This window comes from Bidens hawaiensis, unplaced genomic scaffold (assembly GCF_021521415.1).
Source record: "Bidens hawaiensis isolate Kalapana, Puna unplaced genomic scaffold, B.hawaiensis_p1.1 tig00015059_1, whole genome shotgun sequence".
Lineage (NCBI taxonomy): Eukaryota > Viridiplantae > Streptophyta > Magnoliopsida > Asterales > Asteraceae > Bidens > Bidens hawaiensis.
The window spans coordinates 55,628-127,716 of record NW_027492336.1 but is presented as its reverse complement, the minus strand read 5'-3'; the positions used below and the strand labels follow the sequence as shown (position 1 = coordinate 127,716).

Here is a 72,089-nt window from a genome sequence, read left to right as displayed (position 1 = left end):
ATTTGGCTTCACTGATGATAGCCGCCTCTCTGCGTCCTTCAAGTAAATTGAGATCCAACCTCCTTTCGCGCTCGTTATCCGTCTTACTCATCATGAGCACTCTATAGGATGGGCATCCAATCTCTGCTGGAATCATAGCCTCCGTTCCATAGGTTAGGCTGAACGGGGACTCGCCATTGCTGGTCTTGCTTAATGTCCTGTGCGCCCACAGGACATTGGGTAACTCCTCGACCCATGCATGGGACTCTCCCTCCAACCTTTTCTTCAGCCCATTCAGCAAGCTTTGGTTCGCGCGTTCCACTTGGCCATTCCCTTGAGGGTGGTATACTGAAGTGAAGACCTGGTTGATGCGCAATTCCTTGAGCCAACTGGATATCTTCCTGTCAGTGAATTGTTTGCCATTGTCGCTCAAGATTTCCATGGGCAAGCCAAAACGGCATACGATGTGGCTCCAAATAAATTGCTTCATTGCCTCAGCTGTGATTTTTGCCAGTGGCTTGGCTTCAACCCATTTTGTGAAATAGTCTACTGCCACTACCAAAAACTTTACTCGCCCTGGCGCTTGTGGTAAGGGACCCACAATATCGATTGCCCACTTGTGGAAAGGCCATGCAGAGGTCACCGGAATCAAGTTGTTCTTTGGCCGCATGGTGTTTGGCGCATAGCTCTGACATGCTTTGCATTTTTGGATTTCTTTTAACGCGTCCAAGTACATGCCTGGCCAATAGTAACCTGCGTTCATTGCCTTGGCAACCACCATGCGCGGGCCAGCATGTATTCCACAGATTCCTTCGTGTATCTCTCTGATCACATAGCTTGCTTCCTCAGCGTCTAGGCATTTCATGAGCGGTCCAAGATAAGAGCGTCGATATAACGTACCATCAAGCAGTTCGTAGTTCTGCGACTTGTGTCTTATCTTCCTCGCCTGTGCGCGATCGTCTGGTACCTTTCCCTCCTTCAAGAATTCCATTATTGGAGTTATCCATGATGAAGGTGTTGTATGAATTACAAGGACAGACTTCGCTCCCACTGACGGGTTGCTCATTACTTCCACCCTGACATCTTTGCCAAAATGATCGAAACTGGTTGATGCCATATTGCTTAGCGCGTCGGCAGACTTATTTTCACTGCGCGGAATGTGTATGATTCTGAAAGAGTCAAATTGTTCGGTGAGTTTCCGCCTGCTCGAGATACAGAGGCATGGTGTTCTCCTTGGCATCATAAAGGCCATTGAGTTGTGCTGCTACCAGGTATGAATCTACATGAGCCTCTAGCTTTTTAACTCCGAACTTGCGCGCGATGCGCAAACCAGCCAGCAGGGCTTCATACTCAGCTTCATTGTTGGTGCTCTTGAAATCCAACCTGATTGCGTAAGTATACTCATGATTTTCTGGATCCACCAGTTTGAGGCCTGCGCCGGACTCTTCGTTGTTTGAAGCTCCATCAGTGAATAATCTCCAAACGTTTTTTTCATTATTGGCTGGCGGAGGGTCTACTTCGCGCTGAGCCTCTTCGACTTTTCCTTCAGGAATTTCTGCGATGAAATCAGCTAAGACTTGTCCCTTGATTGCTGGACGAGGCTTATAGGTGATCGTGTGCTCCCCTAATTCCAGCGCCCATTTTGTCAGCCTTCCTGAGAGCGCGGGACATCGCAAGACTTGCTGGATGTTGTAATCAGTCAGGACTTCAATAGGATGACCATTGAAATATCTGTGAAGCTTGCGCGACACATGCGTTAGTGATAAAACTAACTTTTCTATGATGGTGTAGCGCGTCTCAGGATCTGTCAGCACCCGACTTACATAATAAATTGGTGTTTGGATTCCCTTGCGATCCACCAATAATACTGCGCCAATGGCGCGCTCTCCTGCTGACAGGTACAACGTTAAAGTTTCACTAGGTAGTGGAGCTGTGAGCGCAGGCAGATTTATCAGACATTCCTTTATCTCATTGAAAGCTTGCTCGGCCTCCGGCGTCCACTTGAATTGGCTTTTCTTTAAGCAATTTCTCAATGTGTTAATGAATGGGGTAGATTTGCTTGCATGGTTTGCTAGAAACCTGTTAATTGATACCAATCTACCATTCAACTTTTGAACTTCCTTCATGGTGGATGGTGAGGGCATGCCGAGGATAGCCTCAACCTTTTCTGGGTTCACCTTGAAACCATCCTTGGTGACCATTACGCCGAGAAATTTCCCTTCTTCCACGCCGAATGTGCATTTGCTCGGGTTGAGCTTCATGTTTACTTCCTTTAGGCGCCGAAGGGTTTCTTCGATGTCTTTGAGCATTTGTTTTTCCTCCCTGCTTTTAATCACCAAATCATCCACGTAGACTTCTAAGTTTTTTCCAATCTGCTCGTTGAAAATTGCGTCCATGAGTCTTTGGTAAGTGGCTCCTGCATTCTTCAAACCAAATGGCATTTTTGTGTAACAGAAAACTCCCTTGTCAGTTCTGAAAGCAGTCTTGTCTTCATCCTGTGGTGCCATTTGAATTTGGTGATAGCCCTTATAGGCATCCAGGAAACATTTGAGCTTAAATGGCACCACAGAGTCCACTTTCATGTCAATGTTTGGGAGGGGGTAACAATCTTTTGGACACGCCTTGTTGAGGTCCTTGAAATCAATACACATTCTCCATGACCCATTGCTCTTCCTTACCATCACAGGATTGGCTACCCATGTTTGGTATCGTATTGGGCGAATGATATTCGCGCGCAGTAGATCTTCTACTTGCTCATTCATGGCCTTTGCCTTCTCGTCTCCCATGACTCTTTTCTTTTGAGCAATTGGCTCTACAGACTTGAATGTGTTGAGAGAGTGCTGCGCCAGGTCTCGCGGAACCCCAGTCATATCAGAATGTTGCCACGCGAAGACTGACATATACGTTGTGAGCAATCTTTTCATTCTCACTCTTGTGTCATCTGATATCGTAGCTCCGATTGTGATTGTCTGTTCTGGGAATTTTGGGTTGAGAATCCATTCCTCTGGCGCATTGTTTGCCACTGGAAGCTTCATTCTCCCTTCTCGAGGTATACTTGTTACTGCGCATAAATGATCTCGATACACAAATGTTACTCCTGTTGGTGTTGGGAACCCCAATGCGCCATGCGCTGGTGACGGTATGGCGTTGAATTGGGCAATCGTTCCTCTACCCAAGATCATACTATGGCATGAAGTGGTGGGCAAGACCAGGAAGTTGACAATTTCAGCTCGCTTGTGCTTCTCATCCCCCATAGTTAGTTCGAATTGTATCTGACCTAGGGGGTGAATAATTTCGTTTGAGACACCCGAGATTGGTGCACTCACAACTTCGAGCCTTGTTTGGTCTTCTGGATCCAACTTCCTGAAACATTGCTCATACATGATGTCTGACTCACTACCGGTGTCCACCAGGACTCTTGACACCTCATAATGAGCGATGTGTGCAGTGATGACTAGAGGACTGCTGATAGACGGGCCTCCTCTGATTCTTGGAAAGATTACTTGTTGCTCGCGCCAATCCCCTTGGATTTGCGCGCTTCTCTTCCTCGATCTTTGCCCTTGCTTTCTTCCTTCAGCTACACAGATTCTTTTGAATTTTTTACTGGCTGAGGCTCCGTCTGGTTGTTCATTCTCTGGTCTTGGATTTTTTACCAGGTGAGCCAACTTGCCTGATTTCACATCCTTTTCGATTGCATCCTTCAAATGATGGCATGCATCGATGTTGTGCCCTGTGGATTTGTGAAATTCACAATATTTGCCACTGTTCGGTGGTCCCTTATGGAGTAATGGCCTGGGGCTTTTAAACTGGACATTCTCTGTGCTTAACACTTGCGAAGGCGTTTTGGTGAGGGGAGTCCATATTCTTGGTAGAGGTCTGTTAGGCTCTCTGCCACCTTCCTTCTTGTCACCTTCTCCGCGATTAAGAATGTCTTTTTGGGGTGGGGGTGAACTTTGTTGCGCTTGCTTTTCTGCGGGAGAATAATTGGTTTGTTGCAACCTGGACCATACGGAGTTTTGTTTGCCCCTCCTTTCATTGTTGCGTGGTGCTTCTGTTCGATGCCCTTTATCTCTTGCTCTGTCTTGGGCAATTTGTTTTCCATTTCGCGCGAAGACTCGCGATGCTTCCATAAGCTTAGCCCAAGTGGTTGGCATGCCTTCTCTGCTCACGAGAGCTCTGCGGAGTTGATCACTGCGCGCACCTTGTATAAAGGCCACGCGCAAGAGTTGTTCAGTGATGCCTCCAATTGCAAGAGATTCCTGATTGAAACGAGTTATGTAGTCTTCAATGGTTTCATCATTTCTGCGTACGCAGTGCATGATATCATCGGGGTCGCGCGTGTGTCTGCGCTGCTGTATAAAGTGAGCCTGGAACTTTTCCAATAGCTCTTCGAACCCATCGATTTGTCCTGTCGGCAAGCTTTCGAACCAGACACGCGCTGCACCCGTGAGGCAGCGAGCAAACATGTGACACCATGTTGGCATCGTCCAGCTTTCTAAGTTTCCAGTGTTATAAAAACCTTGTAAGAAATCATCTGGATCTGTTGTACCATCGTACTTGCCTAAACCACTTGGCATCTTGGTTTTGTGTTGGATGGGAGCCTTCGCAATGCGCTCAGCGAATTTTGAATGTTTTACCAAGATGGCTGGCCTATATGGTGTGGTTACGTCCACTTGCCCTTTCGCTTGTGGGTTGTATGGTGTGTATAAATCCATATCAGCTTTGGCTCCAGGTGTTGTGTGCACGTGTGCGCGAAGCTGTGATCCTCCTGCATGAGTATCTCGCGTCTTCTTCATGCTGTGCACCTCTTCCTCATCACTAATATCAGCTTGTTCGGTGTGAACAGAATGACCGTCTTCCAGCGCGCGCGTCTTTTTTGTTGTTCCCTGAATGGTTTGTTTATCAAATGCGAGCCTTTGTGTTAAATCGGGTAACCTTTTGTGTTTTACCAACTCATTGTATTTGTCCATTAAACGCCGTTGTTCGTTTATGAGTCATTCTTTAGGGTAATTGGTTTCAACTTCCGGGCCCATTGGTCCTTTTTGTTTTGTACCAGTCAGATTTTGGAACGCGAGATCGTCTGGGGGAGTTTCAGTTTGATCATGAGGTGTTGTGTTGAATGGATGGTTACTGGCGGTGCGCGCAGTGTCACGCGGCCCTCAGAACCTGATGTCCCTCATTAACATCCTCAAGCTCATTATCCTCCAGAACTTGATCGTTGTTTCGAACACCGGAAACCATGGTGAAGATTTTCAGAGAGAAAATTGATGAAATAGTGGTTTTGTTGCCATTGTAACAGGTGATGGCGCCAATGAAGAAACTTGTATCGACTTACTTGTATACGATCAACGTTCCTCGGGTACGAGTATGCTATATCACCGATGGTTTTCCGAGATACGGGTTCTTCCACCTACAAAACGAACAGCACCGTGAGCTTACCCCTCAGAAAGGGACAGATGGGTCCTATTTGGGGTAACCCTCCGGTGTGAGAATCAGATATTGTAGGAGAGGATATTCAAGATGTGAAAATGAGTAAAGGATTTAACATATATTTTCTTGCCTTCTCCCCAACTGTGGAGGTGGTGTGATATTTATAGTATTAGGGTTTCCAATGATTTGGCTCAGACCCAATTAGGGCCTTTTTGGCCTCCTCCTATTGCTTCGCGCCACGTGTACTTAGGACACCTGGTGCTTTTTCATTGATTATTCTCTGACCAAGGTATTTTACCTGACCCATGTGCCATCACGTGGTGGCACATGGGTTTTGCTGAGTTGTCCACCCTTCATTGGCAGCTGTCAACATCAGCACATTCTTTATTCCTTAAAAGATACCTTCTGGAAGGTTGTCTGATGAGTACAATCATGGTTGTCCTTATCCTGATTTGGATTAGACTATTGTCTCATTTGTTGTGTTGTCCTTTATGCGCCTATCCCGGGGATGCGCAAGGTCTTCTCTTTATTCTCACGCGCAGATGTTTCATGCGCAGATGTGATATGCGTGAGCATGTGATATGCGTGAGCATATGTGATGCGTGAGCATGTGATATGCGTGAGCATATGTGATGCGTGAGCATATGTGATATGCGTGAGCATATGTGATGCGTGAGCATTTGTGATATGCGCCACGCGCATAGGTTTTGGCTTTGTGTCTTCGTGACATCCTGATTTCAAGCCTCTTGTCTATATCTTGTGGGTTGACCCGCCCCGCTCGATGTTAAGGCGGGTGCATACCCCTTCAATAAATCATAAATTCATAAATTCGAATTTCGAATCGAATAATAAATCATAAATTCATATTCGATTACTATACTCGAATAGATAGATATATTATTTTGTATGTTATAATTGGAAATAATTTTTGTTTGTTTGATATGATTTTTTGTTTCACGTCTACTATCGGTCACATGTTATAAAAGCATGTCGTATCAAACACAAAATTGACCGAATCAGAAATAAGGTCATTAACTAGAAAACTCTAAGAACACATAAACAACTGTCAAAATATGAAGTCACTCACAAACGACAATATAACTATAAATAATCAAATTGATGACACTAACAAGGCTATCAACTACCATGATTCAACACAAAGAACACGAAGACAGGTCTGTCGATAAGACGAAACCCTAACACAATGGGACTCTTCGAGAATCGAAAGAACGTATCAAATGAACATAACGAGTTAAGCGAATAAGACAAAATGAAATTCTCATCTCGCTAATATCTTCACCGAACTGGGCCATAACCTGTTATGGGCCTTAACTCCTGCATCCAAGCCATAAGCAATACAGATCCGGCTAAACTTCTAACTCCTTAAGCCCGATGCTATCTTTAGCTCCATCTTCAGCCCAAATCCAAGTCCAATTCACCTGAAAATTACTCACCTCAGGAATGAGGTAAAAACAAATACAATTACAATTTACAAATACCAAGTTATATTAAATAATTGAATATAATATTCAATCTTTATTTCAACACATGTCTATGGTGTGCCCTCGTGTAATATTTGTGCCCATAAGGTCCGTACTAGTTACGGTAAGAATAGATAGCTAGGAATACTATGGTACACATAGGAATATAGGATTCACAATAGAGATTGTGTAAGTGTAATTCTCTGTATAAAAAAGTAGGAGCTTTAACATAGTAAAAATAATCAAAGAGTAGTCATGCATATGGTAACCATTAGTTCTCTTGTAACCATCATCACATGTTTCTTTCATTTTCAAATATGATTCACATGTTCATTTAATATGAATATTTGATAAATTAGCTAGGGTGCTAAACCCTTATTTGTGTTATGATTATTTTGAATTCAGACCGTTAATTAAAATATGAGGTGGATTAAAATGAACCGAGTAAAACAAAAAAACTAAAACAAAATAACATAAAACAATTTAATATAACTTAAAAATACTTCCATCAATTCTTATATAAACTTCGATCTTATTTCCTGTCAATCAAACCAATTAGATAAGAAACGTTTCTTTAAATAGTCTGGATTGAACATAAACAAATAAAAAATAGTTAGACTGAACGTATCCCCTCTCCCTTGCTTGTCATGTCATATCCCCTAAACTCTGACTTCCTTTAACATTTAACAATTTTATTTGACTTATTACTATCTTATAACATTTTTTAAATTTTATGGTCTCTCTTTAAAAGTTTTATTTTTATTTTTTTATTTCTATAATATTTTGTTTTTGTTTTTTTCTCTCTTTTTGTGTTTATTATCATTTATCATAATAATATTTATTATCATCACTGTCGATGAATTATTATATTTATAAAACTATATATAAAGATGTGTGTGTGTGAAACACTGATACTAATATTGATATTATTAATAATAAAAAAACATTAATAATATTTACAATGATAATGATAAAAATAATTAATAATAACAAAATAGTTTTGAATTTATATATTTATTAGAGACTATTAAATGAAATAAAATGTTAGAGTGACTAATATGTATGTAAATAGTGTTAAGGGGAAATGATAATTGATTTGATAAGTTTAAAGGTGTGTACATTTGGTAAAAATCATATGGTGGGGTACCTTTATCAACACCATAAAAAAAACATTAACAAACAAGTTAGCTTAAAATAAAGTTAATCGCAAATTCGCAATACAAATACTCAAGTAATATTAATAAAAAAGAAGAAGCTAAAAACTGTGTTGTTACATACTACTAGTGTGAATTAAACACAAGTACTCAATTGGTACAAATTAGTGATTGAAAGTCATGTAAATAGTGGAAAAATATACAAAGTGACTCTAACTTTGAATGAGCAAGATTATGGTGTGAGAAATCAAGAGAGGCCATCCGGTTTAAGACTTACTTTTAAAAATTTGTGGTTGGTACCGAGCGTCTTCTCACCTAACTCTAGTTCATCCAAAAGATCATCATCCTAGTAGCCGACATCTGACCATACATCTCGAGTTAATGAAGTATGGTTGCACCATACCATAACTTTGTATTCTACAACAAAAATGTTTTAGCAATTTATAATACTGTTTTGTTTCAAAAATTTTATCTAAATTTGTTCGCGGTCGGGGGGAGGTGGAGACCATTCATTTTATGAGGTGCACAAATGTTCTTTTGGATTCATATCAAGATGAAATATTAGTAGCTTAAAATGAAAGTATTTTTATAATTTAAATTTATTATAAAAACTATTTTTTTATTATTAAAATGAAAAGAGATGTAACTTGCAAGCCTAAAAAAGCCCAGCCAAACAAGAAGGAAGTACAACATGGAAAAAGAAACAAAGCACAAACTAACAACCAAACTACAAACAAAGATTAACAAAGTTAAACTTACAACAATCTTCCTAATCCAAGCTCCCCGGCTCATGTGCTTCACCAAAGGAAGAATGTGGCTTTGATATCAATCACAACATTGTCCACTTAAAATAAGTTTATTCTTATAAATGTCATCATTCTGTGTTTCTCTGTATTAACCAACAAGCGCATTGAGACTGCATGTATTGTCAAACACTCCTCCTTATTGCCCTTGAAATTGTTAGGATATTCGAGAATAGCTTTGTCCGAACCAAAGTAAGACGACACTGTCAAGTTGACCCAATTATGGATAATAGACCAAATCCATATCGCCACTCGACAATGTACCATTAGATGATCTGAAGACTCAGGAAACAAACCTCCTAAACACAAATATCATCTCCAACATTTATTCCTCTTGTCACCAATGCAATTTTAGTAGAGATTCGATCTTGTGGTAATCTCTATATAAAATATATAACTTTGATTGGGACCCAATTCAACGAATAATTACCATCTACAAGCGTATACTTCATGCTATCAATCTCCCACATTAGATTTTTTACAAGAATTATTTCTTCAATATGTTATGTGTCTTTCCAAACCCATGAATTCGGGGGCGTTTGTACTTTAGCAGTTGACACCAACTCTAAACACTTACTAACCTCATGCCTAAGGCTAAATGTGATTATTATTTACTCAAATTGTTATAAGCTGTAAGGAGACACCAACACGGTGTAAGGCCCCGTTACCGGTAGCCCTACTTTCGTGTTAGATTTACTCATAAACGCAGTTCTAAATATCAGAGTTAATTAAAACATTCGCGGAATATAAAAGCTTTCATAAAACTTTTCATAACAAAACACTTCTTGTCTTAAAACATCATTTTGTCTTTCAAAATAAACGAAACATTAAACTTAAACGTCTTGAGTCTTCCGATGCCAGCCTCTTATTCAGTGCCACGTGTCTCCTCAAGCGAGCTGCCTCATCCTACTCACCTGCGTGCATACTAAAAGTCAGCTACGCTGAGTGAGTTCTAGTTAATCATACACTATACAATACACATAAACTTATATTCTTTCATTCATACTTTCATACTTTCATACTTTCTTTTGTATTAACTTACATTCATATCTTACGTTATAAAGAGCATTACGCCCTACATTCCTCGAGTATTATTAGGGCTCGGTACCCTCCTTCCTCGAGTATTATTAGGGCTCGGTACCATCCTTCCTCGAGTATTATTAGGGCTCGGTACCCTCTTTCCTCGAATATTAGTAGGGTTCAGTTCCCTAGTTCTCGAATATTAGTAGGGTTCGATTCCCTCTTCGTTACCATACAACCATACATCATACATCGAGTATTATTAGGGCCCGGTACCCTCTTCGTAACCATACAACCATCCTTTCCTTCTTTTATTAACTTTATCACATTCATATACATAAGCATACATATCATACTTACCTTATACTTAGCGTTACAACCTGACAGTACGTGAAATATCCGAAGATCGTTCACGTACCGTCAAGCCATCATTCATACATATCACATCATTCACATAAGGCATACACTTATCTCTTAGGATAAGCGTATTAACAAACATATCGAGTATGCACACAGCCTCGAAAACATAACACATAATTGGGGCTAGAAACTCACCTGAATCCTGTTACGCTCTCCGTTAATAGTTATTCCCTTCTTGAGCTGTGCACGGCTAACTGTATAATATTTACACGTATCAATTAACTACTACTACTCATGTTGTATTTCTATCTTTATATGACCCACAACGAACGGGGGTCCGGGGGCAGCGCCCCTGGCAGCGGGGTCTAGGGGCGGCAGCCCCTAGCAGGGTCCAAGGGGCAGAGCCCCTGGCTGGGGTCGAGCTGCCAGGTCAGCTTGGAAAAATTTTATTTACATTAACTGTTTTAACACATTTTCCATTAGGTTTTTAATTTATTTTCTAAGCGAACTTAACTTTAGGCGAAGTTAAACCTTAAGCGAACTTAGCTTTAGGCGAAGTTATCAGTTAGGCGAACTTGGCCTTAGGCGAAGTTACCAGTTAGGCGAACTTGGCCTTAGGCGAAGTTACCAGTTAGGCGAACTTGGCCGTAGGCGAAGTTACCAGTTAGGCGAACTTGGCCGTAGGCGAAGTTAAGCCTTGAAGGCGAAGTTAAGCTTTGAAGGCGAAGTTACCCAGTTCAGCTACGGGTTTAGTTTTTATCAAGCATTTTGGCGATTTTAATACCCTTGTTATGGTTCGACATCACCCACTACGTTCCCTAACCGTTTTCAGTCGTATATATATCCCGTATATACTATAAAGCTTGGACCTTTAAGTAAAAACGTTCAATACTACGTAAACTTTAAAGGTCAAGAACATACCTTTAGCGCTCGTTCGATCTTGGTTAGCTTGTTTATGCACTCTAGATCTCGTGTAATAAGATCTAATACCAACTAACGTTTACTCTCTCTCGGGTCTTGCTCGTTTATGGTGTGTGTGTGTTTGGAGTGTGTAGAGATTATGATGGAAATGAAATGAGGGTTTAGGGTTTTAGCTTGGTTTAGGGGATATTTATATCCCTTAAAGCCCATGGACCTAAGGCCCATTCTCATTTAACCAATCTCAATTAATCTAAGTCCATGATCCGTTCTTTACTCGATATTAATTAATTAATAACGCGAAATCACTAAACGTAACTTTCTTTATTCAACATTATAAATTTTAGGATGTTACACACGGCGTGTAATGCTAAATCATATTTGACACCAAAGCATGTTCACACCATACAAGTCGTATTGTAGAATGGTAAATCGAAAGTACGAGTCACTTGATATTGTCAGAAAGCACTATTCTTGTGCTAGTCAAACATATCATACAAGTCACACTCTCCGTTCTAGTGGAAGGGTGTGCTATTGATTTGACGAAACCATCTCATACGGCCGCAGACATAATTTGACATAAACCAAAGATCTAACTTATGATAAGTTACTAACTCAATGGCAAATGATTTTATAAGGTTTGAGTAAAAAACACCACTTACACCGTATTGATGTTTCATATGGAATGAAAGTTCATATGATTTGCATGCCTTATGGAAAATGATCATATTTGTTATATTTAGAAAGTTATTTAATAGTCATAAAAGGTAACTTTATTATTATTATTATTATCACAATCATAACACCATTGTAAATTGTTTCAAACCAACAATCAATTAAAAAATAAATAAACAAACAGGAGAGGAGATATACACACACTTAATTCTTATTACTTTATTACCTTTTTATTTGTAAATTGCTTCAAACCAACAAACAATTAAAAAAAATAAATAAGTAGGAGATAAACACAAACTTAATTCTAATTACTTTATTACCTTTTTATTTGATTCACCAAAAATATGAGGTTTCACACTACACCAAAATCAGTGACATGACCATCCTATAATTCCTATAAATAAATAAATATCTACTCCAACATTCATCCTGTAATCAAAAGCAGTAAAAACCCAATGGCATTCTCTTCCTCCTCCAATTTAACATACACAGCCACCGCCATAACCAAACCCTCATCTTCACCCATCACCAGATTCAATAAAGCTTCAACCTTTAAACCCAAACCCTTATCCGTTTCTTGCATCATGACCACCAACTCGGAGTTCTTGCAGAGTGGAACCGTGGAGTACCAGACACGAGATAGATCTTCCAAAGAACAAGGCCTTTTTCGAATAAGCCAATTCATTTGGGACCCTGCAGATCCACTCTTTTTCCTATTCAAAGCTCAGCCCTTTGTCTCTGTGTTTTCACATCGAGAATTATTTGCAGATGAAGAGATGTCAAAGGGGCTTCTTACTCCCCAAAAAAATCCTCCTACATCTCTATATAAACGCTGGTTTATCAAGAAGACGCAAGAAAAGCACTTCGAATTGTTGATTAATCGCCAGAGATGGCTTAGAACCAATCGTTCATTATCTAATGGATCTTTCCGTTCTAATACTCTATCCGAGAGTCGGCTGAAGATCAATCGGCGGCTCTCCGGCCTGATTCACTCGGCCAATTTGGTAAGTTTGGAGGAAAGTATGTTCCTGAAACGCTAATGCATGCTCTCTCGGAACTTTAAACTGCCTTTAAAGCCCTAGCCACCGACTATGAGTTTCAGGTGAGTTGTTTTTGGTTAAATTAGTTAACTTTTTTGTTTAATTGAAGTGATTAATTAGAATTTGGTTAATTTGATTGATTTTTGTGTGCAATTTGGTATGGAATGAAGTGAGATTGTTAGCTATATTAGGGCAGGTTTGGTACTTTTGGGGATGAAACTAGGGTGTGCATGGTTCGGTTCGGTTTTGGGCTCAAAGTGAATCAAAAACCATTCGGTTTCGGTTTTTTGGTTTGGGTTTGGTTGAATTAATCATCTTTTTATTAATTGAAGTAATTGCATTTATATTGAACTAGAGTCTGATTATTCTAATCATTTTTGTATGCAATTTGGTATTTAATAAAGTGAAAATTTAAGCTAAATATGGGCAAGTTTGGTACTTTTGGTACTGAAACTAAGGGTGCGCATGGTTGGGTTCGGTTCGGGTTTAGGCTCAAACTAAACCAAAAACCAAAGTTTTGGATTTAGAGTTTTTGAAAACCGTTCGGTTTTGATATCTTGGTTTGGGTTTGGGTTTGTTTTCAGTTTTGCAATTATTTTCCTGTAAAACGGTCACACACTCTCTCTCTTTCTCTCTCTAAAAACCACTTTCTCTCTCTAGAAATTAACCCCAATTCGACTCTAATTACCCTCCGATTCGCTCAATTGCACCTGCATTAGCCTCCAATTGATCATCAGTATCGTCAATCCCGTTTAATTCCGTTCAATTCCATTCAATTTCGTTCAATTCCGACGTGTTTTCGTGGTTTAATCAGGCTATTATTCGATTGTTATTATATAAGGTAACAACAGCCCTATTAACCCTTACCGGAGCTCTCCAACACGTCCATAACACCACCGCAGCTCATTATTCTCGCTGTACTGTTGTTTCCGGCTACTGTTGTTAACTGCCGCCGCCGCCGTCGTCTATTGCCGCCGCCGGAAAAACGATTAAGGCTCTGTGGAGGTTGCTGGGTTGCTGCGAGGTGTTATCATTGAAGGATCTTAGCTGATTCACCCTCTGCCGCCACCGTAACACGTCGCCGGAGCTCCGCCGTCGCCGCCGCTCAACGCCGCCGCCGAAACTCAAGGGTTGTAGATTGTGTCACGTTTCTAGCTTATTCTCGTTAGCTCACGGTGTCTCGTCCCGGTTTCAATATTGGTGACTTGCTAAAATCCCGGTGAGATCGTTTCATATCTTTTATTTTTGTTGGCAATAGGCCTTGATGCTGCTAGAGTAGTCAGTCCAATTTATCTGTTACTGTGTGCCGTGTGTCTATTATTATTATTAGTTTTTGTTAATACTATTATTATTATTATTATTGATTTGGTGTTCTATTGCTTGTGTTTGTGTGATTAGTTGCAACCATAGAGCGTAGGAACCATGACTATTACCTGAGACCATGTCCTGAATCGAGGGGTGTAGGAAAGAGTAAAGATAGGGAGCGTATATTGCGTTTGGCTTCTTGGAATGTAGGAACATTAAATGGTAAGTTGTTAGAATTGGTAGATGTGCTTAAAAGACGTAGGGTTCAGATAGCATGTCTCCAGGAGACTAAGTGGAAAGGACATAGAGGGGCTGAGTGTAATGGGTATAAGTTGTGGTACTCGGGGTCTGATGGAGCTAGGAATGGAGTGGGGTTTCTAGTGGCTAAGGAAATACACACTAGTGTGGTGGAGGTGATAAGACATAATGACAGGATTATGGTGTTGAAATTAGTACTAGGAGAGGAAGTAGTGGCAGTAGTCTCCGCCTACGCGCCTCATGTAGGCCTAGGGGATCAGGAAAAGAGAGAATTTTGGGATTGCCTAGGCGCAGTGGTAGGGGGCATACCAAGGGGGGAGAGGATTTGCATAGGAGGTGATTTTAATGGACACATTGGTAAGGCTAACGATGGTTTTCAAGCCGTACATGGGGGTTTCGGTTTTGGTGATAGGAATGAGACCGGAACAGATCTTCTAGAGTTTGCGGTGGCACATGACCTAGGTATTATAAATTCTTTTTTTAGGAAACGAGATTCTCATTTAATCACTTTTAGCAGTGGCGGACGCGACACGCAAATTGACTACCTTTTGATGAGGCGAGGAGACCGACGTTGGTGGAAGGACTGCAAAGTCATACCTGGGGAGGCAGTTGTGACTCAACATCGACTACTAGTGACTGATATAGCCTTCAGAAATAAGCTGACTGTTCGAGAGAAGAAAGGTACACCGAGAATTCGATGGGGAAATTTGAAGGACGAAAATCTCCTACTGTTTAAGGATAAACTCATACTGCATACGCGGGCTCGACTAAATGGGGACTCAACTCATATATGGGAAGCTATGGAGACAAAGATCATCCAAGTAGCAAAGGAGACTCTCGGGGTCACAACAGGAAAGTCAAGTGGGCATAAGGAGTCTTGGTGGTGGAATGACGCAGTGCAAGACAAGATAAGGGACAAACAAGGATGTTTTAGGGAGCTAATGAGGTGCACGAATAAGGAGGAGCGAGTGGAATTGAGGGACAACTACAAAACGGCCAAGATAGAGGCAAAGAAGGCAGTGGCGGAAGCAAAGAAGGCGGCCTTTAAACGGATGTATGAAAGTCTAGAAACAAAAGAGGGGGAACATGCAATGTTTAAGATTGCCAAAGCCAGGGAGCGTAGAAGGCAAGATCTAGGACCGGTGAAGTTCATAAAGGATACAGATGGGCATGTACTGGTCAAGGAGCAGGACATCAAGCTAAGATGGCAAACCTACTTCCACAATCTTTTTAACAATGGGAGAGCTTACCAAGAAGAACATGACAACACAAACTTTCAACGACAACAATCGAATAACTGCTACTGCCGACGGATCACACGAGAAGAGGTGAAGGACGCACTTAGGAGGATGGGAAGGTCTAAGGCGGTTGGCCCAGACAACATACCCATCGAGGTGTGGAAGTGTCTGGGGGAGGAATGAGTCATGTGGTTAACTACTCTGTTCAATAGTATTCTCAAATCAGGTAAGATGCCAGACTAGTGGAGGAGCAGCGTTGTAGTTCCTATCTATAAGAACAAAGGAGACGCCCAATGTTGTGGTAACTACCTAGGAATCAAACTACTAAGTCATACTATGAAGCTATGGGAAAGAGTGATTGAGGTTAGACTTAGACGAGAAACTCAGGTTACGGTCAACCAATTTGGCTTCATGCCGGGGCGTTCCACCACAGAGGCAATACACCTTATAAGAAGATTAATGGAAAAGTATAGGGAGAAGAAGCGTGATCTACATATGGTGTTTATTGACCTAGAAAAGGCCTACGACAGTGTGCCACGACAGGTGCTCTGGGAGTGCTTGGAGGGTAGAAGAGTGCCCAGGAAATACATAGAGATAATTATAGATATGTATACCAGGAGTGAAACAAGTGTCCGTGCGCCAGTGGGGGATACTGATTTCTTTCCTGTAGAAGTAGGTCTTCACCAGGGGTCAGCGTTGAGCCCGTTTCTTTTTGCAGTAGTCTTGGATGAGTTGTCAAAGTCGATTCAGGGGACTCTCCCGTGGTGCATGATGTTCGCAGACGATATTGTGTTACTTGCTGAGAAAAAACAAGATCTAAACATGAGGCTTGAGGAGTGGCGAACAACCTTAGAGACAAAAGGTTTAAAGATTAGCCGATCTAAGACGGAGTACCTACACTGTGATTTTAGTGAGATAAACGACAGTGAAGACGCACACATCACAATTGAAGGGCAGGTGGTCCCGCAGGTAACGAAGTTCAAGTATTTAGGATCATTTGTACAGAGCGATGGGGAATTAGACAGTGATGTGACCCACCGAGTTCAGGTAGGATGGTGTAGATGGAAAGCAGCCACAGGTATATTGTGCGACAAGAGTTTCCCGACTAACCTGAAGGGAAAATTCTATAGGGTGGAAGTTAGACCTGCAATGCTATATGGAACAGATTGTTGGGCCATCAAGAAGGCACAAGTGCGGAAGATGGAGGTAGCAGAAATGAGAATGCTACGTTGGATGTGTGGGCACACAAGGCTAGACAGAATAAGAAACGTTGTGCTTCGCGAGAGATTAGGGGTGGCGAACATAGCAGACAAGATAAGAGAGTGGAGATTGAGATGGTTTGGACATGTAAAGAGAAGACAGACGACGAATCCTGTTAGATCCGTAGAAAACATTACTATAGAGGGGAGGAGGGGTAGAGGACGACCGAAATTGACTTGGGATGAGAGGATTAGGCATGATTTGATAGACCTAAACCTCTCCGAGGACATGGTTGAGGATAGGAATTCGTGGAGAAGTAGAATTAAAGTTAAGGATTTTTAGAGAGAATTGAATACCTTAGGGCTTAGACTTAACTTATTTAGGTCACATACCATAATGGTATTTCCCTTACATATTTTATTATTATTATTATTATTAGCTTTTATATTGCGGTTAAATTGTGACCTTATTTTTAATATTATTATAATTAGTAGTAGTTTTTTATATAACTATTAAACTTTGATTTCCTTTTTTTTGCTTCATACACATGTTCTTACAGCCGAGGGTCTCTCTGGAAGCCACCTCTTTATTCCTTTGGATAGAGGTACGGTGTGCCTACATCCCACCCTCCCCAGACCCTACCTATAGCTCTGCTGTCGGTGGGATTTTACTGGGTATGATTGATTGATTGATTGATTGATTGAATTGTGTCTAAAAGTTTTGGGTCAAAAAGAAAATGTGGCCAATCATAATGAGTTTTGGCCTAGTTTTTTTGTTAGTTAATAATTAGTTGATTATTGTACATTTGAGCTTGCTTAAATTGTTATAAGAAGTGAAAATCTAGAAGTTTGGTTTGCTTGGCTTTTACGGTTTTAGTTACACCAAAACCAAACTGAAAATTTGGTTTTTACAAAGACATAAAACCACGGTTCTATTTTCGGTTCGTATTTTTTTTTGGGTTTCATGCACGCCACTGACTGAAACTGTTTGCAAGTGCAGAAAGAGTTAGATGGCATATTAAAGGACTATGTTGGAAGAGAAAGCCCTCTCTATTTTGCTGAAAGACTTACAGAACACTACAAGCGACCCAATGGCGAAGGGCCAGAAATCTATCTTAAGAGGGAGGATTTGAACCATACTGGTGCACATAAGATCAACAATGCAGTGGCTCAAGCTTTGCTCGCTAAGAAGTTGGGAAAAGAAAGGATTATTGCGGAAACTGGGGCGGGCCAGCATGGTGTGGCGACTGCTACGGTTTGTGCACGGTTCGGGTTGAAATGTATTATTTATATGGGTGCTCAAGATATGGAAAGACAAGCGCTTAATGTGTTCAGAATGAAATTACTTGGTGCAGAGGTTTGATTTTGATTATGGTTATGCTTTTTATGTTTTTTTTTCTGTTTTAGGTTTAAAGTAATCAAATTTGCATTATTCTGGTAGTAGTTGTGTTAAGATTAATTATAAAGATAGATGATGGTATTTCGGGTCGGTTTGGGACTTAAATTGAACCCAAAAAAAAAGAGAAATTTTGGTTTTTGAGATAAGGAAAACCGTTAAGTTGCCGTTTTGTTTTTTGGTTTTGCCATTTAGGCTTGAGTTTTTTAGGCTGAGAGAAAATTTTGGTCCAACACAATGAATTTGGGTCTAAATATTTTGTTAATTAATAATTAAGTGATTATGATGCATTTGAGCTAAATATTAGAGTTAAACTATTATTAAATTCGTATAAATTACTTAAATTTCGAATTTGAAAATGAAAATCTACATATTCGGTTTGGTTTGGTTTTAGTTACATGCAAAACTAAAACCAAACCAAAAGTTTGGTTTTTACAAAAGGATAAACGCAGCTAAACCGTTGGTTTTTGTTTGAGTTCGGTTATTTCTGATTTTTTGATGATTATATCATTATACGATTCTTATTTTAGGTTGGGTTGTAACGGACCAACCGAGTCGGGCTGAAACACAAGTTCTTTTTTGCCCATGTATTAACTTTTATATAAATAATTAACGCAGGTTAGAGGGGTTCATTCTGGAACAGCAACATTGAAGGATGCCACATCCGAAGCCATTAGGGACTGGGTGAAAAATGTTGAAACAACTCATTACATATTGGGCTCCGTGGCGGGCCCACATCCGTACCCGATGATGGTACGCGAGTTCCATGCTGTAATTGGTAAGGAAACAAGAAAGCAAGCTTTGGAAAAGTGGAAAGCCTGATGTGCTAGTCGCATGCGTTGGTGGCGGGTCAAACGCCATGGGCTTGTTTCATGAGTTTGTTGATGATAAAGAGGTTAGAATGATTGGTGTTGAGGCTGCAGGTTTTGGGCTCGATAGTGGGAAACATGCAGCCACTTTGACTAAAGGTGAAGTTGGTGTGTTGCATGGTACTATGAGTTATTTGTTGCAGGATGAGGATGGTCAAATTATTGAGCCTCATTCTATTAGCGCAGGGTAAGTCGGTTTAATGTATATTTTTTAGCGCTTTTAGTGGTTAACTTCTAATTTTTGGGTTTTGTAGGTTGGATTACCCTGGAGTTGGACCCGAGCACAGCTTTTTGAAAGATATAGGTCGGGCTGAATATCATAGCATTACCGATGAAGAAGCATTGGAAGGTATGTGAAGTCAACTTTTCAAAAATTATAAACGGTTAATGTGGTAAATAGGGTTACAGAAAATGTATGATTAAATGGTATTCTTGTTTTTTGTTGGTAAATCCGTATGGTTTAAATACATCATTTTGTGAGGTTTCATTTTTCAATATGTTTTACCCGAAAATAGATTTTCAAATTTCATCTGTTTGACCTGTTGAAGATAAAATCTGATCTATATTTATTTACTTTTCGGTAAATAGGCCGAAATTGTCATGTATAGTATATTTGCTAACACAAATGATGTCATTGGGATGCTGATTTCTAAATATTTTTGGCAATCATATTTTAAAACTATTTTGTAGAGTTACAACTGGCAAAGGAGAAACATCTCATTTTGTCATTCAAAATAATCAAATTTGCAGATTGTTTTTGGATCGAAGTTGTTTTTTTTACCGTTTTGTTTTGTCTCTTTAGTCTTCTGCTAATTGTTTATTTTGTTGTGTTATATATAATATGCAGTCTTTAAGAGACTTTCTAGACTTGAGGGCATAATCCCAGCTTTGGAAACATCACATGCACTTGCTTATTTGGAGAAACTATGCCCCACATTACCTAATGGAGCCAAAGTTGTTCTTAACTGCAGCGGGAGGGGAGACAAAGATGTTCATACCGGCATAAAACATTTGCAGGTTTGATGTAGTTGATCTTCAAGACAGTTGGATATACCAGAAAACATTATGCAGTTGCTTTTATTTTGTTGTATCAGAGAATAAAGATTCCGTAAACATTTCTCAATTTGAAATCAGAATTTGCTGTTTTTACCGAGTTTTGCATTTTACAATTGCATGCCTTTGCTTTCATTGATGATTACACGACTAAACGATAAAAATACAAATACAACCGGAATGCTTAAGAATATAAACAAATATAACAAAGTTGTGTTCTGTAAAGATGGGACTTTCTTTATTTAAAGAACAAAGACACTGCTGTCTTTGTTCATGACAAGCAGCTACTTGTCATTACATTATTATCATCTTTACTATCTACAAAATGATAAGCTTTTGCCTCTTTTTTATGGTACAAACAAAAAAGCCTCTTCTTGAGTCAACTTTATTGCTTCGCCTGAAAAGAACAAGAAATTTGGGTGTTAGTTATATCATGTAACATGTGATGACAACGCGATGACACACTTACATAAAAAGGTAACAAACTTTAATTATAATATCATGGTAACTTCTTTTTTTTTTTACATTGTGGGGATTAAGGAATAAAAGTGAATTTTCAGAAAGTTATATATGAATGTTGCCCACGTAGAACCTGGATAAAAGTAAGTTACTTTTCTTGAAATAGCGCGTGTATACAAGGGAGTGTTCAACGCCGAACAATTGCAAGTAGAGAACGGGTTGTGCATGGTAATTATAATGTGAGTTAGAGAATGACTACAAGTGGCTACATAAAAGCCTCATGTGACATGAATAAAGCAAAATGTGTAAGGGGGTATTGGGGCGAGCTTATAAAACTTGCTTATTGGTTTGTTGATTATTGGTCTGTTGAAAGTAGAAACTGTATGGCAAAGCTTCTTCAAAAGCTTCAAATTGGAGCTTCTCGAAAGTGGTTTTTGCTTTTCAAAAAGCAAATTGGCATATTTAAAAGCTCACCCGAACACCCCCTAAGCGTTTATGCAACTTTATACTTAAATTGATTTTGCATAGAGCATTCTTTATACACATGTATTATATGGAGTGTCTAATACAAAATCAATTTTAAGTAGAAAATTGTTCAAACAATATAAAGACTTATGTGTGGTGCATGACAAATATTGTGTGAGAAAGAAAGGGTGACGGTTATGTAACCATCTTATGTCATTATGTACGAGTATTTAAACAGTACATAACCGTCTTACGTATCACAATTTAAGGCGATAGGCACAAGTGCTTATGCACTTCTTACATTTTTCTATTTAAAACAATTCTTACCAATAGCTTTATTATAAGTGAGACCATACTAGTGGATATTTTTATTTGTTCAAAACTACAAAAAAAATCCGTATATATAAAAATTATAATACTTAAAAACTACAAAAAACTGTTTTGGTGTTACTCACAAACATCACCATCAAAAGCCAAAACACAAAATTTTCTGCATGTGTGGTCCGAAATAACATAAGCCAATCTGTGTTCTGACTAATGGACAAATGTTTGCAATTCTGATGTGGTCAGCACAAATGTAAGCCAGAAAAATTACCTGAGAATACAAGAAAGTTCCAAGGACAGCGATTGCAGCTCCAAGAGCATTGACCGGTTGGACTGGTGTCCGAAAGATGATGATAGATGATACTATGACAGATATCCGTTTCATTGTGTTCCCAATGCTAAATGTCAAAGGTGAGATTTCGTCAAGTGACATGTAGGAAACCTGATTGTACAAGTGGTAGAAGATACTTTGTGCTGCCACCCACCTATTATTCAACCACAAATTATTAGTTTATCCAATTATAATAATTAACAAATATTACATAATCATCTTATGCATCACAATTAAATCAATAGGTACATGTATACATTGTATTATCATATCATTTAGAAAGTAATAAATATTAACAAAAACATATTACATAACCGTCTTATGTAACACAAATAAATCAATAGATCATGTATACACTCATGTTAAAGATAAAGTAATAGATGCATAACAAACAAATATTACATAACCGTCTTATGTATCATAGTTAAAGCAATAAATATAAGTGCGCATACGTTGTGTTATCATCACAGGTCAAGTAATAGATACGCACTATAAAGTGTGCGTATCTATCAAGTTGCATATTATAGGAGTGAGCAAACAAATTGAAATGGACAAAAAGATTAGGTGGATTTCATGTGAATTACCAAATGAAATGGGGTCCAATTTCAGTAACAGCTTTCTGCCACCCAACTGCCCATAACTGAGGACCCTCCACAGCAATTGCAAATGGAGTAAGAATCAAGAGAGAAAGCAATGATAAACAAGCATAATAATTCATCCCACTAACACTCTTTCCCTTCATCCCTCTTTTTGAAAATATGTTCCTAAACACAAATGCCAAATTAGAAATCATTGCTCCCATGAATCCTACAAATTTCAACACAAATACAACATAAATAAATTAGATCAAAATTAGTTAAACCTACAATGAATATGTGATTGAATAATTAATTAATTACCAGTCATGTTGAAGTTGAGTTCAGTAAGGGCAGCAAGACCGCAACCACCAATGATCGGAACGAGCGACAAGTAAACTGGCAAAGGAAATGTTTCCCCCAAAATGAACCTTGAAACTAGAACACTAAATGCAGGCTCACCACTTTTGATGATGTGAGTAAAAGAAACAGCCACCTTTGACATACTCACAGTTGCTGCTACATGACCAATTGTATGAGCCAATGCAACCTAAAACACATCAAAATTCAAGACTTTCAAATAAACCCAGATAAAAAAATGAATCTTTAAACAAAACCCATATCACATATTAATCTTTAAACAAACCCCAGATCAAATATTAATCTTTAAACAAAACCCAGATTAAAAAATGAATTTTTAAACAAAACCCATGAACAAAAACACATAATTACACAAGATCCAGAACAAAAAACATCAATATAACAAAACCAAACCCTAAAAGGCCAAACTTGCTTACAGGGAACAAAGACTTCCAGAAGTCAAGATCAGTATGAGGTGCTTCAGCAACTTTAGTAGCCCAAGAGATCAACATAATAAGAGATCCAGCAGCAAGAGACAAAGTTGATGTCAACCAAGGAAATGGAAAAGCATTCAAAACCTTTTTATTATAAATATTAAAGATCACATTCAAAAACCACCATGTTGCAAAATAAAACCCAATTTTCACTTTCCTAGCTGCTTCAGCTTTCTCAACAACCCCTTCACCTTCAGATTGATCAGCATCATAAGCCCTGATCAAATACCTGTTTCTTGATCTTATATTCAATGATCCAAGGCTCTCAATTGATGATATATGCAAAGGCTTTGACACTGAAATTGCTGACAAATTTGGGATTTTTGGCATGGAAATTGAAGGTGAAATTGGAATTTGAAACATGGGGTTTTTAATATTATTAATATTATTGTTGGTACCAGACCCAAGTGAATAATAAGATTGCTTTAAAGAACACATCTTGACAGATCAAGAATGGATTTTTGAGTAAACCCTTGTGAGATAATTGATCAAGTATTGATTTTGAGTGAATTAAGTTAAGAAAGTTTTGATCTTGATGGGGTTTGGTACAATGTTGGGTGAGGAGATATAAATTGGAAATCAGAGCCCACCAAACAATTCATGTGTAGTAGCTTTTATAAAGATCTGTGACGACTTTTGATCCAATATTATAAAAATATATATCAATACTATGTATAACCCACCAATGAAGGGTAAATTAAGACGTTTGTATTAAGGGATTTACAATCAAATATGCATGAGGTATAACATTAATAAGGGACACAAATGTCATTATAAAATTAAATCTCACGTGCATTTGCAATGTCTTCAAAATAATTACAAGTTTCATCCTTTAGAATTACACAATTGGTCCATGGTCTTTTACATATATATATATATATATATATATTATTTTATTTTCACTTTTAACCCAACTACCCCACGGTTTTTAAACGGTCATAACTTTTTCATACGTTAATATTTTTTAAAATAAATGGCATCATAAAAACGAGCATTTTATTATCTTTAATTTGATTATCATATTGCTATAGTTTTCAAAGTAAAAAAAAAATATGCAAAAGTGTGTCCGGTTTGCTTTTGATGGTTTTTTTAATTAAACAATGAGTCTACCTTACATGTTTTTTTTGTCGTCAAAAACCAAAACTAAGCTGTTTCTAAATAAAACCTAACTAAACCGAACCATTACCAATGATTAGGTTCTGATTTAGTTTGTACTTTGATAAAAAAAATTGAGTTTAAAAATTTAAAACAAGAATTATTAATCTGCATATATCTTTACTTCAAACTAATCATCAACTAATACTTAAGAGAATCATACTATGAACAAATATAACTTTGGTCATATAAATAAAAAAACCTTAATAGAATAAATAGAATACGAAATAATAACAAGAACAAAGATTATAAAAAACCATACTGGAAATTTGATTAAATTAAAGTTGTAATAGACGAGTTTGCTCGTATTAAATAAAACTTTGGTTAATTATATTTTAACTATGTCTAATATATATTATATCTCATACTAAATAAGTAAATAATTAGCATTTCAATATGTACGGTCAGCTCCGGTTTCAACCGTGAAACCAAACTAGTGAACCGTCTCGTAGTTTCAAACAAAATAATGAACACCCAAAAATTTATTACATGATTATCAAAATACGTGTTTCCAGTTTCCCGCTGCATCGCACGGTCACTCTTCTAATACTATTATATACTTTAATTTAATACTGAGGGTGGTGGAACAAAGGTGTGGTCTTCAAATGGTTTTTGATTCCTGCAAGTTTAATGCTTTTAATAATATTTTATGATCGCCTATCAGTATATGCCATGTGGATATCCTTTTTATAACTACCTATAATTGGAAAATTGTCTAGGTACTTCGTACAGAGAAAAAATCACCATCAGCTGGCCCAACTCAATCATACAGAGCCTTTAAACACCTCCTAATTATCTTCAGTTCCGGAAAAAACCTACCCGCCCAAAGGCACACTGGTGGAAAAACCCGGACACCCTCAGAATCGAACTAGATATCACAAAGATCCAGTCTTTCTTTATTAAGCCACTAATATCCCCTCTAAAGTGTTATCGGTAAGGATTGAACATGTGTCTTTATTAAAAAAACTCAGGCTTCCTACCATTACATTATATTGAAGAGATGCTACGTGGGTATCTTTACTTTAGTAATTAGTCACGTAAAGTTGTTTTTATTTGATAGTTATTATATTTATATGTTTTAGGTCACATGTATCAAATGATGGTTTATTGATTTTGAGCTGAGACGTGAAGCACATGCAAGTGGGTTGGTGAATATGTTCATTTGATATGCTGTTCAAAGATTATTGAGTGAGAGGAGAATTTGATCCATTTTTAAGGATCTGGTTAACTATTTAATAGGTTACTTTGAGTATACTTAAAGTAGAAATGACAATATGAAGGGTATTGCGGCATTGACAACCCGAATCTCACATCTGATCGGTAAATCATGTCCTATACGTACTCTTATATCTAGCGTAATACCCGTTGAGAACCCGATTGCTAGTTACATGTCGAGTATCGGGTGTACCTGATGGTTTTTTAAAATTTACTCACTAAGATTTTCAAATACATATTGTATTATTTTAACTGTTATATAATTTTATTAATTAGGAAAATTAAAAACAAAAGACAAAAAAGAGTTTGTTGAATAGTGGATTATTTTACCAAGGATTGAAAAATAAAAAAGAAAATAGTTATTGTTATTGTTTGGATAAATGAGTATGTATTTGTTAAATAAATGGGCCATGTATCAAGTACTTAATATCATGCACGTATCATTTTTGTGAAAGTTTTTAAACTAATCATATACTCGAATACCCATCCTGAAATTTTTGGTTTGCATGTTCATAACTAGAGGTGAAAAAAAACTGAGCACGGAATCGGACCCGAAAAAAAACCCAGAATCGGTTTTTTTATACTCAAGTTTTTAATACCCAAACATGTACCCAACCATACCCGTAGGGTACAGATAGGGTATGCATTTTAGAACCAAAACCCGTACCTGAACCTGACCTGATTTATACCCAGTAATATCCAAAAATCCAAACCGGTTCCATACCCGGAACTGGGTTTTTGAAATACCCGATCTATACCTGAAAAATTACTAGAAAAAACCCGAAAAATACCCCTAAAATGTGCAACCTCTAAAATATAACCGAAAAAACATTAAATTATTATGATTAGGATGGTTAGCAAGTGAGAACGATAAGTATTCCAATCTCCGAAAGTATGGTTTTTTCAATACCTGGAAATAGGCTATTCAAATACATGGTTTTATAATACTCGGTTCTATACCCAAACCGAACCCGATACACAAGGTATGGTTTTTAGAGGCAAAACCCGAACTCGAACCCGACCCGGGTATTGCTAATATCCGATTTTTCAATACCTGATCATACCCCCAGGTTCTTCTAATGCCTGATTTGTGCACCTCTATCATAACTCAATTGTACCATAGGTTTTAAACACTTAAACATGCCACACTTATAATTATTCCACTTGTTAACTTAAAATGGATTCAAATACTTGTTTATCTCCACTATTACCGCCAACATCACTAAAACTGCCGCAATTGTTGTCAACGGCATCACCACAACCCGTAAAAATAAAGTACACTAGATGGGCACTTACAAAACTACAATATGGTGCATCATAGAGGGGTACAAACGAATCTTCTCACCACCCTTAACTTATGCTAAAAACTAACTATTATATCTCTCTAAATAATCTCACTTGCTAATGAAAAATGTTTAATATTAACCACTTATCGTTCTATTATGATTATGATAGGTACTAATCATTCTAATCATAATGTGAATATAAACATGATTATTATTATATTTTAATGTATTACATGTTTTTAGCATAACATGTGACACTATCTCCGTTATGGCTTGTGAAAGGTGATCAAAAGCGTTGCCACAAACACGTGGCGCATATAGGTGTAAATGTTGGTGTTGTCCTACGCTGATGGACCAGAGTCACCAGACCTCTCTAAGTCACAGCTTAATACATTACTAGGTAACAAAACATGTTGCATTGTAGTGAAACAATGACGCGAATTCGGTCAATATTAATTAAGTTCGTACATACTTACAACACCGATGCTAAATCCAAAAAATAAATCTGTAAATGCCCATAGTTCGTACATACTTACAACACCGATGCTAAATCCAAAAAATAAATCTGTAAATGCCCATGACAAATCGATACACGTAAAACTTATGATTAAAGTGACACAACTTTGGTTGGTATCGGTTAGGTTCGTTATGGTACCGAACCTAACCAATAAAATGATTTAGTAAACACCCAGATTAAACAGTATTAACACTTGTATAACTTATGATATTAAAAAAATAACATACTTAACCCGAACGCTTTGTGCCGGCGAGTCGACAAATTTGGTCAGTATGAACACGAAAAAGTTTATAAAAATAACATAAATTTTTATATAAATTAGTTTTGATGTTATAATAAATTTTATAAATTTAAATAAAACTTATTTAAAAATCTATGATTTTTATATAATAACTAATTGTAAAATTTATATGAAATTTTATGCTATATTTATATTATAATATTATAATTTATTATATAAATTTTATTATAACATTATAATTTGTTATAAATTTATTATATAACTTGTTGTTTTTATATTTAAATGTTTAAAGTTAAATAATATTACATAAATACAAAGGTCACCGGTCTTCACAAATAACGTTCAAATTACGTTGGTTGTAAGATATAGTTTGGCTGTAACTCACTAAGAGCATTCCCAGGCTCCAGCAACATCTCTATCTCTATAATTATATTAAAACATACTACATTTTTTCTCTCCTTTTCAATTAGATAATACATTTTTATACTTATATCATTACATTTTCTCCCTCCTTCACTCACAACCACTTTAAAAAAAAACATTAAAAAATTATAGAGAGTAAACAGTGTTTCTCCAAATTTACTCACCAACTAAAGTTTCTTGTATCTTCCACTCACAACCACTTACAATACTCTATATAATATAGAGAACTCACTCACAAAAAATATAGAGGACCTTCTGAGAATGCTCTAATAAATTACTCGGAAGTCACAAAAAAATTCGGTCGGATAATACTCCAATCTGGACGAACCATCCATTCTCAAGTGGACATTTTGTGAATTTTTTTATTTCTATAAACGTTCTTGGAAATTCGATGGTCAAGATGTATATTTTAAGAATTTTCCCATTGAAGATAATTAAACATGTTACTAAATTATTAAAAGATTTTCATTTGATACCGAAAAGACAAAAACGAAAATAAAACAATATCTAAAAGTTTATTTATAGGAAACGAAATATTTCATTAAAAAAATAAAAACCAAAAAGTTATTTTAAAAACATTAATAATAACAATACAAAAATAATATTACTCAAGCATTTAATAATATCGTATTAATATCATTTAAAAATAATAATGAAGAAAAACCTTCTTTTAGTTAATTAAACCGGCTAGATTATAAGGTTTCTCAAAGGTAACAAGTTTGGATTGGATTTCAAGTAAGGGAGGTGGGAGTAGGGGTGTTTACGAGCCGAGCTGAGCTCGGGCTTGGCTCGAATTTTGATCCAGTTGGCTCAGCTCGAGCTCGAATTCGAAATCGAGCTGTAAACTTGAGTTCGAGTTCGAGTTCGGCTCGGTTTTAAAACGAGCCAGCTCGGTTCGATTCGAATTGGCTCGAAATACAAAAAAATAATGCAAATTTTAAACTTAATAGCTTAACTTAACATATAATATTTAATTTAATAAACCATATGCAAAAAAAGTTCACTCAAATAGATAGATGTCCAAATCAGGTCCATATATAAGAGATAAATATATAATAATTAATATATACATATATATACATTATTAATTACATATATATATAACCACCGAGCCACGAGCCGAGCCGACCATGGCTTGGGCTCGGCTCGTTTCGAAACCGAGCCGAGTCGAGCCGAGCCATTTTTGTTCGAGCTTTTTTCGAGCGAACCACGAGCCGCGAGCTTTTTGAACAGCCCTAGGTGGGAGTAGTCTTCTCTATTCCTAAATTTTCTCAATTATGGAACATAAATTATATTTATGTTAAATATTAGCTTAAGAAGCTATGAATCCTTTGATGACCTTCAACCTCTCCGACTAGAATGGGCAAGATCGAGAATATTATAACTTGGCGGGTTATCCAAATGGTTATGTGATAGAAACAATTGTTTCTCTGAGATTGAAACCGATTAATGGTGGATTTATCCTTCTTTGTTTCATTATCTAAAGATCTTAGACACAAGACTTTTACATCTTTTTAGTCCTGAAACTATTTGTAACTTGGCGGGTTATCTAAATGGACATATCAACTCTCACTTTGCCATACTAATGTCTTCATTTTCAAGTTTAGTTCTTTCTTTTGCATACCAAAGACCAGTTGATCTAGCGGTAGCCATTGACTTTCTTTATATATTGGCCGTGGGTTGTAGTCTTGTATGGAGCATTTTGTTTTGATCGTTGAGTAGAGGAATTTCCAAGTTGCGGACTTCCTTTTGGGTGGGTGGACAGTCAACATGTCCGGTTCTTCAGACTGAAGGGTGATATATTTGCCAGGATAATCCAAGGCGTCTAGGCATTCACCATTAGAAAAAAATGTTATTTCTTTTGTATACAGTTCTAATGATTCGCTCACTTTTTTTTTTTATAAAATGGTCAAAGACATTAACAATAGACTACAAATTTTTTTCTGCAAATACAACTGCACAAAGGTTGTTTATGTTGCATAAAGTTTTCATTTGGTTGCTTCTTTAGTAGTCATGAATATAGATCACAACTACATGTTTTATTTGTTTGTTAATGAAATCGGAGAATAATGAAAACCTCACAAACCCCGTTAATGTATTATTGATTAGCTATATATAGGAGTATAATTAGATAAATACAAGGAAACACAATCAAATATAATTTTCTAATTATGATAATACTATAATACTAAAACTCTAATAATATATTCTATAATATTCTCTAATATTCCCCCGCAGTTAGAGCGGCAACAACCAATTCTCCGCAATAAACTGCGGGCACACGCTTAAAGGCATGCTTAGTTCAGGGAATTGGACACTCAGACTGAAGCTTAAAGCTTGTGAAGATACACGATCGACTGTTACGTAGAGCAAGAACTCGATAGTTGTAGGACCTAAGAAGATCAGCGGTATCTTGATCGTGGCCAGACGGTGGCTAGAGATGATGGCAAAAGTTTCTACTGCAACGGCATGGGCTATGATTGAGTCGGCCGAAGCAACGACCTGGCAGCCCATGACGGCAATTTGTTTCTTACGAAGAATAAAACTAAATAAATAAAAACTAAAAACAAATATAAGTAAAATTTTCAATCAATAAAACCAAAAATAAAACACAAAATTTTAATTTAAAAATAATCGATAGGTTGGAGATGAGGGTTAGAAACTTTATTTCCAAAAATCAAATTACGTAAAAGGAAATTTATTGGACCAAATGAAAAGAAAAGAAAATAGAGAAAATAAAAGAAAAACAAAAAGAATCAAAGAAAACTTAAAACCGTAGTTGACGCGACTAAAACATCGTGGTAAAAAAAAAAAGAAAATAAGAAAATTAGTGATCTAGAAGGAGTTCAAAGATCAAGAATTGAGGACGCTACGGTTGAGTTTGAGAGGACCAATCGAGAATTATATGAAAAAGAAACAAGCATGTTACTTGGTGAAAACTGAAAAGTCAAAGGTGCCAAAAAATTTGAAGAACCAACTAACCAAGCATAGTAACAGGAAGCTTAAAAAACGTCTTACTTTGAATTCAAAGAAGCAATAACAAAGGAAGAGAAGCAAATTTTGTATTTCGATTAGTGCAATAAAAAGTGTGTGGCGGTGAGGAAATCTCTAGCGGGGTTTACTTCGGCCAGTAGGCATGTAGATTTATATATATGTGTATACAACGTCCCTGGGGCAGGACGAAAAGAAGAAGAGAAAGAAACAGTCCAGAACCCTAAGACTAATAATGAAAACCCTGTGAGGTGTAATGCATTATTGATTAACTATATATAGGAGTACAATTAGATAAACACAAGAAAACATAATCAAATATAATCTCCTAATTATGGTAACATTATAATAATAAAACTCTAATAATATATTCTGTACATATTCTCTAATAGATATATGATATAACTTATGAAACTATTCAATGTTGCTGAACACGCAAAAATGTTCGCTGCAATGCACGGGGGCGTTGACCAGTTTATATTAAAATAATAAGTTCGACTAGGAAACTGCTAGACACGTTGCAATACACGAGGACGTTTACCAGTTTATATTCAAATAATAAGTTCGACTAGGAAACTGTACATGCAAGCCCTAAATGCAAATATAATGTCCTTGGTTATCATTTATTGTTTTTGAACGTTAACTTATTCAAGATGTTTGTAATCACTTATCATGTGTTACATAAATCTAACTCTTTTCCGGCTGTTAGAATACAAAGATTAGGGGCTAACATATATTCGTTTCTGTTTTCCCCTCTGATAGTGTCACTAAATCATGATGAAAATGAAATACAATAAGATGAAAACACTACCAGGTTAGAAGCAATATAAAAAATACATGAAGATGATAACGAATCGTTTAACAACATCATCATCCTTTTCATAATGCAGGTTTGTTTATAGTCATATCCTCTGTTTTTTTCCGCTATTATACTCCATATGATACACTTACATATTTAAGTAACTTGAGGCCTTATCTTAGTTAAAGAGTTAATTGTTGATTTTAATCCCTAACCGTTGAGTTTCAAAAATATTATGCTAGCTTCATCTCAGTACTCGAATCTTGAACAGTATTAGCTCAAGATTCCTCGAATCTAAGTGCCAATTTGACTTCTACGGTCAAAATCATATTATATAGGGAGTTTCTTGAAGCTTAATACCCGCATTGAAGTTAATAAATCTACTACATGAATATATATACCTGAATTACACAGGCTTGTGAGAACTAGTTCTTCAAATTGTTTACCACACTACTGCATGATGATATACCTGAAGTACATCGTCATGTTCTTATGTGATGTCGATGGTTTTGATTTGTGGAGTGTCGCAACATATGAAACCTTATTGTGCTATTAAGATATACACGTAGGTGTGAACCTAGCCTTTTTGGTTTAGTTAGTTGAAATTACTCGCCTCGCATTCTTTTCGAATCTTGTAATAAGATTATGTTTATTCACTAGGTCATGACACACACGCAATCAGATTTTAATGTATTGAGCTAGCGTTGAGAAATCTGGATTTGTTGGACAGGCATGCGAACGCGTCAAATTGGGATGAATAGGTTACCTGGTCATCTCATTGGTGAGTTTTTCTATGGAAATATAGTCAAGAGTACATGTTAGTGGCCCCTGATTTTGTTAATCTTTTTTGAAATAGTATGAGGTAATCTCTAGAAAAGCTAATTATATACATCATAAAAGGATATATTTATGGTTACATAGTTGCCATGCATGCTATGATTTATGATTAATTATAACATTAACACCGTTAACCCAATAATATCAACACCTCTCTTCAAGTTTGAGCATTTGTATGATTGTATCAAACATCCCAACATGTCATGTATAGGGTTTGAGTCGTTAATTATTGTTATTGTTATTAACTTGTGGTGGTTTGATGTTTGGGTCATATAGTTTAAAGGAATTACATATTGCATCCTCTAGGTTTTAACTTCTTAGTGAAAACTTATATAGTCGAGTTACTTGAGCTCGGATCGATATAAAGCTCAAAACAATTTTAACTTCCGTGACGCTCTCATTAATGTCGGCTTTTGGGTCGCATACTTTAAAGTAAATGCATATGGCATCCTCTTAGTTTCAACTTTTTAGTGAAGACTAGTCGGGTTAAGTTACTCTTGACTCTTGAGTTACTTGAGCTCAGATCGATATAAAACTCAAAACAAGTTCAGCTTCCGTGACACTCTCATTAACGTCGACAGTGTCGCCATCACTTTCTGCCGCACCGCCAGCCTTTCAATTTGGGGATTAATTTTGACTTCCGACGTTGACCGCTTTTACAAATTAATATTGTGTGATGTTTTGTTGTTTAGCTTACATGCTTTAAACTAATTACACATTGAGTCCTCTTACTTTTTAACTTTTTAGTGAAAATCAAACGACGCGAGTTGTTCACGAGTTACTTGAGCCCGGATCAATATAAAGCTGGGACCAAGTTGTTTTTCTACTCACATACTATTATTATTATTATTATTATTATTATAATAATTATTATTATTATTCACTTTGTGATGATTTGTTGTTTGGGTCACATACTTTAAAGTAATCACATATTGCATCCTCTTAATTTTAACTTTTTATTGAAAACTAAGGGTGTAAACGAGCTGGAGCCGCTCACGAGTTACTTAAGCTCATATTGATAACATGCTCAAAATGAGTAGAGCTTTTCTAAGCTGAGCCTTAAATAAAGCCCGTTTAGTTATGTGTGGGAAGCTCGTTTAGGGTCGTCAAGCCTTAACGGGCTTTTTGTGTTTTTAAGTTTTTCATATTTTAGATTTTTATTTCTTAGTTTTGCATTACTTTGTTGAGCTTGAGCTGAGTTTTGACAATCGTTTTGTAAGAAAATCTAACGTGATATAAGATTGATAAGTTGAATTATGAAAATCTAACGAGATAGTAGACTAAAATAATGAATCATGCTCATTAGTATTAAGTACGCAATAATCATACTCTTCAACTTATCAAGCTTATATGCCGTTAGAAAAAATATAATCACAAGAACAATATATACATTTGTTTTTAAAAAAAGACAAAACAAAGTCATGATTTTACATCATTAAAAGTCAATTTAACAAGATCTTCCTTCATATATTCTCTTAACAAAATATCAGGAATCTTACAAAAGACTTATTCCTCACACACACACATATTTTTAATTTTCTAACATATTTATTATTCAAACACAATATTCTTTTAATTCACTAGGAAAACAAGGGTATCCACTCCACAAGTAACTATGCTTTTTGAACATATCCACCATCTTGTTCTTTGTTGATGAAGGTCCACTCATATGCATCAATATCACTAGTTTCTTCACCACACCATAGATCAACATATCCTCCAAAACCTTAGGGTCACGAAAACTGCCTATCAACAAAAATATTTGTACACAAATCTTCGAAGCTATCTCCGATACATTGAACAATTTGCTTGATACCACGCAAATTCCTAGACCATGTTCGATGAATGCAACCTTTCCATTTGCGCATTCGCATAGTAATTTGATTATGAGTAGTATTTTCTCACACTTGGATCGGTTAGGGTTAGATTCTGGTAGAAGCTCAATTAGGGTACATATTGCTCCCGCTTCTATGGCCTTTAATCGACTTTCCTTAGACGAATCCAAAATCTTTATCAATACTTGCAAAGTAGATGAACTTACTTTAGTTGATATCTCATCGGATGCAAGTTCTAAGATGGATTTGAACATACTAACTCCTTGATCGTTTATAATAGAATTCCAATTAAAATCCGAGCTTGCTAGTTTCTTAAGTATAGACATCGCGTATACCCTAGCTTCTTTACTTCCTCTTTGAAGAATAACAACCATTGACTTCATGAATTCGGGCTTCGAAAACAATTCAATCACTTTCCCATTGCTTTCTTGCAATATAGGAAAATATTAAAGAACCGCTAAAGCCTCCTCACACGCTCTAAACACCAGGAAATCCGCACTTTCAACTAAAATTTGGATGATTAGTTGAAAAACAACTTCTACCCCTCCTAATAACATGAACTCATGCTTCATCTCACCTCCAACTTCAATAATTTCTCTAAGGTTTCTCAAAGAACTTACCTTGAATGGAGTCGAGTTTAGGGTTTTGAGTAATGACACCGTTTCATCGCGCTTGAGCGATGACAAAGGAGAAAACGATGGTGAAGTTGAAGAAGACGGAGAAGATGGTGAATGACTATTATGCCATGCCATAATGAGCCTCTTGAGGGTGTGGTTAGGGGTAATATCGAAATTTTCGATGTTTTGCGTCGTGGCAGGACAAGTAGTCCTTTTATAGCTAAAGAACCATTTTTTAATGTTTTTTCGCTCATATGTGACACCGGTTGAGATGATGACCGGATCGCTCATCATCTCCATGGATATGGGACATCTAAAATCTCGAGGAAACTCCGACTCTGAATCATGGTTTGATCGATCCATCGTTGAAGAGTTCCACACCAAGATCAAAGAATTTGTTGCTAGATATGTTTATATGAATGTTCATGTGTATATATACATATATTTGGACAATTGGAGAGATTGAATAAGTATAAAAAAAAAAAGAAGAGTCAAATGTCAAATACTGTTTTTGTATCAACTAAATGATCATGTGCAAACTGTATACACCGCATAAATTAAATGAAAGCAACATGGTTGTGGGTTGACATTTGAAAGAGTTGATTTTCTTTATTACTCAAGATTATGAGAATTTAAGAACTAATATCATTTCAGCCTTTTAATAATATATAGTTTATGTAATATCAATCAATCAATCAAGCCCTGTATATCCCACCGCATAGCACGCTATCGGTAGGGTCAGGGGAGGGTGGGATGTAGGCAAGTCTTTCCTCTATCCGTGAGAATAGAGAGGCTGCTTCCAGAGAGACCCCTGGCTCATAAAGCTACATACAGGTAAACATACACCCTACAAGCAAAGACACTTAGCAATATATAGATAGCAAACTACCAAATAGTAAAGAATCTGTAACCTATTAAGAATAGGGCATAAGAAGCAAAAATCAGCATCAAACAAAATATATACATAAACAAATAGGAGTCGGGCTAGCCAACTAGACTCTAAATACAAAGCTAAGCTAACTAGGTACATTTCCCTAGAAGTCCCTAACCTTAATCCTACGTCTCCACAATGTAATTAGTTATCAACATTGAATCACCTTAGAGCATTCTCAACCCATTCTCTAAAATTGTCAAACTCATATAATTTAGGGTAAATTTTAAGAAAACCATCAAAATCACCTCTCCAATCTATTCTCTATTATATGGATGAGTTATATGGCAACTAAAGTAAATCTCTAAATATAGGGACTCATTTTTTATCCATACCATATAATATATCACATATCTCCCAATCACCCTTTACTATATAATAAGACAAAAGAGAAAAAAATAATAAAGAATTAATTTATGGATATGAATAGGGAATAGAATGTGGAAGAATTTTGAAAAATGATAGATAAATTTATGGAACGGTGTTTTTTAGCTAAATTATAGGGAAAATATATGAAATGAGATGTGAATGCTCTAATAAATACAAAAAACAATAAGAAAACAAATATTTTTACAAATAGTGTTCTCGTCCATGTTTGTCGCGCTTTTGTTTTTTCTTTTTTTTATCTTTGTAAGTTTCCTGGGCTTCTAGCTACTGGTTAAGAGGCTCTCATTTTTAGTTTTATTTTTGTTCGGCCCGTAAAAAAAGTCAAAAAAATCAAACTTGATCAATCTCATCTACTTCCTTATGGTCATGCTAAGCAATTAATGTGGAAAAATATCGGATATCATCTGAGATATCGGTTATCGCAGTGAGATATCCGTGAGATATCAGTGATTTTAATATCATGTAAAATTCATATATATAGCAATTTAACACTAATAATTCAGTATAGTCTCTTACCATTAACAAATTAACCTTTTGTAAATTGCAAAACACTAACAATCGTAGCAAGTAAGAATTGATTAAGACGTCATTAATGATTGATAGTTAAGACTTAAAACGGGAATATCGATGATATATAGGTCAAATATCAGTTAAATATTAGTCCAATATCGGTCAAATATCGGCCAATATCGTTGATATTATTAGTACCGATATTCTGACTTATATAGCGTTAAGACTTAAGGGACCGATAACCGATATATCAGATGATAAATCGGCGCTATCGACCGCATATGTCATGTGTGACCTCATCCAAATAATTAGAAACCTATAGGGTTGACAAAAGGAACGTGGTATGATTGTAACTTAGTCATGGGTTTACTTTTAAACATAGATTAATATTGAACTCCTATTATGCTTACGTATTTGTTATATATATATATATAATTCATATAAATACATTTATTCAACTCCATTTGGTGCTTAGTATTTAATAACACACTTGATACCGTCAGCTACAAGCCCTTTAACAATAGATTATTATTTATTAGATACAACACGTTCATCCATATGTAAGTTGTCTTATAAGTTATAACTATCTCCTATAAGACTTTAAACATGATGCTTGTAACATATTAATCTTAAGACTTTGATGAGTTGGATATATTAAAACTTTATAACCATATGTAAGTTGTCTTATAAGTTATAACTATCTCCTATAAGACTTTAAACATGATGCTTGTAACATATTAATCTTAAGACTTTGATGAGTTGGATATATTAAAACTTTATAAGAATGATCAATGATAGATGGTGTTCTTTGGAACCTAATCACAAGTTTATGTGGTGATTTCTGTATCCTAAACGCGTGTTAGACCGCCCTACGGTTTGATCAAGTGGTGTATATATATCTCTATTGACCCGTTGCCTATCCGTTTGTATCGTTTAATTTCAAATTCTACACGTTTCACATCCGTGACCGGTTGATTTCCTATCAAATATGGATGTAAAAACGAATATTAAATACAATACTAAAACAAATTATAAATTAAAGGTAAATATGAGAGAATTGTGATTGAACATGCTATTTTCACGACTTGATGGTTTATCTGAAGAGCTTGCAATGAAGAAATAATAGGGCGTCAAGATGGTATAATAAAGATAATTTACTCAATTCCATTATCTCTGCGTTGTTGATCTTTTTATGGTTTTCTATTCGTAATGGTAAGTTTAAAGTTGGATTGACTACGTGCTAAATGAAACACAATAGTTTATTACAACTTAGAAGAACCGAAACATCAATAATATATATACAATAATTTATTACCAGCCCACATTTTATGAACTTGTGTGACATATACTATATATTTTCTTGTAACGAGATTATGTCATGTGTCATCTTGGTATCGATACCTCTATCGAATAGAGTTAAAAAAATTTCATTCCTAATTCAGTGACGGAACTCTAACGTACTTCTTCATCGGAGGGTCATCATAACATGTGCTATATAATGAGATTAAAGAAAGACCATGGTCAAGACGTTTTGTGTTACAATCTAGTCTTTTGGCAACAAATGATTTCCTAGATGGGAAATGTTTGATGCGTTATAACTTGTAATAAAGAAAGTTCCTATTTTGTGTGTTGTAATGATATGGTATCACAAGTTATGACAATATTTATAGTATGACATCATATATATTATTGTTAAAGTTACATCAATATTGTCATGTCATGTGTATGAAATACGACACGCTGGTTAATATTACCAGATGAGGCTGAATTCTGCATATATTGGTTCTCAACTCGATTTTAACCCGGTTATCCGACATGGGTACTGACCCAAAACACCATTTTCTCGGTTTTAATGGCAACTCAATTCCTGCAGTTTTCGACCTTTTGATTCGGGTTTACTTGCAAGAATCTTTGGTTAAAAATGGTTTGGAGATTTTACGTTAAATGGCGATTCGAGGGTTTAAACCGTTCTATTTATACCTTACAACATGATATTAAATAGCAATTGGAAAAGAATACTCATACAACACCTTGGTTGTTTTTTTAAAAAAATTGGTTTCCTTGAACATATGCCTAAATGTTGCTACTTTTAACATGCTTAACATTATTTATGTTAATGGGAATGCTACAATAGCTCAACATCTTGTTAAGAAAATGGAAGAAAGCGGTTGTGTCCCAAATTCGGTTACGAACACTTTGCATAATTGGTCTTTCATCCAGGGAAGATACAAGAAAGCTTTCAAGGGTTGTTTGGTAGCCATTAATGGTCGTTAAGAGACTATCTTTTAATGGTTTATAATCTCTTAATGGTTAAGAGATAGTCTTAAGTCTAAATAGAAGTAATCTCTTAATGATCATTATAAGACTACCAGACAACCCAAGTTGGCAACTTATAAGTTATAACATTCTCTTACACGGGTACTCAAAACAAGGTGATATATCAAGATGCTTTGATGCCCACGGCTCGGTTTTGGCGGTTTAATGATGGTTTGAAACATAAACCGACAATTTAAACCTATTTATATATTTTGTTTTTATAGAATATGTGGGCTATATATGGACCGGTTTTAACCCGAACCTTCTTCTAAAGAATGATCATATACCTTTTTCTTAAAATATTTCGAAGCAAAATGAAAAACTTTAATTTAGTATTCCAATTCATAAACAACAAGATATGATTGATCAATTACAGATATGCGTTTATATGTATATTGTTCTTAATTACCTATGAGTATATCAAAGGCAAATTTGCACATTTCGTTTTTTGGTACATGTCATGTCAAAAATTCATATATTAGAACACACTCATAAAATAATAATTATATTACAAGTAACCACATATAGTATTTGTGTTTAAAACATATTACAAGTAATTACATATAACTCGATAAAAAGGACCCGGTGTCAAAGTCTTGGAGGACTACCCTTGACGCTCAAGTGAGAGTCTTTATCATGCACATAGCTTACACACATAAAACACAAGTATTCGTGCATATATATGTATGAGGGAGTATTCGTGCATATATATGTATGAGGGAGAGATGCTGATATATAGTTAGAATGAAAGAGTAGGCTTGTATAATATTGAGATAGTGGGACCTCTCTAAATGATTCTAGCGGGTCTTAACTCTAAACCCAATTCAAAACTAATTTATTTTACATGTAAGTCCATAATTAGTTATGTTCATGTTAATGTATCGAGCTAGCTTGTGACCTCTCGAGATCAACTTATAAAATATTTGAATCGAGCCGACCTCAAGCCTTCGTATAAGCTTGTTTAATAAACGACCCCGAGACCGAGCCCGCACATCACTTATCGAGCTTGAGATGGCTCGTGAGCTTAAAACAAACCTAATATTTATATAACTTTTATTTAATGTATTAAATATATATTTATATAATAATATCTATTATACATATAATTATAATAAAAAATATTAAAATAATATAAAAATAACATAATAAGCGAGCCGAGCACAAACTTAAGAAAACGACTCGCAAACTGAGCTTGAGCTCCCGAAAATCAAAATGAACCGAACTTGACCCTATCCAAGCACGAGCTCGGTTCGGCTCGTTTATATCACTACCTTTTTTAACGGCCACCAAATATAAAATTATCTAGGTACTCCATACGGGGTGACCCAATGGCAAAAGACCACCGTTAGCTGGCTCAAACCAGTTGTGTGAAGCCCTTAAACGTCTCCAAGTTATCTCTAGTTTTGAGGAAAACCCACCGGCCCAAATACATACTTATGGTAAAACTCGGACGCCCTCAAGATCAAACCAAAGATCATAAAAATCTCGTTTTTCCTTCATTGAGCCACCCATATACTCCCTAAAATGTTGCGAGTAAGGATCGAACCCGAGTCTCGATTACCATTCTACATATTGGAAATGACCGTAATTAGTCATGTTGATAAAATAAATAAAATAGAAAAACATATTTATTCTTTTAAAGAAATAATTAAAAAATAAATAAATCTTCGTGTTACACATGGGTTTAGGGTTTTAGTCCAGAAATATTTTCTTGATTAGGGTTTATAAAAAAATATACAATCCACCACTTCAATTCAACGAACCAATTTCAATTTACGTCTATTTCAATTTCTTGTTCATACCCATTTCAATTATGGGTTTAATTACAAGATTCATATACCAAACCCAACAATGACTCTGTTTGCAGCTTTATTTAACAGAAGTTGCATAAAGTTCAAATCTTTACATCAATTAGCATCAATTTCTTCATCATCCAGTCTTCAGTCACTCGATGCCGCACCTGATTACATCGAGTTAAGAACCGGTATGCAGAACTCAGCTTCATCTGGTCATGTTAACCAATCTTTACAATACTTTAATTTCATGAGTAATAATATCCCTAACAAGCCAAGTATATATGATTACAATGCCATGTTGAATTGTTACTTGAAGTCGAATACTGTCGGGTTAAATGGGATTTTCGCGTTACAGATGGAAATGATAAGACTTGGGTTGCAACCGAATTTGCCGACTTTTAATACCCTTTTGAAGGGGTTGAATATAGTAGGGGAGTTCAAGGTTGCATTTTGGGTTGTTTTGAATATGCGTAAGTTCGGGTTCGTCCCGTCGTTTCACGTTTTGTCGATGCTGTTTAAGGGATGTTTGGATTCGGTGGAGTTCGTGGAGGCGATAAGCGTGTTGGAACTAATGTTGGAGTTTGGTTATGTTCCTACCGAACCGAAAGCAATCTTGTTGGTTAACTGGTTGAGTCAGCGCGGGATGGTTAACGATGCGTGGTTAGTGTTTTTTAAGCTTTTGGGGAAAGGGTGTTTTGGTAATTTTCAAAGTTGTTATTTTTATAATCCGATATTATGGGGTTTATGTAAATCGGATCGAGTTACAGAGGCGTTAGGTTTATTTTGTTTTGTGACGAAAAAGGGTCTTGTACATAATGTATGTTCATACACGGCTCTTGTTTACGGTTTTAGTACGAAAAGATTGTTTCGTGATGCTTTTCGGTGTTTAAAGATAATGGAAGCGGATTCGGGTTGTTACCCGAATGTTAGAACATACACAACAATCATTAAAAGTTTGTGTGACAACGGAAGGGTAAAAGTGTCATTAAGTCTACTCGGTGAAATGGAAAAAAAAGGATGTGTTCCGGATATTGTTACATATAATATAATTATCCGCGCGCTTTCGACAGAAAATATGGTGGATCAACTCTGCAATCTTTATGAACGTTTATACGAAAAGGGTATTCCACCGGATCGTTATACGGCTACTGCGTTATCGGGTTTAGTCAAGAAGGGTAGTTTGGAAGGTGCACTTAATCGTATTCGGGATATTGTTTCAAGTGGTGTTAGTATCGATGCTGCTGTTTATAATGTGTACTTACATTGTTTGTGTTATGCGCGTGAACCTGACGAGCTATTAGTTTTGGTTAGAAGTATGATACGAGACGGTATCGAGCCGAATAATATTACGTTTAACACGATCTTGAAATGTTTTTGTGAGGAGAAAACATTGGATGCAGCCATGAAGTTTTTCGAATGGGTTGATTGGCCCGAAAAGGGGCCCGATTTGGTGTCTTTCAACACGATATTATCTAAAGCGTGTAAACTCGGTGACTCGTTAACGGTTCAAAAGGTCGTTGACTTAATGGAACATGAAGGGGTAAAGTTAAATGTTGTTGGTTTTACTTGTTTAATGCAGTATTTTGGTAAAGTGGGAAATGTTAGTGATTGTTTAAAGGTTTTTGAACATATGGTTATTGATGGTCCGCGCCCTTCGGTTGTGACGGTTAATGTGCTTATGGTTTGTCTTTGCAAGAACGGTGAAGTTGAAGCCGGTTGTCGGGTTTTTAATAATTTGAAGACTTATGGGTTGTGGCCCGATTTGAGAAGTTATGACATTCTTATGCGGGCTGCTAGGAATCGAAAGAAATATTTTTTGGTGGATGATTTGTCAAGGAAATTTAGTTTGGAGAGTAGAAGTTGGATAATGAATCGAGTGTAAACACGGATGGTTTGAAAGATTATGATTAGATGATCTCAAGTTATCATATAATGGTTGCAAAACAAACTTGTGTGATAGTTTTCTTGAAAATCTGAAAAAGGTACGAGTTTATTCATGGGCGGATTGGGTAACGGGTATTTTGAGCTCGGCTCGTTTTGAGCTCTTTTTGTAAAGCTCGAGCTCGGCTCGTGAGTTGTTTTTTAAAGCTTGGTTCGGGCTCGGCTCGTGTATTATTTATAAATTTATTTATTTACATTTTTTATTTTTATGTATTTTGAGAAAAACCTTAAACGAGCCTCAGCTCGGCTAGAGCTCGGCTCATTTTGAGCTCTTTTTCTAAAGCTCGAGCTCTGCTCGTGAGTTGTTTTTTAAAGTTCGATTCAGGCTCGGCTCGTATATTATTTATCAATTTATTTATTTACATATTTTTTATTTTATGTATTTTGAGAAAAAACTTAAACGGGCCTCAGCTCGGCTTGAGCTCGTTTAATACCTTAAACAAGCAAAATATCGGCTCAAGCTCCGCTGTGAAGTGTAAACTTAATACATAGAAGTCCAGAAGAGGTAAAACTTAATAATACACAAGTCTCAGTAAGGCTCAACGAGCTTTGCATACAAGGCTCGAGCTCGGTTCGATAACTAAACGAGCTTTATTTGAGGCTCGGGCTCGTAAAAGCTCGGCTTGTTTCTAGCTTTTTATTGATCTGAGCTCGAGTAGCTCGGCTCATTTGCACCCCTAGAAACAGCCTGGGTTGACTTTTTGACTAAAGGTAGTGAAATAAGTAAGATGGGTTGGTTAGGTAATGAGTCAAAACGGTTTTGGGTCAAAATGGGTATCATTTATGTAAGGGTCTAGTCAGGTTGGATCGATCCAGAACATCTTTTTTGTAAAAGTTTTTGTTTTTACAAAAGTTAAATATCATATTTTTAAATGGTTTTGCATTAAAATACTCTCTTAGCTCCTCTTAACCGTTTGATCGTATATTCATATTACTTTATCATCTTATGTCGATTTGTTGGAAATACTAATCTTTGTGTTTCGTTTGCCAGATTGTTGACTTTCGAGGTCAGACGCCAGTTTCAACACATTTCCTCACAAAATGGTATATGAATCTTTGCATGAAATATCACTTTTTTTACAGTTAAAAGCCAAGATTTAAAAAAAAATAGATCTGTCTAAAAAATCTTGCCTTTTAATTTCTAAAAAAGTTATGATTAACTTCAAAACTGAAAATTTTGTTTCATAAAAAATATTACTACACATAGAAAAAACTAAGCAGTTAACGCAGGAAAATATCGGATATCAGTCGAGGTCCGATATTTGAAATATTGGTTATCGTGGTGGGATATCGTTAATTTTAATATCATGCAGAATTATATATATATATAGCTGTTTAACACTAACGATTATAGCAAGTATGAACTTATTAAGACTCAAAACACTAACATTAAACACTAAAAGTTGAAAATTAAGACTTAAAACAGATATCGCGAATATCGGTCAAATCGCTGATATTATTGGCACCGATATTCTGATCGGTATTTTGACCGACATTTTATCCAATATTTCGCATGAGGACCGATAACCGCACCGATATTGACTGCATAGCCAAAAAAAAAGCCTAAAAGTTAAAATTCAGTCTGAATTTGGAAGCTGGTAAGTTATGAAAAAGTGAACTCATTTATCAAAAAACCATATCTTTTTTCACATTATGAAAGACTGCAAAAAAATATTTGATGCATTAGAATTGATTACTGGGCTAACTGCAAGAACTTCTTATGTAGGAAACAGTTTTATGGATATTTGAAGATAAATGATGGCAATGTGCAACGCCGCTTAATCTATAAAAGTCTAAATCTTTTTATGATATTTGAAGGTAAATCCCTAACTGCTAACCATAATATCTTTCAAAAAATTCTGTTTTTTTTTTTTTAACAAAATGGGATCTCACACCAGCTGGCCGACCAATATCGACTATCGCATAGTTGTAATCTTTGTAGCAGTTTAAACACAAATTCAAAGTTTATGATGTATATCTTATGTTGATACAGGGCTCGCATAAAAGATAAAATATGGGTTGAGATTTTGAAGTTGAAGATTAAAGTAGAGAACAAGAGAGTTCAAGAGGCACTCATATTTGTAAAAAAACACTGCATATTATTTTATGTGTCATATTTCATACACAAACCATATTGATGTAAATTTAACAATGATATATATGCTGTCATAACTTATGATACCATTTCATCAAAACACATAAATAGGAACATTCTTTATTATAAGTTTAAACACATTAAACATTGATAAATTAAAGAGACCTATATAATATTTGTACTTATACCGATTCACTTTAATTGTTACTCGTACATGTATAGTTACCAATATCATTTAGGGGTGTGCATGGTTCGGTTCAGTTCAGTTATTAGCCTCGTTTATGACAAACTATAAACATAAAGTCACAATCTAATCACAAGACTCTTCTATATCGCCTATCATAATCACCGTACATGTGACTTGCGTAAAGACTCCTCTGTTTGCCCGTCCCTTTCACCGTGTCAGTGACATGCACAAGAACTCTTCTATTTATACGCCACATTTATCGGATCGTGGTATAAGTTAATGTGGGAGTGAAATTGACATATGAAAATATTCTCTCACCCTTTCCTTCTAGTGATGTCCTTCTCGCCTACCTGGTTTGCTTCTCTCATCACCTGTAAAAGAAACCATAGCCAAATGAGGAGTAAAGGGGAAGACGACACGCAACTTAGAAAGCCAACACCAAACCGACAATCAGTGTGTCCTGAAGCTGCATCAAAAACCTTACCAACTCATAAGGCTATGTGTAGTGGAGGGGCTATAAATGAGGGCGAATTGTGACACGTGGCGCCCAGTCAGCAAGGGGTGAGAATTTGTTTTTGGGTGTAACGGTGTAGAGGCTACAAATTGGGCCCACAGTATCTTTTTTATTATTTTCTTTTTATAATTAAACTAATCAAATAAAAACCAATTTCTTCAAATAATTAAATAAAAATGCATTAAAATTAAAAAGAAATACAAAAGAAATACATAACTAAAAAAAATTACATAACTAAAAATATAAAAAAACATATAGCTCGGTTGGCGTACATGTTTAGGTTCGGGTCGGGAAATTGAAACGGATTGCTCGGTTGGTTTAGGTTCATCGGGTTCCATTGTAAGTTCACGTTCGGTTGGTTTTGCGAACCATGGTGTTGACCGAAAGGAGGGAATGGGTGGTTCGGTTGATTCGGGTTGTTTCTAGGAGTTCTAGGAGTCATTTTGCATATACATACACACACACACAACATATATACATATATATATATATATATATATATCACACACAACGTATATACATATATATATACACATATATAGGTATTGGTTTTTTTCAGAAGTCTTTCTTAGTGTGAGAAGTGCGAGAAGAAGTTTTAGCCAATCACATTATTTCTCTTTATTTTTTAGTTATTTAAATACAAGGGTATATAAGTAAAATATGATTATTTTTTTTTTGGTAACTAATATTAATTAAATTATATGTAAGTTACAATTTATTCCATTTATATTCATTAATATGTATCTGATCCAACATTTTTAGCCTTCTTAGTCAACCATTACTTAGATGAAATTGATAATAAGAACACGAGTTCAAGTTCATCCATTCGATTTGTTTTGTGATGTTAAAAGACGAACGATTTTATTATTGTTATAGATTCCATTCGATAATAAATGCATTTTTCTGCCTTTTAATACAAAAAACAATATAAACAAACTGCATACTAAGATTATGAATCACCACATTAAACAAAAACACTTGTACAAACTTTATCCAACTTCTATGAACGGGTCATAAACACTTGACCAACTACTTTAGCTAAAACAAAAATAAATTGTGAATAAAACTAATGGATTAAAACCACCAAAACACTTAACCACCTGGTATCTTATTATATTATTACTACTCTTGGATCGGCCAACATTCATTAAGATTCTAAAACCTCCAAAATATGTGATCTTTTCGTCTTTATGTCCAAAAGCATTTGCTTGCTCAAGGATGAATTATTAAGTATGACCTGCAAAACAAATTCACACTTTACAAGTGAAACCTTGGTAAAAAAAAGAAAAAAAATAAACTGAAGCGGAACATGTTTAACAAATTCAGCAACGAAGACTTTCTATTAAGAATCTTTAAACTAACAATTACTGTTAAAACGTAAAGAAACATGAATTAAATCTAGGCATTATCTAAAAACTACATAAACTAAGTATCCCCCATACGTATAATACCAATGATCAACAATTACATAACTAATATATATCCTAAACAAATATGAAGAACTCGTACAAAGTTTCAAGATTTATTCCAACACAGATAATTAAACATCTTACACAAAAAACTTATAAACATTTGCATATTTAATTACTACATAAGTAGTATACATCCTACCCAAACAAGAAATCATACACACTTTCAGTAACCAATACCTACGCAACTGGTATATGTCCTACACTGTATAATGCATATCACATAAATCCTACACAAATAATTGAATCATGCACATAACATAGATTCATATACATAATCGATTCATTCGGTATATGCATCATACATACACATGAATCATGCATACTAATCTATCATTATACCTACACATGAGTCGAGCATACCTACATAAATCGAGAATGCCTACACATCAAACGTGCATACCTACATAGGAATCGAGCATAATGATCTAACATCATACATACACATGAATCAAGCATACTAATCTATCATTATACCTACACATGGACCGATCATACCTACATAAAAATCGAGCAACCCTACACATGAAACGAGCATACCTACACAGGAATCGAGCATACTACTCTAACATCATACCTGCACATGAATAATCAAGCATATTTCATTATAACTACACATGAATCGAGCATACCTACACAAGAATCGAGCATGCCTACACATACCTACACAAGAATCAAGCATGCCTACACATAAATCGAGCATACCTACACAAGATTCGAACCTACTTACACAGGAATCGGGCATACCTACACAGAAAAATTTGAATGGATGTATAACCATAATATCAAAGAGAATTGATTGGATGTATGCAACCATAATATAAATATCCTTAATATGAAATCAAAAACCCTACCAACACAATAAAGATACAACGTAGACAACATACACAAAAAAGACCTAATTTTAGCCCAAAATATTTTTATCTCCATGTTAAATACTATGATAGAAAAATTGAATGGATGTATGTAACTATAATATCAAAGAGAACAGGTTACATTGATCAAAAACAAACAAAATCGACTTACGTTGTTCAATTTGGTTTTGGCATATAACCTTCAAAACCCCCAATTTCGAGCAGACGAAAACTAAGGAGTTATAGTGCCTCCAATCCCTTTATTTATACCCTACATCATGGTTCAATCTAGATCTTCGATTTCATGCATCGTAGTGATGATCTTGACAGATCATCCCAATGAACTAATTAGGGCTTAAAAAGGGGATTTCATAATATATTTGTACGTTTTTTTTCTTTTTGCCTTCTCATTTGGACAACTATACCCTTTTTATCATTAAACATGAGATTAGAAAATCTAGATAATTACAAAAATACCATTGTTTATTTAAACCATTGATTACACCTGATCAACGGCTGAGATCAACTTCTCGCACTTCTCGTTGTAATATCATTTCTCACAAGATCCATCCCCTACATATATATATATATATATATATATATCACACACACAACATATATACATATACATATACACACACAACATGTAATATAATAATATTATTTTCTTCACCCAGGCGACAAAAGAACCCCGCCCCTTTTCGCCCACTTATCGCCGTGGGGGGGGGGGGGTGTTCGCGCCCAAAATTCGCCCAAATCCACGCCCGGTACACATTGCCTAAGCCAAAGGTACAAAATGTAAAATAGCATGTACAACAAAAGAAACCAAATGTACAACTGATAAAGCACCAATTTAGCTAACAAACTTGTCTTTTAATATATATATATATATATATATATATATATATATATATATATATAGAATTACATGATAATTACATATAATATTACACAAAATATATAAATAATTACATACAATATTGTGCCCAATATGACTTATATTACATAAGATATGTATAAATAATTACACACAATATGTAAAAAACAATTACACAACATAAAATAATTGCACAATATAAGTCAATATTACATAGCATATCTATATCTATAATATATATAAACGAAACCTTTAAAAGTTCTCTGTTTGTTCTCTGCTTTTTTCTTAAGCCACCAGATTGTTTTATTTATAAATGGAGGCTTCTAATGCATCATACCCAAATTTACAGGTATGGGTCTCAACAAACCCAGATAGCCCTTAAACGGGTTATAATATCTCATTAAATTAAAAATTAATCTCACCAAATATTTGATATTAAAATCCTATAAAATATGGATATACTAAAAATTAATATATTAATTTAAAAAATAAATATTATCTATAATTAAGAAACAATTCTATGGTAAAAAAAATAAGTGGGTCATGGGTCTCTCCAAACCCATATAGTTTTCAAACCGGGCATCTTATTTATTTGTGAGACCTTTTATCATCAAACCATAAATATATTATTAACTTCCATACAATAAATAAAATAAAAATTAAAAAAATATATAAATATTATAAACGAATAATATAAAACAACCACCTTAATATGGGGTAACTTGATTGATTTATTCTTAGGCCATGTGTAGTGGAGGGGCTACAATGGGGGGCGAATTGTGACACGTGACGCCCAGTCAGCAAGGAGTGGAAATTTGTTTTTGGGGTGTAAGAGCAATGGAAATGGGTAGGGTGAAACAAGCTAGTGAAACATTATCTCTCTGTCACGTCTGCGCCACATCAGCTTTCACATACCCATTTCACATCCACATTTTCACTGGAAATGGGTTGTGTGAAACAGGGGGGGGGGGGGGTGAAACCATTATTATATTAATTTTTTTAATATTTTTATAAATTTAAATTTTTTGAAATAACACATTAAATTAAATAAAAGAGCTACATTAAATTAAAAAAACCTACATTACTTATTAAAAAAAACTCCTAAACCCACTCGTTTTTCTCGGCTATCTCCTTTTGTTTTTTCTCGTACCACCTCCTTTTGAAGCCCGTTAACGTGTCAAGGTCGACAGCCATGATCTCCATCTCCTCCTTATCGATCCTCCGCCTCTCCCTCTCATCCTCCCTAAGGTTGAACAGTCGCATCTGTTCAACCATTATTTTGCCGACTTCCTCGGCTCCGGAAGCAGACCCCTACGAAGACCCCGAAGCAATGGATTTTGCTTTCTTCCTTCCAATTGGGCGCTAAATGGGGTCCTCGTCGGCCAAGTCGTCTAGGTTTACATGAGTCCTAGACCTTCCGTCGGATGCGTCGGGACTGGCGTCAATGTCGACGTCGGCCGAGGATCGTTTGTTTGACCCCGACGCCCTCTCGTCTAATCGTAGTTGCTGCCACTTCGGAGTGGCGATCAAAACCTCCCATAACTCCAAAGGGATATTTCCGGTGTGGCCATCGTCTTGGTAGCGAGCGGCCACCTTCTTATGAAGATCGACGTCGTTCGTGCCACTTTTTTGGTTTCTGGCACACTCCTCGTACACGCCGATGTACTTGTTCACCTTCTTGTTGATGTGAGTCAATTTCCCCGTGATTTGATCCCTCCTTCGGTAGTCGGGACCCTTTCCCATATCTTCAAAAAACTTCACCTCGACCCGATCCCACAAATCATCGATAGTTTGTTCGTTACCTATAAATAAGAAAGTAAATAACAAAAATAAACATTTAAAAAAAATACACATATAAACATTTTAAAACTATTTAAAATAAATACCAACGATCGGATGCTCGGAGACGTCAACCCACGCCTGCGCCAAAGCAAGCTCTTCCTGCACCGACCACTTTTGAATCGATCGAGCCGCCTCGGTCATCGGCGTTTGCTTCTTGTGACTTTTCCAGCGTACTGATTTCCTGCGTTCGGCGGTTTCAGGTATTTCATTATCCGCCACATGTGGTTGGGTTTCCGGAACCGAATCCGGGTCCCCCAAATTGACCGCGCGGGGTTTGAGTTTGGGTTGGGAAGTTTTGGAATAGAGGTGGTTGAGGAACACCTCGTTGTTGTGTGTTGACGTTTGGTGCGGGAATATGACCGAAATAGTTTGAGAGCCACAACGCGTATTGCTCCGGAGTTAGACGAGGCATGTTGGGATCCATGATATTTTTTTTTATAAAAGTTGAGAAAGTTTATAAAAAGTAGAGAGAAAGGTGTGAGTTTGGTATGTTTTTTGTATAAAATAGTGGAGTATTTATAGGTAAAAAAACTTTTTTTTTAATTATATAGCCTCCAACGGCTATATAGCCGTTTGAAATCAAGTGGGCCCCCTTCAACAATGTCGTGAAAGATATGGAAGAGGGTGGATCGCGCCCCCTTCACGGAGGAAGGGGGTGGTGTTTCACGGGATAACGGCGCCAAATGGAGTCTCACGGTGCACCCGTGAGACCCATTTTCATTGCTCTAATGGTGTAGGGGCTACAAGTTGGGCTCACAGTATCTTTTTTTATCATTTTCTTTTTATAATTAAACTAATTAAATAAAAACCAATTTCTTCAAATAATTAAATAAAAATGCATTAAAATTAAAAAGAAATACAAAAAAAATACATAACTAAAAATATAAAAAAAACATATAGCTCGGTTGGCGTACATGTTTAGGTTCGGGTCGGGAAATTGAAACGGATAGCTCGGTTGGTTTAGGTTCATCGGGTTCCATTGTAAGTTCACATTCGGTTGGTTTTGCGAACCATGGTGTTGACCGAAAGGAGGGAATGGGTGGTGGTTCGGGTTGTTTCTATGATTCATTTTGCATATACATATATATACACACACACACAACGTATATAAATATACATATATATATATCACACACACAACATATACACATATACATATACACACACACACAACACATATACATATATATATATATATCACACACACAACACATATACATATACATATATATACAATAGTAATATAATAATAATATATAATATAATAATAATAATCTTCTTCTTCTTCCAGCGATAAATAACCCACGCCCCCGCCCAAATCGCCCCAATTTCGTCCAGGGGGCGGTATTCGCGCCCCTTCACGCCCAAATATCACCCAAACTCTAGCCCATTACACATGGCCTTAGAGGAGGTGTATGACAAGAACAAAAATACATAACGAATAATATAAAACAACCACCTTAATATGGGGTAACTTGATTGATTTATTTTTAGAGGAGGTGTATGACAAGAACAAAAATACATAACTCTTTTTATCGTTTTTATAAAAAAATGGTTATATGAGTAATTTTAAAGACATGTTATTTATATTTAGAAACAATTTTACAGTAAAAAAAATAAGCGGGTCATGAGTCTCACCAAAGGTTTATAACATCCCATTAAATTAAAAATTAATCTTACCAAATATTTGATATGAAAATCCTGTAAAATAAGGATATATTAAAAATTAATATATGATTTAAAAAAATATATTATAAATAATTAAGAAACAACTTTATAGTAAAAAAAATAAGCGGGTCATTGGTCTCACTAAACCTATATAGTTTTTAAACCAAGATATAACATCTCATTTATTTGTGAAACCCTTTCATTATCAAATCTTAATTATATTATTAACTTTCTTACAATAAATAAAATTAATATCTAAAAAATATATAAATATTAGAAACGAATAATATAAAATAACCACGTAATACGGGAGATAAAAATTGTTACATCAATATATAAAACCCGTTTAAAGGCTATCGTTATTTTAATGAGACAATTTTTAGTATATTCATATTTTATAAAATTTTAACATTAATATCACTTAATGATACTCTTCTATCGTGTTTTCAATACTTAAAAGTGAATAACCAAATTTTGGATTAATTTAGTATAATTAACAAAGCAATAATAAAATATATAGACGTTATTTGACTTTAATAATCATTATACTGGATTTAAGCCAAAAACGTCAGCAACAAGCATTTATGCTTATTCCCTTTTTATATGTTATCTTTTTAGACATTTTGTAACTCCCTATTATATGTTATCTTAATGATTTTGCCACAGCTTAGAGTGAGATTTTTTTTTGAATGGTCTAAACAAAGTGAGAATCATCAATAGTCCAAGCTACTTCTTCCTATTGTATTCATGATTTATCCGATTTCTATGTATATATCATTCTTAATATAATAGAAAAAAAAGGAGGTTTGTTGAATTAAATGCACCAATAAATCTTACTTTTTTCCGTAATCATATCATAAAAGTTTTATACCATATTGGTCTGAAATAAATAGTGGATCCGTCACTACCCACTTCTATTCCTTAAAAACGCTCATTCTTTGAACTTATGTAGTTATGAGCTTGTTTATAATTTATAACTAATTTAACATTTAGTACCCTAGTAAATTACATAATCCAAATCCAAAGTTGTATTTAAACCACTAGCTTGAGCTCTTTAGGACCCATCATCCTTTCTAGCATCCAAGATTTCTCTACATTTCCCCTTCCATTTCCTTGTTATTGATTTGCAAAATGTCAAGTGTCACCATTTCTGAACAAAGAGTTGAACTTATGGTCGTGTCACCAAACACTCATGAGCGTGAAATGGCACAATTCCTTGCACCAACCATCTCCATGCGGACCTTGCCTGACCGCCCTCCTAAACCCACCTCTACCATTTCCAACCTCTCACCCGATCTTCAAAGAGTCAGTTTCTCGGCGTGGGTTAATCCACAAAAGAACTAGACCGATTGGGTTAATTCCATGAAAATTGTACATGGTCCCATGTGGAAAACTGGAAAACTGTTGGAATTTATGATGTTATAATGCATTCACTTTTAGGCTATGTGTAGTGGAGGGGCTACAATTGGGGGCGAATTGTGACATGTGGCGCCCAGTCAGCATGGAGTGAAAATTTGTTTTTGGGGTGTAATGGTGTAGGGGCTACAAGTTGGGCCCACAGTGTGTTATTTTATTATTTTCTTTTTATAACTAAACTAATTAAATAAAAACCAATTTATTTAAATAATTAAATAAAAATGCATTAAAATTAAAAAGAAATACAAAAAAAAACATACCTAAAAAAATACATAACTAAAAATATTAAAAAAACATAACTAAAGAAAAGAATAAAAAAACATAACTAAAAAAAAGAAACTAATATTTGTAATATTCGCGCATTTTTTCACGTCGGCGTTGCATCAATAATGCGGCATCCTTGTGAAACCCCTCCGCTTTGAGGAATTCGTAGTCCTCTTTCATTTGTTTTAATTCGAACGTCTGGTTCAGCTTTTCTTGTTGTTTGTTGGATGCTCGAGTGTCGGCTCCAATTACGGTGGCATTTGTTTCCAAACGACCGACCAACTCGTTTATTTCAACGGGCTCCGTATTGAATCGTGTTGACGACGAACCTTCCCCCTTATTTTTCCTCGATCTCCCGCGTGGTCGAGGCAACTCCTCTACCTCATCTTCGTCGGGTATATTCAAATCATCGGCTAAATTGACCGTGTCGTCGAGGAAGAAGCTACGAGCATCGGAGGGTGTGTTTGGTGTGCTCGGATTTGTCGACGACGATGTCTTCGACCTTTTTGAAGGCCGGGATGAGCCGGCTCGTCGGGCGGCCGGAACGGTTGGTACCACATTCCATTTCGAGCAACGACGTAGCTTTTCCCAAGAACTCAAATACTTGAACGGTTTCCCGAGCCGCTCAACAGTGTGACTCTGAGCTCGAAAGTCGCTCAAGGCTTGACCTATAATGTCGACGTCGTTATTTCCGCTACGCCAGCCGGACCCCTTCAACCGATTAATTATCCCGGTAAATTTTTGACAATCAGCGTTAAGCCCCTTCCAGTGGGCTTGAACCGCTTCAGGTTTACCGGTTATCGTGAGCCAAGCTTCAAATACTTTCTTCCAAAACACCCCGGTGGCTTGAAAGTTAGCTACAAATTAAATTTATTTGTAACAATTAGTATATATTTTAATAAACACTAAATACATTTTTAATAAATACTTAATATTAAAAAACTTACCGACGTCGGGATCACGTTGCGAGGGCCACCACCTCCTCCTCGTTCCAATGCTTGTATGGATCACGTTGCGCCATCGTCTCCCCCGGTTGTTTTTTTTTGTGTTTACGGGTCGGCTTTTTGCTTGAACCGGAGGCCCGTGACGTTTGCGTATCCGGTACCGACTCCGGTGGTGTAGACCCGAACGCCGGCATTGTGTTTTGGGGGCTGAGAAAGTTGGCGTACATGTTTAGGTTCGGGTCGGAAAGTTGATACGGATAGCTCGGTTGGTTCGGTTGGCTCGGTTGGTTCGGTTGGCTCGGTTGGTTCCATTGTAATCGGTTGACTTGATTGTGAACCATATGTTTGACCGAAAGCAGGGAATTGGTAGTTCGGTTGGTTCGGTTGGCTCGATTTCGAACCATACGTTTGACCAAAAAGAGGGAATTGGTAGTTCTGTTGGTTCGGTTAGCTCGATTGCGAACCATACGCTTGACCGAAACCAGGGAGTTGGTAGTTCGGTTGGTTCGAGTTGTTTCTAGGATTCATTTTGTTTATTTTTTGTAAGAAATTGGGTATGATTTGTGTATTAAATGGATATAAAATGGAGAAGAAGGGTGTATGTTTATATATATATATATATATATATATATATATATTGTTTATTATTTTTTTTAATTTGACCGTTTCACAACGGTCCTTTAAATATAATATTATTATTATTATTCTCCATCGGCGACAAACATATGCCGCCCCCACCCCTTTTCGCCCAATTATCGCCGGGGGGCGGTGTTCTTCCCAATAATCGCCCCAATTCGCCCAACATTGCCGCCCACTACACTCGCCCTTAGAGATCCCAAAGAACAAGAGTCTAGTTCTTTGGTTTGCTGAGAAATGGTCACCCAAAACGAACACGTTTGTCCTCCCACGGGGTGAAATGACCATCACTTTAGAAGACATGTTGGTTTTGGGTGGCTATTCTGTTTTGGGAGGTCCTGTCACCTCTCGTATTGAGCGTCCAGAGGATTACGTCGCTTTTAATAAATTAGAAAAGGCGTACAAAAAAATAGTGAGATCTCCTTTAAAAAAGGTCTCTTTTCGTGCATGGAGAGAAAAATTTATGGGTAGACAAAAGGCTCATGAACACGAGGCGTTTTTAGCCTCGTGGTTATCAAAGTATATTTTCGCGTCTACGAAAAATACTATTTCACCTGCAACTTTTCATCTGGCTATATTGTTAGCCAGAGGGCGGAGGATCGCTATGGCGCCTGCAGTCCTAGCAACTTTGTATCGGGACCTACACTTTTTACAAACCGCTATTTTAGACGTCCAACAGGGCATTACAAATACGGTTGTGCGTGAGGTATTCTCCCCTATGTACTATATCCAAGTTTGGATTTGGGAAAGGTTTGCATATGGGATTTTATCACCTTCAATACACAACATTCTCAATGGTGAAACAAGATTGCACGGATGGGCAAGGGCGAATATTGTTATAGAGATAGCTAACTTGGAATATGATACACGCATAGAATATTTTACATGGCGACCTTATGCAAAGGGTAATAATCATTTCATTTCCCAGACAGTTTATCATAAATATTGGCCGTTGAGAAGAACCAATAATGAGGAAGTGGAATCGTATGTCCGGTGTTTGAGGGCATGCAAATTAGTTGGTTTAGATATTATTCAAGATTACTCTCCTCACCGGGTTTGCAGGCAGTTTGGGTATGATCAAGATATTCCAGCAGAGATTATACAAATTGAAGACAATATAGACGCTTGGGTTGACTATTCTTCACCGTTGTTGACAGGAAGTGTATACATTCCTTCAAGAGACTTTAAAGGGCGCGTGTCTGCAAGGTATGAGGAATGGTGGGGAAAGGATCCAGTTTCTCCTCCTGACCTATGAGTCCCACTTCCAACAAAAAAACGACGTAAAAGGATACGCGCAAATTAGTCCGTGTATAGTTAGTTGAATAAAGTTTTGAACAAGTAAACTTAACAGTGAGAAATGAGAAAACATATCACGCATTATGGGAAATGGGAATGTAGATTCAGTTATGTTTGTTAGTTGTTCAAAGAAAATTAGTAGCTTTTTTTAATGACGAAAATTTTCTTTATAGGGTTTGAACCTCTATTTCACGTAGGGATGGCAATGGGTCGGGTTTGGTTCGGGTTTAGGTATTCCCAAACCCATACCCGGTTAGTAAAGTCCATCCCAAACCCGTCCCAAACCCGCCGGGTTTTAATCGGGTAATTAGCCGTCGGGTTTCGGGTTTTCCCATCAGGTTTCGGGTTTCCTATCGGGTTTTGATATAATACCCGTCGGGTATATCCGGCTCAAAACCCGTCGGGTTTTGACAAAATATAACTAATTGATTACAAAGATGGTTACCATAAAGATAAAATATCTCAAATAATTAGCATAAACAAGTTTCGACAAATAATATGTTTGGAATATAGTATATATATAATATAATAAGCTATAACGGGTACATCGGGCATATAATCGGGTAAATGGGTTTTTGTTATCGGGTAATCGGGTCGGGTAATCGGGTATATTAGAAATCCCAAACCCGCGAAAAATTTTAAAACTAATCCCAAACCCTAATAGGTCGGGTATTACCCGTCCCATTTATGTCAGGTTTCGGGTTTTCCCATCGAATTCGAGTTTCATTGTCATTCCTGATTTCCCGTCTCAACTACCTTATTACCACACCAAATCAACTACCTTTATCACCATACCAAAATAGGAATGACAGGCTAGAAAATCAGTGGCTGATCACACAGTTTGAAATATATGTAATAAAAACAAGTACAAAAGTAATAGTATTAATGACATAATCACTTGGCATTTATGACTAAATAAATGTTTGCATTAAATTAAGAGATTCAAACTTTAGAGAATAAATTAACTTTCTTTTTGAACGGGGAAGAGACTAAATTAAATACGAAAACAAAATAAGAATATATTGTTATTATTTTTTTCAAAGGCGAACAAAAAGTCAAAAAGTTTATTACACACACTTAATGTAAGCTAGACAAGAGTTTAAAGCTAGCTATAATTAATTAATGTAAAGGTGTATTTGTCACATTCTAGCTTTTATTTTTTTCCTTTTTATTTGTGTAAAGGTCAAATTTTTATAAAAATCAAAGAAAGGAGTACTTAGACCATGTATAGTTATAACTTTCCATCCCTAGGCGTTATGCGTCATGTGGCTACCCGTCATTCATGAAAAGTTTTGCAAAAAGTGGCGTAGTAGGCAAAACGCCATAACTATCCTACAATAATTACATGTATTTTCCTCTCGCTTCCCTCCCCACACACAATTTTATCAAAAAACCTCAAACTTTGTGCCATCACCACGTTTTGTAGGAAACGCTACACAAAACGCCGTGCCACAACGCCAGGGGGAGGGGTGTGTGCCCCGACGTTTTCTACCCAAAACGCCATAACTTGGCTGCCACTACGGATGACCTTACAAGTTACAAGCCACCAGAATCTAAAAGAAACAAGAAAATAGGACCAACCCAAACAACCTAGCCCATACAATCAATCAAAAAGAAAATAAAAGAAAGGAAAAGTTCGGTATTTTGACGAAGATCTTTCTATCAATAGATAGGATCAAATGTTCGATATAGGAGATAGAATCAATCTATAATGGAAAATTAACGAAATTTAATCGACACCACTTCTCCCAATCAAGACTCAATCTCTTGTTTCGATTACACACCCAGAGGAATGACATAACCTTAATGTCATTTATTACCTTCACCAACGAAGAAGTCTTCTTATTGAATAACATATCATTTCTTGTTAACTAAATCTCCCAACAGGTAACCAAAATAATTGCTTGAAGCACCTCACACTCCAACTTATTCCTCATGAACTTGGCTGGATACTTTAATATCTATCGCACGAACTCAGAAAAATTAAACCCCGGTAACTTAACATGTTCAAGAATTATAACCTATATCCATCGCGCCACCTTGCACCACACCATCAGATACAAGGCTGATTCCGGCGCCCCTTCACACATAACACACTTATTATCTCCCACACTGTACCCCTTTGCTTATTATCTAGATTTGTTAACGTTCATCCAATAGATTTTTTAACCTGAATGCAAGCCCAACTTTGCGTATATGTGTGAATTGCGATAATTACTTTGGCCCACATAGAGGAAATGCCATTTTTGTACCTTGGCCACCATTTTGCTAATAATGCCAAGTTAATTGTCTTTAGACTCCCCTACTCCCGACCCACCTCTATCCCCGTCTCTTATTATTTTTTGTCAAGCAACCCAACTTATCCTTTCGTGATCCTCCTCCTTCGCTTTGTTTCTAACTTTTTAAGCACATTCATGGGGGGGCTTTGAAAATCGACTTAACAAGGGTAAGTCTCCCACCAAATGATAAAGCCTTAGCTTTCCACATGGATAGTTTAGAGTAAAACTTGTTAAGAATTTTTTTCCATTTTTTTATATCATTCATATTGGCGCCGATTGGAAGCCCAAGATAGACAAAAGGCAATTTACTCGCTTTACAATTTAACACCAAGTCATGGAACTTACCACATCAAAATTTACTTTCCCCATACAAAGAGGTTTTTTGATAAGTTTACTTTCAATTTGGACGTCAAATGAAAGCAACTCAATATAATATTCAAATTAATTATATTATATTATCACACCATTCACCGATGAAAACCACATCATCCGCATAAAGAAGGTGTTACTCGAGAGGACCATTATGCGGTGTTTGAATACCTTTATATAGAAAGTCCAAACATGTCGAGTGTATCACCCACACTCAATGCTTCCGTCGCTATGATGAAAAGAATTGGAGACAAAACATCCCCTTGTCCATCGGCGTTGCAAGTCATATGGGCCGATTAAAATTATATTCTTAAAGAACTACAATAATTTCTTTTAAAAAGAAGAAGAAATTGTTTTGTTTTTTAAAATTGGACGGAACAGACAAGATTGCTTAGAATTTGGCGGGGAAAATGGGATTTCTTAAAATTTGGTCGGAGCCGACAAGATTCAAATCATTTTTGAATCTCATCGGCTCAATTACCTAGGTATCGCCCCAGACGAAATTTGAAGGGTTATTTCCGGATTTTGAAGTTTTTTTGGGCTATTATGGGATTTCTCTATTCAAAAGGGTTATTATGGGAATTTCCCCTAATTACATATTTATAGTAGTCTAGAAATGGTTGCACGATCTTTAATTTCGTTTTGAATAAAGTAGCAGTTCAAAAAAACAAAACAAACCTATTACAAATTGCACCACTATCATTCTCAATTGTTTTGGTGCTTTTAACCAGATTTGATTCTTAACATAATAGTCTTAAAAAAGGAATGTGAAAAACGCGGTAAAATGCCAAGTTTAACCATGTCGAATTTGAGAAAGACCGCTAGCTACCAAATCAAGTATAGAGATTCATTTCGTTAAACTTAATTTATTGGATTCTCTTTTCGTAAAATTCTTTTACGCATTTGCTTTTGAATTTGATGTATGTAACATGGTAAAATAATGAATTGATTAATTTCTATTTAATATAGAGTTAAAATATTGATTTCCATTTAATATACAGGGTATCGAGAAAAAATTTAATATAGGGTAAGTCACGATTTTTAAGTTTGTGACTATTTCGACCGTCAACCTACGAGCATGATTCATTTAACACCCCTACAATTCTACAAAAGATCATCTATAATGGATTTCTGTTTCTGTTTTTCATTTAAACTTTGAGCTTCTTGAATTATCCATACCTTGCAGCAAAGAGTAAAAGAACAAACTAATTTTGACCAGTCAAACTACTGTTCATTTAGTCTTCCAACAATATACAAATGCAAAGTCAAACATAAATACCATGTTAGAAATATATCAAAATCAATACAGTATTTAAAGTCAAGAAACCATATCTGCAAATCAAACTTTTATTCAAATATAGATTCCTTTGGTGTGAACTCAAGTTTGACTTTCTTGTTTATTTTAACCAGTTGAGTTGACTTTTACACCATAACCAAAATTGGCTTCCATAAACTATAATTTGCTCTCTGCACTTCTTGCAGCTTCAAAGTCTTTAATGGCTGTTGCAGTTCAAGAAGTAGAACTGCAAATAACAGGTATATAAATCATTTTATTTACACATATACAAATCATGTTCTTAAACTTTTGATAACTTTATTAACTTCTTTATAAATCTTGGCTGCTAAAGAAGACATCTCCAATGAAGCAACAAGTTCTACATACCCGAATCAGGTTCCCGCAACCAAGCACTACCGATGGTGGTTGCGAGTGGCGGTTTATATCGTCTTTCTGTTAGCCGGTCAGGCAACCGCCACCTTATTGGGTGGTCTTTACTATGACAAAGGTGGCAACAGTAAATGGATGGCCACCCTTGTCCAATCAGCCGGTTTCCCAATATTGATCCCTATCCTACTTTTCGTCCCATCATCCGTCACATCAGCGCCACCTGCCACCACCCTCGGCCTCCTATACTTATTTTTCGGCCTGCTTTTGACAGGTGACAACTTGATGTATTCATATGGTCTCTTATACCTTCCGGTTTCAACATACTCTTTACTCTGTGCAACACAGTTAGCCTTCAACGCGGTCTTTTCGTTTCTTTTCAACTCGCAAAAATTCACAGCTTTGATTATTAATTCTCTAATACTCCTCACGGTGTCCGCCTCGCTTGTTGCGGTCAATTCTGACTCGGATGACTCATCAAAGATCCCGAAAGGGAAATACATTATCGGGTTTTTCTGCACATTAGGTGCATCAGCTGGTTATTCTTTGTATCTGTCACTTTTGCAGCTGTCATTTGAAAAAGTGATCAAAAGTGAAAGCTTTAGAGTTGTGCTAGAAATGCAGATATACCCGTCTACGGTGGCGGCTGCTGGTTCGGTAGTTGGCCTTTTCGCTAGCGGTGAATGGAGCGGGTTGAAAACGGAGATGGATGGTTATGAAAAGGGGTCTGTATCGTACATAATGACGCTTTTGTGGACGGCTATCGCATGGCAAATATGTTCGGTTGGGATTTTGGGATTAATATTTGAAGTGTCATCTCTTTTCACAAATGTGATTAGTACATTGGGGCTGCCTGCCTGTTGTTCCGGTTCTTGCGGTTATATTTTTTGGAGATAAGATGGATGGCGTGAAGGCTATCGCGTTAGTTGTTGCTGTTTGGGGCTCGGTTTCGTATGTGTATCAGCATTACCTCGATGACTTGAAACTAAAGGCGAAGATGAGGTTACTTGTGAGTGTCAATGATGGTTGTGATAATGCTTACACACACTTGGTATATAGTCTCTTTTGAGATTTCATGAACAATCAATATGTTTTCAATCCAGTTTGTTAAAAATGGTTGTTTTAGGCGGTTTATGTATTCAAAACGCATATTTTACAACGCGTAAACGCATATTTTACAATGCGTAAACATAGTAAAGTGACCAGTTATACGACACGCTTAACATGGCTAGTGAACCCAAATACAATCTGTAATGTATAATTAAATGTCATTTTCATAAACACTAGCACACACATGTTTAAAAAGCAGGTTAAATGACATGGCGGGTTTAAAACAACTAAATGTAACGAGTTCAACAAACCAGGTAAGAAACCGCTATACTAGTTATGAAATTTTCTTTCTGTTTTATCATAATAGAGCGGCATGTATTTCCACGATGCTTGTCATATATTGGTTTTAACAAGTTAAGAATAAGGTTTTAACATATACATGTGTTATGCCCGCACATTATGGTGATTTAGTTTAAAATAAAATTTATATCAAAACGGTAGATACCACATGTGTTACATGCTTATAAGACTCTGTAATGGGCGTCTATGAGCGCCACCAGACTCTTCCATATCACCATGTGTCTTCTACATCACCTCCAAAATGGGTAGAGCCCCTTTCAGTGCCACCGGAGTAACGATGCCAAAGCCCCTTTCTGGCTTGCAACCCTATCAAATTGACCCACGTGGAAGGTGAGGGCATATTGGTGCCATCTTTATAACACATGGTCTAAGGGTTTCATTACACAAAAGTGAATGACAATAATGAGAAATATATAAATTGTATTTAAAAGAGAAAAATAACCAAAAATATAAATTTTCAGAGTTTCATTTATATACGGTCATGTCAAAACAATTTCACACATATAGTCATGAGATACGAAAATCTTAGGTTGCACATCTACATTTACTCGCCGAAGCCACAAGTGTCTTAATTATATACGTGAAAATAATGCATAGGCTATATGGGGGCGCTTGTCATGTTATTTTAAGTCATTTTTGAAGGGAAATGAAAACAGTTAATGCACATCTTCAAAATTTGCACTCATGTTTCTCTATCCTATGGAAAATCTGATAGTATTTTTTTCAGGTAATCATATTGTACGATATTTGGCCGACTAAATTCACAAGGCCCGGATCCTTAGATTTATGTTAATATACCTAAGGGTTTGGTAATCACGATTCACGACCCATGGCCTGCATCTTTTTTATAGGAAACGGTCTGAAAAACATAAAAGATACTTAACCGACAACATGATCCTCCGCCTCTATAACGACATAACTTATTACTATTTATAAAAGGATAGCAAAGGCAAAAATACAAAACAAAACTATAAGCAAACAAATGTGTGCTTATCCTTCTACGCCGTCTTGTTTGGAGTCAGGACCGGGCTCCTTTTCCCAGCATTCCTCATTTCCTCATACATTTCCGACACATGCACCTCATACTCTCTTAATGAAATGTATGCACTTCCTGTCCACAACAATGTAGCACAGTCGACGCAAGCATCTTCATTGTCTTCAATCTGTATAATATCTGGTGGACTATCTTGAGCATACTAAAACTGCCAGCAAACCCGATGCGAATAGCAATCTTGAATAATATCTTAACCAACTAATTTACATATTTATACTCTAAAATTACAAACTTACAACCAAAAATTACAAACTTGCAACCAAAAATCAAATGCATAGAAAACAGCTATGTTTATATTTCACCTAGTAAACATGCTACAAAGTAATTTTTTATATTAAAGAATTGGCATAAAATACCCTGAATGGTTTAAGTTATGGCATAATAATTAAAAAAATAAACAAGTTAAACGGGTCAACCTGTGAGCCCATCAAGTCGACCAAAATATGAATGACAGGTATAACAAATGAACGGAAGTTAGTCTTAGACCCCAAAAATTTTAGAAGTTTGAACCCACAAACCTCAAACGTGCAACTTCTAAAACTTAGACCCCAAAGGTGTAAACCAGGCCAAACCTCATTTACCATTTGTGTAATTAACTCTTTAAATTTATTGATCTAAGAGATTTAGTTGTTATTTGATTTTCTTTGATTTATATTTTCTTATTTAATTTAATCTCTAAATTTTAAATCCCATAACTTAATGCAAACATTTATGTAGTCATAAATGTCAAGTCCTTATGTCATCAAAACTATTCTAATTTTAATTATTATTATGCTTTTAATTTTTTTTCTTTTATGGGTATTTCAACCACATGTGATCACTGATCAGAAATTGTGTGTTATAATATGACATACAGTCAAAACAAATAATATCAAGGAAAACTTATCGGACTTACACCAAACACAGTATAACCAACCAAAAGGTTGCTTATTTTCATCAGTCAGCCTTAAGTACCAATGTATGCCCATATTCAAAGTCAGTATACATACTTTTCCGAAAAAAATTAAAAAAAAAGAGGCAATAAAATTACGATGGTATAAAATTATGCTAACACCACCTTAGGGTTTGGTAACTATGGTTGGCGGCTTATATCTTTTAAATAAAACACGCTCGGAAAAACATAACAGATATACTTAAACCAACAATATAATCTACCAATCTACAACATAATTCATTAATTACTATTTTTAAAACAGATAGCGCGGTATGCGCCACTCACAAAGTAAAAGAAAAAAACACACCACAATACACTACTACATTCAACAAGCAAACTATTGGCGTTTATCCTTTTACGCCGTTTTTTGGCAAAAGCGGTACCCGTGGGTTCGATAAGAGAAACGGGCTCCTTCTCCCACCAGTCCTCATACCTTGCAGACACCTGCCCGTCATACTTTCTTGATGGAATGTACACATCACTTCCGGTCAACGGTGTAAAATATTCAGCCAAAGCATCTTCATTGTCTTCAATCTGTAATATATCTGCTGGGATATCTTGAGCATACCCAAACTGCCTGCAACCCCGATGAGGAGAGTAATCTTGAATAATTTTAAATAATCCAACTAACTTACAAGCCCTCAAACACCGGGCATAAGATTCCACTTCCTCGTCATTAATTTTTTTCCACAAACCGAGTTCAACATAAACGCTCGTGGAAATGAAATGATTAGTATTATATGCATAAGGCCGCCACGCAAAATATTCTTTCCAGGTACCATCTTCTAGGTCACCAACATCTACAGCCACATCCAGCCTGCACCATCGGGCCAATCTAGTTATAGCATGAGGACTCACATTTGAAAACCGTTCCCAGATCCAAGCCTGAACGTATTACATAGGAGAAAATACCACCTTCTCAACATCCTCTCTACCTCTTTTCACGACATCGATGATAGCATCTTGTAGAAGGTGCAGGTCCCAATACAACGTTGCTAAGACAGCAGGCGCCATAGCTATTCTTCGCCCTCTGCCTAGCAGAATAGCTAGATGAAAAGTTTCCCGTGAAACGGTGTCCTTCACAGACGCAAAAACATATTTTGACAGCCAATATGCTAAAAACGCCGCGTGTTCGAGAGCATTTTGTCTACCCTTGAACATATTCATCCACGCAGACAAAGAGGCCTTTTTTGCAGGAGATCTAACTAGTACTTTGTACGCACGTACTAGTTCATCGAAAGCAGCATGATCCTCTGGACTCTGAACTTGACAGGTGACAGGAGCTCCTAGAACAGAAAAGCCCCCTAAGACCATAATGTCTTCTAGGTAACAGTCATTTCACCCCATGGTAAAACAAACGTATTTGTTTTCGGTGACCACTTCTCTGCATACCAGAGAAGCAGCCACTCATTTTTGGGAATTCTTAAACCAGAATCCATAATAGCATCATGAATTCCGGTTGTCTCCCACACAAAACTATGTGCTGGTCTCATGGCATCAACCCACTCCGTCCATCTCTTTTGTGGACCAGCCCACCCTCTAAAAGTGACCTTTTGACGATCCGCGCCAAGGGAGAAAATGGTGGAGGTGGGTTTCGAAGGGCGCTCGGATGGGGTCCGCACAGAGAGGGTCGGTTTCAAGAATTGTGTTGTTTGAAGCATACGACTGCTTGATGACATGACCATCCTTTCCGTTCTTTCATCAGAAACGATGCTGTTTCTCCTTGACATTTTTGAAAACGCGAGAGAAAGAAAGCACAAAGGGAAATGCAGAGAGAACTTGGATGCTAGAAAGAATAGAGATTGTGATGGGTCTAAAGAGCTAAAGCTAGTGGTTTAAATAGAACTTTTGATTTTGGATTATGTAATTAATTTACTTGGGTAATAAATGCCAAATTAGTTATAAACAAACTCATTATTACATAAGTTCAAAGAAGGAGCGTTTTAAGGATAGTACAAAATAAACCTTAAAATATCTACCACAAGGTTCGAGTTATATACAACGAGTGGTTAGTGGCGGATCCAAGATTCAGACCAATGTGTACAATATTATAAGAGATTTTCTCAAGGAATGCACTACCAAAACAATTTTTTTATCCTACAAATACGTTTCAAATTATTCACAAGAGCATGACTAGTTGAACAATATGGTATAGCATTTTTATAAGATCATCAATAGAAAGTAAACTTTATTGGTGCATTTAATGCAGCAAATATCTGTCAAAGATATCATATCATTACAAATGATATATGCACAGAATTTGAGACAAATACAGCGTATAAGAAGTAATTTGAACCAAAAATATAAAATTATTAATGGTTTACATGGACACAGTGACAAAACTTTAAATAATAGGGAGTTACAAATGCCTAAAAAGATTAATAAAGAAAAAAAGGAATAAGCATTAATTGCTGACTTGTTTGGTTTGAATATATAATCGTTTTTATATTCAAATAACTTTTTTACATTATTATTATTTTTTTAATTTTAATTATACATTTATACTAATTCAAGATTCAAGAATGTAATTATCTTTACATTTTAGTATTGAATTGCTATATAAATTCTATAAGAAAACTGATTTTAAAAAACGGCGATGTGCTGTGCATAATTTATACACATAGGCCTGTAAACGAACTGAACGTTCGACGGAAAGTTCGTTTATGTTCGTTTATTTAATAAACGAACGAACATGAACAGAAAATGTGTCCCCGTTTAATTAAACGAACGAACATGAACACATTTTCTGTTCGTTCGTTTATGTTCATGAACGTTTGTTTATGTTCATTTATTTATGTTCGTGTATGTCTACTTATTTATGCTCGTTTATGTATTAATAGAAAATAATTAAATATTATCTAGATGAACAATCTACTTAAAAGTTTTATATTTGTTAATTTGTGTTCATTTAAGTGTTTTCATTTATGTTCGTTTATGTTTGTTTGTGTTTATTTACATTTGTTCATATATGTTCGTTTATCTTTATTCAGTTATGATCGTTTAGATTTTAAACAAACGAATATAAACGAACACAAATGTTCATTTTTTAAATAAACGAGCATGAACATAAGTATTTGTTCGATTAAGTGTTCGTGTCCATTTAAAGTTAAATGAACGAACACGAACATGCCCTTATTCGTGTTCGTTCGATTCACTTACAATCTTTCATTATACACAGTGATGAACATATAGGTCTCAATCTCTAGGCTCTACCGATTTTATTTGTGCTCGTGAACCGTTCGTGAGCACACTCATTTTCTTAATGAGCGAACACGAACATAAAATCTCGCTCATGAACACAATATTTCCTTAACGAACGAACATGAACAAGACCTTGCTCGTGTTCGTTCGATTCATTTACAGCAATTCTCTCTAAGATTTTTTTTTGAACGACTAAATTTTTGCACTTTATATGGTTTGAACCGATGACCTTCTATTTCACACCTTAACCGCCTTACCACCCCCACCAAAGTGGGAATGGCGTATATATAAGCATATATGACTAAACTTATTATATAGGAATATAATTTATTATTTAAAAGTAAATGAAACTTATAGAATTTTTATTGTTGCAGAGACCAAGTAAGGAAGAGAAAAAAGGAATTAATTTATAATAATAAAAAAAAAGTAAAATTTCATATGGAATGATTACACAATCAACTTTAGAGAGCATTTACCACCAGATTGTTCGTAAGGATATAAAAAATGAAATGACTCATGATTTGGACAAAAGAACCAAATAGGATAACTAAAATTATTTATATACAAGTAAAACATCAACGCTTGGTTTATTTTATCAACAAGAAGGTGTGTCCCGTATGATTTTGGAAATCACGAGCAATATAGGCAGTAGACCACTATAACAAGAATACTTAGTTAACTTGGTAGAAAGAGAAGAATTGGCATAAACTATCTTCTAAATGAAGTAGGCAATCAATAATAAATGATTTAAAACAATAATTGTTGGTAGAGACCGAGGACGGTGGAATGTAGGCAAACGTTAACTCTAATCCTAGAAACTGAGAGGCTACTTTCAGAGAGACCCCCAACACCAAAAAAAAACAATAGACAAACAAGTGGAACTAAAAATAGAGATAGAGAGAGCTACCAAATAACAAAACAAATGGTGCAAGACTAACATAGTAAAATAGAAACAGATTTAACATCATAAAACCACATATAGACATAGACGCAGAAAGACAATCAAATGTAAAGTCCACCTAAAGTGGAAGAAGATCTAAGCCGCTAAAACAAAGCTAACACGCATTTGTACCATCTATTAAAAGTTCTTAACCTCAATTGTACGTCTCCACAAACACCTATCATGGGCAATGTCCTTAGAGAGGTGCAGCTCTAACTGGCGTTGTCGTTTGTCTCCTCTTTACATGTCCAAACCATCTCAATCTCCCTTACTTTTATATATAGGATAAGAAATGAGGTTATTACGGATAAGTTAGGAGTGGTTTGTATATTTGATAGGTGATTAAGAGAAACTTAAATCTAGAATTATTAGAAGAGCAATATGAACAACAATGTTGTGAGCACTCACACCGTGAAAATATAAGATATCAGGATAATCAAAGTTATTAATATTAGCTCATAAGGGATATGGGTGGCATGCAAAACTTTACTAAGGGGCCATCATAAGCATTTTTAAGGAGGCGTACGGAAGATGTTAATCAAAATCACTAGTTCATTCTAAGGATGTGTGGATGGCGGCACATAAGATTCTAGAATCAAAATCAATTTAGGTAAAGTTTCGAAGTTACACCTTGAGGACAAGGTGCTTCTAAGGCGGGCCTAATTATTAGACTTGGCTTCTACAATTATCATTTTAACACAATATAGTCTATTAGTCTGTTATTAGATAGGTCTACATTTTCTTTTAATTAATTAGATAGGTTTTATCCTTAGTAGCTAAATAAGGGAAAGTCACAGGGAGAAAGTGGTGTTTAGTATTTAAGAGTCGTTGAGGTTGTAACTTATTTCAAGTTACCGATCAAAAGTAAGACCCGTGATCGACCTCTTGAAATTCAATCAGCATATGTTACTATTTTTGTTAGTGACCTCTTGAAATTCATTCACAATGTCCTTATAGTGGACTAACAACAAAAAGATATTGTATTATCTTGGTGGAAATCTATAGAAAAATAATTAACATGATGTACGCACGCTATCTAGTTTTGAAGCAGAATATCCAAGTAACGACTCAAACCCTATACATGGCATGTTTGATATAAATGCTCCAACTAGAAGAGAGGTGTTGATATTATGGGTAGCAAACTAACAATGTTAATGTTATGACTAATGGTCTAACAGTGAATCACAACCATGGGCAACTATGTAAACATAAATGTGTCCTTTTCTAATGTTTATAGATAAGCTTTTCAGAAAATACCTCATACCATTTAAAAAAACTAATAGAAAAGATCACCATAAGATACTAGTATTAACTATTAAGTATTAAAGATATGTTTCCATAGAAAACTCACCAGTGAGATAACTAGGTTACCTCGTCATCCCAATTTGACGTGTTGAATACGCTTTGCGTGCCAGTCTCAAAAATCCTGATTTCTCAAGGCATGAAATTTGATTGCGTGCGCGTCATGATCGAGTGAATAAACATAATCTCTCTACAAGAATGGAAAAGAAAGTGAGGCAAGTAAATTCAACTAATCAAACCAACAAGGCTAACACCTACACGCATATGGCACAATAAGGTTTCATATCCTGCAATTGGCCTTCTGGTCCATTGGCATCGGGGTGATGGTTAATGCTTGAGATGTTATGGTCTCAGGTTCGAAACCTAACTTAACGGTCATTAAGATGGTGTTCCTAGGTGAGTCAGGCCTGGAGTGTCAAAATCAGTATGGACGGAGACCACCCGTCTTAGGAAGGCTAACTCAGATATCGGGGGTGGTTCCAAACGTTGTTAAAAAAGAAAAAGGTTTCGTATCCTACCACACTATTCAAATCAAAACCATCAACATAACACAAGAAGAAGATGTACTTTGGGCATATCATCATGAAGTAAATAAATAATTTGAAGAATTGGTTTCAGAAGGCCATCTATATCAGGTAAATGTGCATCTAATGATTTGACCTCAGGAGCCAGAAACCATATATTTTAAAAACAAAATTGCTGATTAATTTATTTATTTATTTATTTATTGCAAAATTGGGAGTTAGATTTGGGGAATCTGGAGCTAATAAGTCATGTATACGATTGCATCACACTCCTTTAGATCCCTAAGGTTAAGCTAATAATTACTGAAATTATCATGTAAACAGAACAGAGGATTATATATAAACAAACCTGCATAAGATCCGTATGCAGTATTCACTCTCACTAGGGTTCAAGGAGGTGTCTTTGGAGCTTGAGTTTGACTATTTAGGATTTTTTTGGGATTGCTTGAAGTACAAAGGGACTTTTTGTGAACATTTTTTTTGGGTGATGATAGAGACAACACCCAAATATTAAAACACCCAACCATTACGCGGCTTATCGCTCGATCAGTCACGGATCACATCTTTTTGTCCTATTATGTCAACAGGTTTTGTCTTATTATGTTTGTACCAAATACGCGCCTGATTGAGCGATCCGCCGCTTATCGAGTACACATCAACATCGGCATATCAAATCCGTCATAAACCGTACCTAATACGCCGAGGATCGATCGATCCGCCGCTGATCAATTCAATAATTTAATTTTGGCACATCCGTCTCCCTTTCTCTACATATATCATGCTCATTTCTCATATATCATCAAAATATTGTAGACAATATTTTTCGTTGATTAGATATAGAAAGTATTTGTGCTTTGTGTTTGTTAAACTATAATGGATTTATATAATATTTTGTTTGGTGATGGGAACGACGAGCAGTCGGGCTACGCATACAACGATCAGTCGGAGCAGTCGGGCTTGCCAGATTTGAATGAACTTCCCGACTTGAACCATGAGCCGGGGTATGGAAATATCGAGCAATACGACTTACCAAATCCTGACCAGGTTATTTAGTGTGTTTATATAGTACAACAACGCGTTAGTTATTTTTTAAATATTATACTTTGTCTTGCCAAAATATTTTTTATCAAGGGTATATCATATATGGCGGTAGTCACCCTTCGTGGCCGGAGGATAATAGGACATCGTCTAATACATATGAGGCCAGAGTCAAGGAGTCTTATGGTCAGTCTTCGCAGCAGTTACATGTAGACGGTCCGTATTACGGAACTCAGAATTCATACCAGTTACCTTTAGGAGAGCAACCATACATATCAAGACCAGTCATGAGCAACATCGTTGATGGCATTCAAGAGGGTCACCGCGAAG

At 36.1% G+C, this 72,089-nt stretch overlaps 4 protein-coding genes, 1 long non-coding RNA gene and 4 pseudogenes across 10 annotated transcripts; 4 read left to right on the top strand and 5 right to left on the bottom strand.

Annotated features, from left to right (window-relative positions):
• The first annotated feature begins 12,233 nt into the window (after positions 1-12,233).
• LOC143548374 (tryptophan synthase beta chain 1-like) lies at positions 12,234-20,278 on the top strand (annotated as a pseudogene). Its single transcript, XR_013137939.1, has 6 exons — positions 12,234-12,432; positions 12,783-12,922; positions 17,861-18,217; positions 18,875-19,312; positions 19,380-19,474; positions 19,973-20,278. The product of XR_013137939.1 is annotated as a tryptophan synthase beta chain 1-like (transcript).
• Positions 20,279-20,333: 55 nt separating this feature from the next.
• LOC143548373 (glucose-6-phosphate/phosphate translocator 1, chloroplastic-like) lies at positions 20,334-23,823 on the bottom strand. The gene is made up of 5 exons (XM_077039561.1): positions 23,130-23,823; positions 22,657-22,882; positions 22,342-22,564; positions 21,698-21,911; positions 20,334-20,575 (listed from the first exon to the last, which is right to left on the bottom strand). The coding sequence occupies exons 1-5, from the start codon at positions 23,622-23,624 to the stop codon at positions 20,564-20,566; spliced, it is 1,170 nt and encodes a 389-aa protein (XP_076895676.1). The 5' UTR covers positions 23,625-23,823; the 3' UTR covers positions 20,334-20,563.
• Positions 23,824-34,053: 10,230 nt separating this feature from the next.
• LOC143548345 (E3 ubiquitin-protein ligase PUB23-like) lies at positions 34,054-35,465 on the bottom strand (annotated as a pseudogene).
• Positions 35,466-40,168: 4,703 nt separating this feature from the next.
• Positions 40,169-45,173, top strand: LOC143548372 (uncharacterized). 4 transcript variants are annotated; one of them, XM_077039560.1, is made up of 4 exons: positions 40,169-43,024; positions 43,975-44,027; positions 44,710-44,801; positions 44,977-45,173. In XM_077039560.1, the coding sequence occupies exon 1, from the start codon at positions 41,098-41,100 to the stop codon at positions 42,922-42,924; it is 1,827 nt and encodes a 608-aa protein (XP_076895675.1). In that variant the 5' UTR covers positions 40,169-41,097; the 3' UTR covers positions 42,925-43,024; positions 43,975-44,027; positions 44,710-44,801; positions 44,977-45,173. The 4 variants fall into 4 exon arrangements, with proteins under 4 accessions (XP_076895675.1, XP_076895674.1, XP_076895673.1 ...); XM_077039559.1 differs by having other exon boundaries at positions 44,710-45,173; XM_077039558.1 differs by having other exon boundaries at positions 43,975-44,801.
• Positions 45,174-46,636: 1,463 nt separating this feature from the next.
• On the bottom strand, positions 46,637-48,602 carry LOC143548344 (uncharacterized). Its single transcript, XR_013137933.1, has 3 exons — positions 47,912-48,602; positions 47,483-47,880; positions 46,637-47,428 (listed from the first exon to the last, which is right to left on the bottom strand). It is a non-coding gene; the product is annotated as an uncharacterized LOC143548344 (long non-coding RNA).
• A 1,478-nt stretch (positions 48,603-50,080) lies between these two features.
• LOC143548357 (glutathione S-transferase T3-like) lies at positions 50,081-50,962 on the bottom strand. Its single transcript, XM_077039546.1, has 3 exons — positions 50,866-50,962; positions 50,381-50,781; positions 50,081-50,290 (listed from the first exon to the last, which is right to left on the bottom strand). Exons 1-3 carry the CDS (start codon positions 50,960-50,962, stop codon positions 50,081-50,083), a joined length of 708 nt encoding a protein of 235 aa, XP_076895661.1.
• Positions 50,963-56,029: 5,067 nt separating this feature from the next.
• Positions 56,030-57,004, top strand: LOC143548356 (uncharacterized). Its single transcript, XM_077039545.1, has one exon. The coding sequence runs from the start codon at positions 56,030-56,032 to the stop codon at positions 57,002-57,004; it is 975 nt and encodes a 324-aa protein (XP_076895660.1).
• A 4,274-nt stretch (positions 57,005-61,278) lies between these two features.
• On the top strand, positions 61,279-62,651 carry LOC143548371 (putative purine permease 11 pseudogene; annotated as a pseudogene).
• Positions 62,652-63,792: 1,141 nt separating this feature from the next.
• On the bottom strand, positions 63,793-71,169 carry LOC143548355 (uncharacterized; annotated as a pseudogene). The gene is made up of 3 exons (XR_013137938.1): positions 71,071-71,169; positions 65,676-70,387; positions 63,793-65,645 (listed from the first exon to the last, which is right to left on the bottom strand). The product of XR_013137938.1 is annotated as an uncharacterized LOC143548355 (transcript).
• Between the last annotated feature and the right edge of the window lie 920 nt (positions 71,170-72,089).

Excerpts from the sequence above, each read along its gene's own strand:
- LOC143548372 (XM_077039560.1), top strand. The coding sequence starts at position 41,098 with ATGACTCTGTTTGCAGCTTTATTTAACAGAAGTTGCATAAAGTTCAAA.
- LOC143548373 (XM_077039561.1), bottom strand. The coding sequence starts at position 23,624 with ATGTGTTCTTTAAAGCAATCTTATTATTCACTTGGGTCTGGTACCAAC. Across the intron at positions 22,565-22,656 it reads ACTCAACTTCAACATGACTG|GATTCATGGGAGCAATGATT; the intron begins GTAATTAATTAA and ends TGAAATTTGTAG. Across the intron at positions 21,912-22,341 it reads ATTGGACCCCATTTCATTTG|GTGGGTGGCAGCACAAAGTA; the intron begins GTAATTCACATG and ends GTTGAATAATAG.
- LOC143548356 (XM_077039545.1), top strand. The coding sequence starts at position 56,030 with ATGACCATCACTTTAGAAGACATGTTGGTTTTGGGTGGCTATTCTGTT.
- LOC143548357 (XM_077039546.1), bottom strand. The coding sequence starts at position 50,962 with ATGACCGAGGCGGCTCGATCGATTCAAAAGTGGTCGGTGCAGGAAGAG. Across the intron at positions 50,782-50,865 it reads CTCCGAGCATCCGATCGTTG|GTAACGAACAAACTATCGAT; the intron begins GTATTTATTTTA and ends TCTTATTTATAG. Across the intron at positions 50,291-50,380 it reads ACGGAAGGTCTAGGACTCAT|GGGTCTGCTTCCGGAGCCGA; the intron begins GTAAACCTAGAC and ends GGGTCTTCGTAG.